At 39.5% G+C, this 72,089-nt stretch overlaps 1 protein-coding gene across 1 annotated transcript; it reads left to right on the forward strand.

The window, feature by feature from the left end:
• The first annotated feature begins 9,017 nt into the window (after positions 1 to 9,017).
• On the forward strand, positions 9,018 to 58,817 carry tubgcp2 (tubulin, gamma complex associated protein 2). Its single transcript, XM_043678879.1, has 18 exons — positions 9,018 to 9,323; positions 16,473 to 16,631; positions 17,144 to 17,272; positions 21,123 to 21,299; positions 24,663 to 24,822; positions 26,303 to 26,510; positions 26,717 to 26,916; positions 27,276 to 27,465; positions 27,947 to 28,092; positions 30,208 to 30,388; positions 32,399 to 32,579; positions 37,123 to 37,295; positions 43,058 to 43,186; positions 44,956 to 45,076; positions 51,398 to 51,541; positions 55,502 to 55,630; positions 56,221 to 56,384; positions 57,951 to 58,817. The coding sequence occupies exons 2-18, from the start codon at positions 16,482 to 16,484 to the stop codon at positions 58,060 to 58,062; spliced, it is 2,694 nt and encodes an 897-aa protein (XP_043534814.1). The 5' UTR covers positions 9,018 to 9,323; positions 16,473 to 16,481; the 3' UTR covers positions 58,063 to 58,817.
• Positions 58,818 to 72,089: the final 13,272 nt, after the last annotated feature.

Genomic DNA, 72,089 nt, shown 5'->3' on the forward strand with positions numbered 1-72,089 from the left:
TTTGGGATGTGGGCATTGCAGGTTATAGTAGTAGTTACTGCTCATCCCCAATTGCCCGGAGGACAGTTACAAGTCAAGCACATTGCTGTGGGTCTGGAGTGAAACCTAGGCCAGACCAGGGTAAGATGGCAGATTTTGTTCTCTAAAAAGAACATTAGTGAAGCAAATCAGTTTTTACAATAACCAACAATAGTCTCATAAGTTGCTATGAGGACAGCTTCTTTTATTCTGGAATTTTATTGAATTCAAATCACATCATCCGCCATAGTGGAGTTTGAATTCATGTCCATAGAACATTAGCCTAGTGTTCTGGATTAGTAGTCCAGTGACATTACCACTGTATCATTGCTTCCCCTAAAGGGCAACAAAATCACAATTAAAAATCACCAAAAAGACAATGCTAAAATACTGCAAAGTAAAGGAGAATTCATCAGGCAATAGGTGACAGCCACCATGGGAAACATTCGAATCAAGTTACAGGACAAAAAAATAAACAATAACAAGCTCATTAGTTAGAAAAAACAAGTGTCATGTGAGAAAAGGTTTTCTGTGCCATAGATTAGACAGTCCTTAAATCATGGTAATTAAGTAAAGTGCTCTCTCGTCAGTAAAGACTAGGGTTTGCTGGTGTTGTTGACTGACTAAAGTTGTTTTCACAATGTTTTTTCAAGTTAAAAAGTATGTTTGCTTGCATCGCACAAAGTATGGATCAAAGGCTGGTATTCCAAGTTTGAAAAATCAAGAGTTGTGACTTAATTGAGTTCTCTTTCACAAAATGGAAGGTAGATAGATAACTTGCTGCATGTCTTTGTAGACCGAGACTTACAGTCCACATTCAGCAGTTTTTTGTAAGTTGGTCATAATTTGTGTTGTTGGCCTGGATACCAAGGTTTTAATAAATTATATTGAATTAGTTAAAACTACCACCACCACCGTAAGACCACTACTCTGCATAGTAGAGGTATGAAAAGCATTGAGTACTGCCAAGCCTTATTCCTCCTCCTCTTGAAGAATTTCAGTTTTGCTAAGTATCAAGTGGGTTTGTGACTCCAGCTGACTGTTGAATATCCAGAGATTTCACAAATATAAATCTCCTCAAATCCTCTTCAGTGGATCAAGGTAGTAGTCAGGGCCATGGGTTCTTTGATAGAATATGAACCAATAAGGATGTGAATAACACCGTGGGAACATTAATGTCAACTTTCCTTTATTTAACCTCACATGAAACCTCACCTCTCATATTATTAATAACCTAGTTTCCTTATGGAATTCTAGTAGCAATTACAAACGCAATCTCTGATGTTAGGGAAGAATAGAAAGACTCCTAAATAGCCCTCACTTTGAATGCACGATTCTTACACAGTTCTTTTCCCATAATCTTATCTTGACTAATCTGTATAACGATATATCTTTTCAAAGTATTTGCTCTCGTTTTTTTCCCTCAACGGTCACAATATATCCTGAGCTGGCAGTATCTAAATTGTACATCATCAGAATAAAACACAAACAACAGAAAACAGAATACCAAATAACGTAACCTCTCCAACAACCCAACAGATCATCCCAACTTAATGATGCTGTTCCAAATACTTGTAACAATCCCCATAAACATCCCTTGGCATAAAAGGTAAAATCAGACATAGGGTCTTACATGACCGAAGTCAGGGAGAGAGAGTAAAAGCCTGGACCTGTTCCTTTGGGTCCAGCAGCAATTTTTCCTAGACTATTGCTAAAAACCAAACCAAACTAAACCAGAGGAAAGCTAGGCAGGGAGAATTGACCACCCCATCTTTCACTGTACAAGTGTTCCTTTTTAAAACCTGAAAGCCTTCTGCCCGAGGCTGTATGTGTTAGCTATTATCAAATTGGCCCTAAAACCCTTTAACCCCAGACTTTTTGGAGTCTGTGTCGTTTATGACCACTCTGGAAAAAAAAAGCCAAGGACAGCATAACCTTGTTAAAGAAGCAGCTTCATTACACCTCCCCTCTTAAAAAAATGAACCATCAATATCCAAAGGTGGCTTCATTTTAAAACCCCTTAAACCTAAATTGTTCGCACTCAAAAACACACATATACATCACATTGACTATAAACGTGCAAACATCCACAACTATGTTACTGTCACCGATTGCTTCTGTTTCTCATTCAAATCTCGGCAATGCATCAGCAATTATGTTTTCTCAGCCTGCCACATGCAAAATTTTCAAATTGAGTGGTTATAACAACAGATCTATCTAAACAGTCTGGTATTTTTGTCCTTAAATTTATCCATAAATTTCAACGGGTTATGATCAGTGCATATGATTGTTTCAGAAACCGGTAACATAAACACTGAAATGTAATAATGCCAAAACCAAAGTCTCTTTCTCAAACATTGAATATTTCTGCTGATGAATGTTCAACTTCTTGGAGAAATACCTTTTCGTTGTCATCTTGCAAGAGCACAGCACTGACACCCACATCATTTGCATCGATAGCCACCTTGAAGAATTATTCAAGGGAATTATAGACAGCATTTAAAAGTATCGCAGCATACAATGAAACAAGAAGCAGACAAGAAATCAAAAAATTCACAAATTTGCTTTTGGGGATAAGGTATTCATTGTTTCATTGTATGCTGCGATACTTTTAAATGCTGTCTATAATTCCCTTGAATAATTTTGATGTGAAGTTGACCCTTGATCTAATGGTATCTCTGTTGGTAGTCCATAACTAGTGAAAAATTTGAGTAATTCCTCTACAATCCTTTTAGCTGTGATATTGCATAATGGAACAGCTTCTGGAAATTTAGTCCTCACATCCATTTTTGTTAACAAATACTGATTCCCACTTTGTTTGAGGTAGGGGACCTACACATTCAGTTAAGACTCTTGTAAAAGGTTCCTCAGATGAAGGAATAGGGATTAAAGGTGCGGGTTTTATTACTGCCTGTGGTTTTCCAATTACCTGTGATGACATGTCTGGCAAAATTCAACTACATCCTTGTGCAGCCCAGGCCAGTAAAAAATGTTTTTGTATTTTAGCTTGAGTTTTTCTCACTCCTAAGTGACCCTTTTGAGGTAGCTTGTGCACCACTCACCTCCTTTCTATTACCACTGGCGATACAATTTGATGAAATTCTGCTATTTCTCATCAAGGATACATTCAGATTATTTTTCTGTGCATGCCTTTTGATACAATCACTTTAGTTTTCATCTTTCTACTATAATTCAATCAATTTATCTGAGCTAAAGATGCCTTCTTTGTCATCTATCTGCTCCTGGCTTGTCTCAATCATCTGATCAAACAGGGTCACTGGATGTAGGTTTGCTCACTGAGCTGGAAGGTTCATTTTCAGACATTTCATCACCATACTTGTTAACATCATCAATGAGCTTCCGGATGAAGACCTGGTGGTTTGGCCAGTTTTCTATTTATGTGTCTAGGTTTCTTTGGGTTGGTGATGCCATGTCCTGTGGTGACATAATTTCCTGTTCTTTTCCTCAGGAGGTGAAAAATGAGGTCCAACTCAATGTGTTTGTTGATAGAGTTCCGGTTGGAATGCCGTATTTCTAGAAATTTCCGTGCATGTCTGTTTGACTTGCCCTGGGATGGATGTGTTGTCCCAGTTGAAGTGGTGTCCTTCCTCATCTGTATGTAAGAATACTAGTGAGAGTGGATCATGTTGTTTTGTGGTCAGTTAAAGTTCCTGTATCCTGGTGGCTAGTTTTCTGCCTGTTTGTCCAGCTCTTGTAGTGTTTGTTACAGCTCTTGCAAGGTATTTTGTAAATAACATTAGTTTTGCTTGTTGTCTGTATAGGGTGCTTCAAGTTCATTAGCTGCTGTTTTGGTGTGTTGATGGATTTGTGGGCTACCATGATGCCAAGAGGTCTGAGTAGCCTGGCAGTCATTTCCAAGATGTCTTTGATGTAGGGAAGAATGGCTAGGGTTTCTGGACGTGTTTTGTCTACTTGTTGGGGCTTGTTGCTGAGAAATCGGCGGACTGTGTTCATTGGGTACACTTTTTTTTAAATACACTGTATAGGTGATTTTCCTCTGCTCTTCATGGCTAGGGTTTCTGGACGTGTTTTGTCTACTTGTTGGGGCTTGTTGCTGAGAAATCGGCGGACTGTGTTCATTGGGTACACTTTTTTTTAAAATACACTGTATAGGTGATTTTCCTCTGCTCTTCATAGTTCCTCTGTACTCCAGTGTGTGGTGGCTCATTGAAATAATGTTCTAACGCAGTTTTGATTATGGGTGTTGGGATGATTGCTTCTGTAGTTCAGTATTTGGTCAGTATGTGTTGTTTACCTGTAGATGCTGGTTTGAAGTTCCCCATTGGCTGTTTGCTCTACTGTGACATCTAGGAATGGCAGTTTGTTGTTGTTTTCCTCCTCTTTAGTGAATTTCATGCCAGTAAATGTATTAGTGATAGTCTTGAAGGTTTCCTTTAATTTGTTTCTTTTAGTGCTGACAAAGGTGTCATCTACGTAGCAGACCCAAAGTTTGGACTGAATGGTTGTCAGAGCTGTTTATTCGAGTCTCTGCATTACCGCTTCTGCTATAACCCTGATATCGGAGATCTCATGGGTGTTCCATTAGCTTGTCTGTAGGTTTTGTTGTTGAAGGTGAAGTGAGTGGTAAGGCATAGGTCCACTAGCTTGATGACATGGTCCTTGCTGATGAAGTTGGTGGCGTTTGGTGTATGTGTCTTTGGTACTTCTAATAGGGTAGACAGTGTTTCCTTGGTCAGGTTGATGTTGATGGAGGTTACATCAAAGGAGACCATTATTTTGTCCTCTTCTATCTTGGTGTCTTTGATGGTCTTCAGGAATTCTTGGGTGGAGTGGATGAAGTGGAGCGTGTCTTCCAATAAGTGTTTTGGTCTTTGGTGTAGCTCCTTGGCCAATCTGTAAGTTAGTGTTCCAGGTAGTGAGACTATGGGTCTGAGTGGGGTTCCTGGTTTGTGAATTTTGGGTAATCTGTAGAAGCGTGGTGTGTTGGATCAGTCTGCTTTCATATTTTGGAAGTCAGTCTTATCTATTTCTCCAGATCTCTGAAGTTTTTGAGTAGGGCTGTGATTCAGTTCTCTCGTTGTGGGGTCGGGTCTATTGCCACTTGTTGTTAAGTGTTGGTGTCTGCAAGTAGTGAGTTTGCTTTCTCAATGGAGTCTCTTTGATTGAAAATGACTGTCAAGCATCCTTTGTCTGTAGGTAGGATAATATTTTTATCTTTCTTTAGTCTTTCTAGCACTTCCCTTTCTTGTGTATAGAGTGTGTTGCCTTCCTTTTTCCTGTTTAATGTTGGCGCAACTGTCTGTCTGATAGTTTGCAGGGTTTCCTCTGAGAGTTGGTTGTCTTTCAGTGTTGTTTCTAAAGCTCAGCTATCTTTCTTGTCCGCATCCTGGAAGTTGTAACTTAATCCTCTTACTAAGGCAGCTTTCTCAGTGTTAAGGGTCGGTCAGTTAAGTTTTTAAAATCCAAGCTTCTGTACTGTCTGTATTGTTATTTTGTGTGAGCTTGTCTAGTTTTTTCATTTTCTGTGTTTGTCGCTGTCTAATGTCTATGGCTTGTTGTACTGTGTCTGGCCATTAGTAGTCCATTGCATTAACCTAAACACATAAATAGAAAGCGGGCCATACCACCAGGGCTTCATCCAGAGACTCACTGATGATGTTACCTAGTATGGTGACGAAGCGTCTGAAAATGAACTTTTGCTCAGCGAGCAAACCTACATCCAGAACCTCAACGTAAGCTACAAATCTTCTCAAAACTTGCAAACAGGGTCTCTGCTAATTCCCCTTCAACTTTCTTATCTGTATTCTTTAGTCTCTCATGTTTCAACTGGTGACTTTGATCTCGTTACCACACAGTCAAGAAAAATTCCAGGATATGTGCCCTGCAATAGTTCAGTTGCCTGAATTTCCACTGGCTTTTCAACCACAGTAGACACACTCCTACTGGTGAATCAGCTATATCATTAGCAAGGACAAACTGTATTCCTGGAGCTGAGAGTTTATCCTGTACTCCTACCACAAATTCCCCACTCTTCACTGGACACTCTAACCTCCATTTACATAGTTGAGCACTTCTTGTCTCACTGTGAATTCCCATTACTAGTATCTTTTCTGGCAATAGTCCTTTCAGCATCACAGATGAGAGGATCCTGTTTCTCTTAATATTGTAACCTCTTTACCTGCTGCTCCTGGACTATGCGAATAAACTTTACCTTTTCAGGTACATAGTTTAAGAAGATCTGGCCCTTCCTCCTTAACCAACCTCCAACCAGCTGATGTGTTTCCAGTAAATTTAAATATTGAGCTATTGCTGTAATTATCTCTCCTTTCTTCACGTAATGAAGCAGCTCCAGCTTGTCTGTTAATTCCAGCAGCTTGGCCTTAATCACCTTTTGCAAAACCCTCAAAGTCACTTTGTCCACCCTAGAAAACTCTTGGTGACAGAAAGAGCCATTGCTTTCCCAAGCACTGTTTAAACCAACCGAATTCAATACCCAGACAAAAAATACTAATGTCTACCATTATCTGCCTTCGAGTCCAACAACCTGAATCCCAATTTGGAACTACAGTACAAATTGCGCAAACAGCCCCAAATCTGTTATGGACCAGGCCAGACTCCTCAAAATATTTCAAGAAGGTAGCCCAGATCCTAGGTTTGCTAGTTTTAAGCAGGTGTAAAGTGGATATTCCAGAAAAAATGTCACTGGTTAAACCGCTTAGTTTTAAGCACAACAGAATTTATTTACAAGATTGCTAAATAAAACACAAACAACAGAAAACAGAATACGAATAACGTAGCCTCTCTGAAAACCCAACAAATCATCCCAACTTAATGATGCTGTTCCAAATATTTGCAACAATCCCAATAAACATCCCTTAGCACAAAAGGTAAAATCAAACACAGGTTCTTACAGGAGAGAAGTCAGAGAGAACCAGTCTGGATCTGCTTACTTGGGTTCCCCACATTACTGCTAAAAAACAAACCAAATGAGAGGAAAGCTGAGCTGGGAGATCTGGCCAGTCCCCTTTCATTGTACAAGTGTTTCTTTTTAAAACCTGAAAGCCTTCTGCCTGAGACAGTATCTGTTAGCTATTATCAAATTGACCCTAAAACCCTTCAACCCCAGACTTTTCGGAGTCTGTGTCATTTATGACCACTTTGGAAATAAAAAGGCAAGGACAGTACAACCTTGTTAAAGGAGCAGCTTCATCACAATGCTGACTTGGATGCACAAATGTATTAGAAGGAATTGGCTCAGTATAAACTGAACATTATAGATCTATAGTTTTTTTTTAAAACTACAAACCTCTTCATGTCCATAAATAGTTCTTATACTTAACAGAATGGTGGCTCAGTGGTTAGCACTGCTGCCTCTCAGTACCAGGGACCTGGGGTTGATTCCACCCTGGGGCAGATATTTGCAGATACATTCTATTTTGCTGAAGAAAATGCAGAACCTGCAGGCACCCAATGCAGGCAATCAATCCATGCAATATTTTGTAAATTTCATTTTGGAAATAGAACCAGTCTGACTCAAGACTGGGATGCAGACAGATCTAACCTCACATCTTTAATACAATGTCTGAGCTGAGATGTCACCTTTTGATATAAAACTTTAAGCAATCCTGAGAATGTGACTTAAAAGTAGTTCTGGGATTTACATATTAAAGAAGCAAAAGCAACAAACCCATTCTAAAAGATGAAAGACTTAATAATCTAGGATTGTTCAATATATCATTTCAGCTGCATGACACTTACTCTTTTTCTATAAATTCTGTGTCTTATAGTCCTGCTTCACAACCAACTGATGAAGCAGTGCTTCGAAAGCTGGTGCTTCCAAATAATCCTGTTGGACTATAACCTGGCATTGTATGATTTTTAACATTTGTCCACTCCAGTCTAACACTGGCTCCTCCAAATCATGGCCACCGTTGGGCGACTGTCTTTGTGCAGTTTGCACATTCTCCTTGTGTCTGTGTGGCTTTCCTCCAGGTGCTCTAGTATCCTCCCACAGTCCAAAGACGTGCAGGGTAGTACGATTGACCATGCTCATATGTTCAAAGTGATCAGGGGTGTTTGGGTTAGGTGGATTAGGCATGGGAAATACAGGGATAGGGCAAGGCTTTCAGAGGATCAGTGTTGGACCAAGTGACCTGTTCCCAGACTGTAGGAATTCTGTGATTCTTCTATTCTACGTAACTGGAGTGTTCGCCTGCATTCTAACTACTGAACCTCTCCACAACTGCAAACATTCAACTTTTTGGATCCTTCATCAAACCTGACCTCCAAGAGAAAGCTATCAGAAAGGAAATCCTCGAACGTTTTGGTTCTAATCATATTGCTGCTTGTGGGATCTTGCTTGCGTTATTCAGCCATTTCAGGGGCTGCATAGCACTTGGGGATGCCCTGAAATTGTGAAAAGCGCTAGAGAGATGCAACGTCTCACTTATAAAGGAAACACCACACCAAGTTCCGCACAGCAAGTTGACACAAACAGCAGTGAGGACCGGTTTCACTGCTGTTGGACGGACACCAACATTCCCCCCCACCCCCGGGACACAGGGTTTCGGTTTAATTCATGTGCCGCCACCTACTTCGAAGAATTCGTCCTCCTTCTGCAGGAAGATCCTCCTGGATCTGAAAGTAAAAGGTGACGGCCCCAGCTCTGACTCGCGAGCCGCCCCATCCCCTCCGCCCTCAGCGCACGCCACTGCTGGTTCCAGTACCACCGGGCCGGGGTCTGGCCTAGTCGGAGACAGCCCGGTTTCCGCCCACCAGCGACCGGCAGCCCAGTGCGCCTGCTCAGCCGGCCGGCAGGCTCATCGGTACGCATGCTCATCAACCGCCATTGAGACTGCAGCCTCAGGCGGGTGCACAGCGACCGGCAGCCCAGTACGCCTGCTCAGCCGGCCGGCAGCCTCATCGGTACGCATGCTCATCAACCACCATTGAGACTGCAGCCTCAAGCGGGTGCACAGCGACCGGCAGCCTCATCGGTACGTATGCTCATCAACCGCCATCGGGCCGGCAGCCTCATCACGGCGCATGCTCAGCAACTGCCAACAGGACTGCGGGTTCAGTGCGCGTGCCCACTCGCCGTCTCCGTCTGGGTCCAAGCGCCCGACGAAAGCAGCCGCCTCTCCAAGCATTCTTCCCACCCCCTCACTCTCTTCCCTCCTCTTTCTTTATGTGCAAAGGCCGGGTGGAACGGAGCGGCGGCGCCTCGGGTTTTCCAGGGGGAAGCGGCGGAGCGGTTGCACTTGTTTGGAGGAGGAGGTGGAGGGGTGGGGGTGTCTCATTGCTTCGAGTGGAGCGGCTGAAAGGTGAGGTCTCCCGGCCCGGGGCAGAGAGCGGGATGAACTGTTGTCGGGAGCGGCCTGGGCCTCTGTCCCCGTGGGCGGAGGAGGAGTATATTTGAAACAGAGCGCGATCCCTCCCAGGATCGTCTGTTTGTTTTGGTAAACAGGCCGGGCTGCTGTCAGGGGAGGCCAGCTCCCCGCTCTAAAATCAAGCTGACCTCACTGAGCGAGCTAAGGGGCATTGCCAGGCTCTGCCTTGGGGTACAGTTGGAGCAGACCGGTCACCCCTCCACACAGTCAGGGTATTTATATCTGAAGGGATAATCTTCAGGGCCTCGTTTTTATATCGTGCAGCAATTGCTTCCCAGTGCAGGTTATTGCATTATTACAGCAGGTGCGCACTCACCTCTTTCGGGTTTCCCCGTTTTTCTTAAAAAAAATTGAAACCTTGTTTTTAAATCGCTTTCCGCTCTTTCAAGCCTCCAGTAATAAGCACGAAATCTTTGTAAGTAAAAGCAAAACGGTAGCTGGAAATAAAATAAAGTCTTTGAGAGTTCACGTGCTGAGTTTCTCCATCATTTGTTGTCATTTAGATTTTTCAGCAACCGTAAAAATTTGCTTTTATTTACCTCAAGCTTTCAAGATCTCTGCACTCTGACAATTCGACCATCTTGCACTTTGTCTGATTTTGACTGCTTTACTGTTCTTGCAGCTACTTTGCCATAGTCTCTGGAATTCTATCCCTAAATTCTGCACCTTTTAAGACACAGCTTAAGATCTGCTGTTTGGATCAAGATTTTCTTTTCCCAATCTGTGAATCATTAAGTTCCTCAATCCTGCCCTGTTATTTGACAAGGTTATGTCCAAGCAAATTTGGCTTCAACTCCACTTTCACGCCAATCCCTGATATACTTTAATGCCCTTGTCAGTCAAGAATCTCTCTAATGTAGCCTTAAAAATATTCAATGGTCCTGGCTTCTCTACAGGCTGGGAAAGAGAATTCCACATAGTCACGACCCTTTGAGAGAAAACATTTCTCCTCATGTTCATCTTAAATTGGAGAGCCCTTATTTTTAAACTGTGCCCTGATCTAACCTGAATCACCCTCTTTTTTTTTGTCACCATGTCAAAGAAATTTGTAAAACGTTTTTGTAAAATGTTTAGCAATGTTTTACAGATTGCAGATGATACCAAAGTTGGAGGTGTAGTGGACAGCGAAGGAGGTTACCTTAGAGTACAACAGGATTTTGATCAGATGGGCTGAGGATTGGCAGATAATTTAGTTTAGTTAAAAATTAAGTGCTGCATTTTGGAAAGGCAAATCATGTCAGGATTTATGCACTTACTGGTAAGCTCCTGGGGAGTGTTGCTGAACAACGAGACCTTGGAGTGCAGGTTCATAGTTCCTTGAAAGTGGAGTCCCAGGTAGATAGGATAGTGAAGAAGGCATTAGGTACGCTTTCATTTATTGTTCTGAGCGTTTGAGTATAGGAATTGGGAGGTCATATGGTGCCTGTACAGGACATTGGTTAGGGCACTTTTGGAATATTGTGTGCAGTTCTGGTCTCTCTTACGGAAGGATGTTGTGAAACTTGAAAGGGTTCAGAAAAGATTTACAAGGATGTTGCCAGGGTTGGAGGATTTGAGCTATAGGATGAGGCTGAATAGGCTGGGGCTGTTTTCCCTGGAATATTGGAGGCTGAGGAGTGACCTTACAGAATCATAGGGAAAATAGACAAGGTATTTTCCCTGAGGTGAGGAGTACAGATTTAGAGGGTCCAGGTTTAAGGTGAGAGGGGCAAGATTTAAAAGGGTCCTAAGAGGCAACCTTTTCATACAGAGGGTGGTGCGTGTATGGAATCAGTTGCCAGAGGAAGTGGTGGAGGCTGGTACAGGTCATTCTACTATAACACATGTTTCCTTAATGCGGATTCACTACAACATGAATGACGAATTGGGGACACTTTCTAAAATGCAAGCTTTCAAACCGTTGTTTTGGTTATAATGCGATTCCAGCCCTATTAGTTTAAATTGTGCTGCCACTACACCATTTTCTAATAACATGGATTGCATGAGAGTGGAACTGCCATGTTGTTGTACTAGGATCGACTGTACAATTACAACATTTAAAAGGCATATGGATGGGTATATGAATAGGAATGGTTTAGAGGGAAGTGGGCCAAGTGTTGGCAAATGACACTAGATTAATTTAGGATATCTGGTCAGCATGGATAAGTTGGATCGAAAGGTTTGTTTCTGTGCTGTACATCTTTATGACTCTGACTTGAATAAAAGCTAAGTAAGTAAGATTGCTCGCTGAGCTGGTAGATTTGTTCTCAGACATTTTGTCACCACACTAAATAACATCATCAGTGATCGTTGGTGTTCTGTCCCGTTTGTTGTTAGTGTGTCTTGGTCTGTTATGGTGGGTCATATCACTTCCGGTTCTATTTTTGAGAAGTTGGTAAATGGGGACCATATCTGTATGCTTGTTAAAGGAGTTCTGGTTTGAATGCCAGGCCACTAGGAATTCCCGTGCCTGTCTTTGTTTAGACTGTCCCAGGATGGATGTGCTGTCCCAGTCGAACTGGTGTCCCTGTTCGTCTGTGTGTATGGATATCAGTGATGCCATTTAGTGGCTAGTTGGTCCTCACGTATCCTGGTGGCTAGTTTCCTGCCAGTTTGTCCTATGTATTTTTTTTTTGATTGAATGTCTCTATGGAGTACCAAAGATACATAAACAAGCCCCAACCACCCCCCCCCCCATTCCCATAGTCTCATTTCCCGGTACACTGATATATCGACCAGCAAAGGAACTGCAATGCAAACTGAAACACCTTGTACAAGACTCAATCCACTCCACCCAGGAATTCCTTAACATCATCAAAGAAACCAAGGGAGAGACTGGCAGGGTCATGGTTTCCATTGACATGACAGCCCTATTCACATCAAGGAACATCACCCTAGCCAAAGAAACACTGGCCTTACTGCTAGATGAACCAAGGACGCAAACATCTGATAGCACCAACTCCATCAGCAAGGACAGCGTCCTCAGACTAGTAGACTGTGCCTCACCACTCATTTTGCCTTCAACGATAAGATCTACAAACAAAGCTTGGTCCAGCCCAAGCTTTGGTCCACTGTGTGAATGACAACTTTGTCATCATGAAACGCAACAAATTAGAAGAAACCCACAAGCAACATCCTTCCCGATATAAAGTTCACCAAAGAGGAAGAGGACAGCAGGTTCTCCCTAGATGTCACAGTACAACGAAAAGCCAATGGAGAACTGCAAACCAGTGTCTACAGGAAAGCCACACACACTGACCAGACTAGATTAGATTCCCTACGGTGTGGAAACAGGCCCTTCGGGCCAACAAGTCCACACCAACCCTCGGAAGAGTACCCACCCAGTCCCATTTTCCTCTGACAAATGCACCTAGCACGACGGGCAATTTAGCATAGCCAATTCACCTGGCCTGCACATGTTTGGACTGTGGGAGGAAACCGGAACACCTGAAGGAAACCCATGCAGACCCAGGGAGAACATGCAAACTCTACACAGACAGTCGTCCGAGGCTGGAATCGAACCTGGGACCCTGGTGCAGTGAGGCAGCAGTGCTAACCACTGACCCACCATGCCTATACTCAACTACAGGAGCAATCATCCCAACACCGACAAACTGAGCTGCATCAGGACATTATTTAAATAAGCCACAACACACTGCAGTGCTCAGGAACGACAAGAAGCCAAGGAAAAACACCTATACAATGTATTCAGGAACAACGGGTACCCGATAAGTGCAGTCCGCTGATTCCTGCACAACAGATTCAGATGTTCTAGCCACTGTGCCATGCGTCAAAAACATCCCGGAGTTGGCGACCAGACTACTACGGCCCCTAGGCATCATGGTAACCCACAAACCTACCACCACACCAAAACAGCTCCTGATGAATTTAAAGGACTCCATTCCAGCAACCAGCAGAACGAATGTCAAATACAAAATACCCTGCAATGACTGTGACAAACCTGAATGAAACTAACCCACCAAAAGACAAGACCAACTATCAATGGTCGAAGAGGCACACCAGTTCAATCCTGGGAGAGGCTAAACATTCAAACGCCTGGCATTCAAATGTGCTCCATTAACAAACATTTGAACCCCATTTACCAAGTTCTCAAACAGAACCGGAAGTGATATCACCGACCACAACCGACAAAGGTATAAATAGCAAGCGGGAGAGAGTACCAACGATTCATTGGAGGCTCACCAATGTTACCTAGTCTGAGACCAGGTCTACCAGCTCAGTGAGCAAACTTACAACCTGTGCTACAAATCTTCTCAAATCGCAGCTGTACCGGTCTTGCCTTATTGTAGGCAGTGCAAGTTTAGAAGGTTTCTGCGACTCAAGTAAAATTGGTTCTTTTCAGCAAATTGGTATCTAGCCTTGAACTTGTGTAAATGTTGAAACTTTTATCAGAAAAAGATGCAGTAGAGTCATAGAGATGTACAGCATGGAAACAGACCCTTCGGTCCAACTCGTCCATGTCGACCAGATATCCCAACCAAATCTAGTCCTACCTGCCAGCACCTGGCCCATATCCCTCCAACCCTCTGAGTGAAAACGTTGCCCCTTCGGTCTCTTTTATATCTTTCCCATCTCCCCTCTAGTTGTGGACTCCCCCACACCAGGGAAAAGACTTGTCTATTTATCCTATTTGTGAATTCATAAATGGATTGTTGTTGCATTGGCTGTCACATGTACCATGTATAGTGAAAAACTTTCTTTACGAGCAATACAGGCAGATCATAGTAAGCGAGGACATATCAATCATGGAGTTAAAGAAAACCTAGACAGAGGCATACAAGTTACATAGTACAGAGTGTGCGCTAGGCAAGATCAACATTAACAAGATCAGCATTATTTGCACAGATTCAGAATTTAAGTTTAAAAGTGTAGAACAGTTATAAGAAATATTAGAGTTAAATTTGCTTAAGGGAGCTTGCAAGGTGTCACACAGTGTTGGTGCCATCTTAAGATCAAGGTACCAAAATTGAGACTTTATACCATGAAGGGCTCTGTTTATACAGCATAAATGATCATTGAAGTTGGGACATTACACAATCCCAGTAACAGAGATCAAGAAGGAAATATGAAACTCGATACAAGAATTGAGTGACAAAGAGCTTAAAGTGATGGAGAGAGAGAAATTAAGAATATAAAGAGAGGAATGGAAATAGAGGATATCAAGGCTGGAAGGTTTTAGACTAGATATTGAAAGGGAGGGAGATTCCAAATGATTTTCCCAGTGTTTGAGGAAACCACCCCACTCATTTTTCCCAGTTCTCACCAGTACAAGGTGAGATAAATTTATTACAGATTCTGAATTAGAATGATATATACACTGGCTCACTGAGCATAGCACTAAAGGATCCAGACAGTAGGAATTAATTCTACTCAACTTGTGCAGATTGTGTGTATTATATTTTCAAGCCTGTTTCATTTGTATATGCTGCGCTGCAGTTATTGGATTTTTAAATATGAATTTCTAGATTGGAAGATTTGAAAGTTTTCTTCAGTTGTGCCTCAGTTAATGCTGCAGCTTATTTTAGTTAACTGATTATAGCATTATAAAGAAGACATTTGTGGACAGAATGTACATTTTAAAATTTAACCGTTAGTGATAATTTATGCACAAGTTGATGCTCGTCTATCTACTAAAATATGGACTGTAGATGCTCGTATTCAAATAAATGATTTGTACTGAAGAACTTTGTGGTTCCAGAATGAACAGTATCTTGCTGAGAGTTGGGAAAAGCTCACTGCTTACAATTTGCTAATGACTTTAGGCTGTTATTTGCATGTGGAGAGTTGTCAGCTATAATTCCTAAGATTGTAATCAACTGTATACTTAATATTATAGTCAGAATTGTTGATTCTTAATTTCAACTCAGCCTATTTTTTAAAAATCACAGCAGCAAAGTGCTTCCTGTCATAACCTGCAAGTAGTTTATTTCATAATCTTGTGGAAAGTTAGCCATAGAATGCATAAACAATTTGTTGCTCTTTCTATTTCATGCTTGTGTACAGTTTTATCTTGGGTAAATGACTGGAGAGAATTTTAAACCTGTTCAGGCAAAGTCGATTTAGATGTAAGTGTCATAGATGTAAATCTATGGAATGGCTGTCCTAAGCTTTTACTTTATACTTGTGATTCCTATCCGAAATATTTTGTCTTTTTAGGATCTTTTGTTTCAATACTAATGTTGTTTAATGTATCTCAGCTGCCAGAAATCCAGAGCATTTTTGTTTTTGAGTTAATAAATAACTCTTAAATAAAGGTTAGAGTTAGAGTGAAATTAAAAATCGCACTACACCAGGTTATAGTCCAACAGTTTTATTTGAAATACAAGTTTTTGGAGCACTGGTCTTTTGTCAGGTAGCTAGTAGAGTAGCATTATAGCACATAGAATTTAAAGCAAAAGATCATAGTCAATCCATCATGATGTAAATGAACTGATCAGTTTGCTTTGAGTTTGTGGTGGTGATGCAATATATTGAACAAAGCTAGATTATTGTGAAGTCTTTCATCTTTTAGAATGGGTTGCAGGTTTTGATTCATTAATATGTAAATCCCAGAACTACTTTTAAGTCACATTCCTGAGATAACGTAAGGTTTTATAAAAGACGGTGACATCTCAGCTCAGACAATGCATAAAAGGTGTGAAGTTAGAGTCAGTACGTATTCCAATCTTGAGTCAGACTGGTTCTGTTCCCAAAGCAGGAATTTATATAATGTCACATGGATTATAAAAAATATTGACTGCCTACAGATTGTGTGCTTTTTGAACAAAATGTATCTGCAAGTACAATTCTGCAAATTTCAAATGTCATTTTTAAGTATGCTGCACCCATTCTGAGATTCTCAAAGTGCAGATTTGGAACATAGTCATTTGTTTCCATATTTTGTCAGATTTGCCACTTCCCTAGTTTTGGTTTCTTTGTTTTAAATATGTTCCTTGAAGGAATTAAAATTAACCTTCCAAATATTGGGCTGAAAAATATAGTACTGAAATAAATTGTTGTTAGGGTGCAATATTATATAATGAAATTATTTAACATTTTCAGTGGACTTTTTCAGCAGTTTCTTACAGTTTCTTGTTTTCATAGGAAAGAATCATGAGTGAATTTCGAATCCATCATGATGTAAATGAACTGATCAGTTTGCTTCGAGTTCGTGGTGGAGATGGAGCTGAAGTGTACATTGATCTTCTTCAAAAAAATAGAACTCCATACGTCACAACTACTGTGTCCTCCCATAGTGCAAAGGTAATATGTCCAATGTGGGTCCACAGAGTATTTGCTTCATTTTTCTCGGAACTTGAATTGCTGTATTTGGAATACTTTTATAGTTATGACCTGGAATGCTTTCCATGAACAGACAATTTTAGTGAAAGCAGTTTCAATGATCATTTTCAAATGAAAGTTGGATATGTACTTGAAAAAAAATTGCAGGTCTATGGGAATGGAGCAGAGTAGTGGGACTAATTGGATAACTTTATCAAAATGCTAGCACAGGGTTGATGGGCTGAATAGTTTCCATCTGTTTTGAATGAGGTGACAAAGTTGAATTTTGGGTTTGAATGTTTATGTGCTACTAGTACTGTGCTGCAGTAAAGGATTGCTAAACAAAGGATGTATTGGTGCATAGAAAGAGAAATTGAACATTGGACTTCTGTAGCCAAGGACAAGTCTACAGGGCCGATTGAATAAAAGGGAACAGAGTAAGGTTGTGTACACTGCTTAAAAAAAAATGCATTTTTAATATTTTTATTTGACAGGTAAAAATAGCTGAGTTTTCAAGAACCCCTGAGGAATTTCTTAGGAAGTATGATGAGCTAAAATCAATAAATATACGGAACGTGGATCCGTTGGTTTACCTGTTATCGAAGCTTACTGAAGATAAAGAGGTAATGAGGTTTTGAGTATACTTTTAGTGTTTCTGGGTCATTTTTATGTGATTTGCAATAAAATTCATGTATTTTATTACTTAAACCTACCTGCTTCCTAGTGTTATATTGATTGATGTTGTTACTGGAAACATTTGATAAGTATGTCTGATGTGACTCAGCTTTGGAATCCAGACGTAATATGTACCCTGTTGCATTCATAACTGCAATTGAGGACAGTGTGAATGGAGTGAGCTTTCCATCAGATACCTGCTACTTTCAAAACACATTGACACTGCACCAGGCCATTCAGTGTTCTCTGTGCTACGCAATCTGTTCATTCAAATAATGTTCCAAAAGATCCAAAATTAATTTAAGAATTAATTAGCTTTCTCATGATACAAGGCTGCTGAAATTTCCTTTTGTCTTAGGATGTGGGCATTACTGACAAGGTTTAGCATTTGTTGCTCTCGCTCTCCTTTCTGAGTAACATTCCTGATCGCTTGACAAAACATACACCAATCTATTTTGAGGGTGGACAGTACGATGAATTGTGGTAACAGGTGATTGGATGTTTCCTTTCCTTCAAACTAACTTTTGATCTGAAGTTGTGTTGAGATGAAGAAGCATAACGTTTGGAACAAATCTCCTCGCAACATAAATTGCATAGTGGTAATGTTACGAATCCATAGGCTCAACGTAATGCTCTGGTTCAAATCCTGCCATGTGGGCTAGTAGAATTTAAATTCAGTTAATCATTCTAGAATATAAAGCTAGCCTCGTAATGGTGGCCATGAAAACTTTGATCAACGTAATAAAACTCACTTTATCTACTAATGTCCTTTGAGGGAAGAAAATTTGGTGTCCTTACTTTAGTTTAGTCTACATGTAACTTCAGACAGACGGCAATGTGGTTGATTCTTAACCTGTCCCTGAATTGACCCAGCTCGGTTTGCGAGAATTAGGCCTGGGCAAAAAATGCTAGCCTTGTCAGTGGTGCCCACCTCCCAAGAAAAAGTAAGTTTTAGCACCCTGTCAGAGAAAATTCAGTTCTTCTTGAATTCATTTAATTGTATGTGTATTTGCTAAAAAATATCTATGGATTTGCATCTATTTTCTGCACTTGTGTATTTAGATGGCTCCCTTTGAGGCACCCCACTTGTATTTCTCAAAGAAAGATATGGTAATTTGCCTTGGTTTGTCTTAATTGCGCTTCTTATCTGCCAACAGTCATGGATGTTTTTATGCCACTTTACTATGTTTCCACTCTTTTCAGTCAAACAAACTTATAGCTATCCCAGAATTAAAGTAGATCAGGACATCATTACTTTGAATTTTGATGCAAAAAATCCAATATTTTAATTTTCAACTTTTTAATCACACTTATCTCAACTTCATGTTCAAATAACATTATTACTTTTATTATTCTTTGCAAACTCATTCATTGCCATCACATAATACTGGATTTTCTGCTCCTTGTTGTCTACGCTTCAAAATGTTTGTCTTGTCTGATTTCCCAAATATGAATCCTTTAGACATTGTGCGATATAGTGATGCAGACAAACATGATGAAATTTAATCTAACCCAATACTCTATTAGATTATTGTTACATTGTTAATTTGCTGAAGGTAAAATTTTATTTTGCGATGCCTAATTTTGGGTGTCTATCTATAGATATTATTTTGCACAGGAAGAGATTGTAATCAGAAATTTATAAAACCAAAATATTGGAAAAAGGCAAAATGTATTGAATCTACTTTTATTTCTGGTTTTCAGAAAAAACTGGAAAGAATCTGCAGGTCATTCAGCATTTCCCCAGAAGGGCTATCTGTGCCTTTGCAACTTTTAAAATTTTGATTCTGTAAAATATTGGTAATTTTTACACGTATATTATATTTTATTATTTCCATCATAATTTTCTATAACCCTTTCAAGTTTTACAACCTCTTTCCAATAGGAAGGAGACCAGAATTGCACTCGATATTCCAAAAGTGGTCTAACCAATGTCCTGTACAGCCGCAACATGACCTCCCAGCTCCTGTACTCAATATTCTGACCAATAAAGGAAAGCATACCAAATGCCTTCTTCACTACCCTATCTATCTGTGACTCCACTTTCAAGGAGCTATGAACCTGCACTTTCAAGGAGCTATGAACCTTCTTTGCTATCCACTACACCTCCGATTTTAATGTCATCTGCAACTTACTAACTATACCTCTTCTGCTCACATCCAAATCATTTATATAAATGATGAAAAGTAGTGGACCCAGCATCGATCCTTGTGGCACTCTACTGGTCACAGGCCTCCAGTCTGAAAAACCAGCCTCTATGGTGGCACGGTGGCTCAGTGGTTAGCACTGCTGCTTCACAGCAGCAGGGACCTGGGTTCAATTCCAGTCTCAGACGACTGTGTAGAGTTTGCACATTCTCCCCGTGTCTACGTGGGTTTCCTCCCTGTGCTCCGGTTTCTTCCCACAGTCCAAAGATGTGCAGGTTAGGTGAATTGGCCATGCTAAATTGCCCATAAAGTTAGGTGCTTTAGTCAAGGGTAAATATGAGGATTGGTCTGGGTGGCTCTTCGGAGGGTTGGTGTGGACTAGTTGGGCCGAAGGGTCTGTTTCCACACTGTAGGGAATATAATATCTAATATCTCTGTCTGCTACCTTTGAGTCAGTTCTGTATCCAAGTGCTCGTTCTCCTTGTATTCCATGAAATCTAACCTTGCTAACCAGTCTCCCATGGGGAATCTTGTTGAGCGCCTTACTGAAGTCCATATAGATCACATCTACCGCTCTTTGTTACTTCTTCAATTCTCTTTGTTACTTCTTAAAAAAAACTCAATCAAGTTTGTGAGACATGATTTCCCGTGCACAAAACCATGTCAACTCGCTAATCAGTCCTTGCATTTCCAAATACGTGTACGTCCTGTCCCTCAGGATTCCTTCCAACAACTTGTCCACCACCGAGGTCAGGCTCACCAGTCTCTAATTCCCTGGCTTGGCCTTACCACCTTTCTTAAATATGACACCATGTTAGCCAACCTCCAGTCTTCTGGAACCTCACCTGTGACTATATCGATAATACAAATATCTCCTGAGGATTTAGCAGTTTAATTTATCAGTCCTACCTTGTTCTTTGCTTTGTCCCTGCCTGTCCTGATTGTTTGACTCACTACTTTTCTCAACTGTACCAGTCTCAGATTGGTCTCTTTCCTCACTATTTCCTATGGCTTCATGCTGGGCCCTTTTCCCCCTTGAGAACACTTTGCACCCTCTCTAAGACATCCTTGATCCTGGCAGCAGGGAGGCAACACACTATTCTGATTTTTTTGCTGCTGGCCACAGAAATGTCTGTCTGTCCCTTGGACTAGAGAGTCCCCTGACACAATCGATCTCTTGGAACCCGATGTACCCTTCATTGCAATAGAGCCAGTTTCAATACCAGAAGCTTGGCTGTTCGTAGTACATTCCCCTAAGAATCCATCACTTGCTCCGTTTTCCGAAACAGCATACTTGTTTGAAATGGGGATAGCCACAGAAGACTCCTGTACTACCTACCTATCTCTCTTACCTTTCCTGGAGGTAACCCATCTATGTGACTATCTGCAACTTTTTACTTTTCCTATAGCTGCCTTCCATCACACCCCCTTGCTCTTGTAAATTCTTTATTGCCTCCAACTGTCGCTCCAACTAATCCATTCGATCTGACAGGATTCTCAACCAACGGCATTTAGTGAAGATATAATTCTCAGTAACATGTAAAATCTCCCTGAACTCCCACATTCAACAAGAAGAACATATCACTCTACGAAGAGCCATTTTTGCTTCTTCCAATCTGTAGACCCAGATTTATTTTCTGTTTTATTACAGACTCTGCAGTACTTGCAACAGAATGCTAAGGACAGAGCAGAACATTCAACCAATGTTTTAGCTAGCAATAATGCAACATTCAACATCCCAACGGCGACTGCCAAGCTCTCGATTCAGGAGCTTGAAGAACTTCGAAAACAGCTCGGTAGTGTCACTACCACTTCAAGTTCACAGCAGGTAACGAAATTGAACAGCAGTTTTTTAATTTAAGCAATCTTATATATTCTTGTATGTACTGGAGATATGAAGCCTTCTAAGTAAAAAAAAATTGAACATTCGGATGTGGTGAGTCTGTCTTTATCAAGTTTGTAAGTTTTTCCAGTCCCAATTTGTTTTCATTCAGTTTTATTTATTAAAAAGATGCAAACTCATTTTTACTGTGGATTAAAGCGTAATGTAGAACATTATCATGACGTAATATTCCAGATCATCTTTTTAAAATTTCATTTACGGGTTGTGGTTAAATGTACTGCAGTTACATCAAAATGCTATGAGGCAGGATATTGAGCCAGTGACCCTGTAGGAACAGCGATATATTTCCTAATCAGGATCACGAGTGCCTTGACTGAGAACTTGCAGATGATGGTGCTCCCATGTATCTGCATGCCTTGTCCTTCTAGAAGCTAGTGGTTGCGGGTTTGCGAGGTGCAGTCTGTGGATTTCTGTAACGTATCTTTGTAAATGATGCACACTGCTGCGTCAGTGGTGGATGGAGTGGATGTGGTACTAATCAAGCAGGTAAAAACAATGACTGCAGATGCTGGAAACCAGATTCTGCACTAGTGGTGCTGGAAAAGCACAGCAGTTCAGACAGCATCCGAGGAGCAGTAAAATCGACGTTTCGGGCAAAAGCCCTTCATCAGGAATACAGGCAGAGTGTCTGAAGGGTGGAGAGATAAATGAGAGGAGGGTGGGGTGGGGAGAAAGTAGCATAGAGTACAATAGGTCAGTGGGGGAGGGGATGAAAGTGATCCGGTCAGGGACGAGGGTGGAGTGGATAGGTGGAAAAGAAGATAGGCAGGTAGGACAAATCATGGGGACAGTGCTGAGCTGGAAGTTTGGAACTGGGGTAAGATGGGGGAAGGGAAATGAGAAAACTGTTGAAGTCCACATTGATGCCCTGGGGTTGAAGTGTTCCGAGGCAGAAGATGAGGCATTCTTCCTCCAGGCGTCGGGTGGTGAGGGAGCAGCGGTGAAGGAGGCCCAGGACCTCCATGTCCTCGGCAGAGTGGGAGGGGGAGTTGAAATGTTGGGTCACGGTGGTGTGGTTGATTGGTGTGCAGGTGTCCCAGAGATGTTCCCTAAAGCACTCTGCTAGAAGGCGTCCAGTCTCCCCAAAGTAGAGACCAAATTGGGAGCAACGGATGCAATAACTGGAGATGGAGAGGTCCAGGAAGGGGAGGGAGGTGTCAGAAATGGTCCAGGTAAATTTAAGGTCAGGGTGGAATGTGTTGGGTCCTAGGAAGGTGGGCAGGAGTCCTGATTGTGAAAGTAAGCTCGGAGGTGGCGGAAGAAGCGTTCGACGTCACGGCATGTATTAAATTCATTGATGCATGGGCGGACGGGGTTGAAGGTGAGTCCTTTGCTGAGGACTGATCGTTCGTCCTCAGTGAGGGGGAGGACAACTCCCCATCTCTTCCTCCACTACATTGATGACTGCATTGGCGCCACCTCGTGCTCCCGTGAGGAGTTTGCGCAATTCATCAACTTCACCAACACATTCCACCTTGACCTTAAATTTACCTGGACCATCTCTGACACCTCCTTCCCCTTCCTGGACCTCTCCATCTCCATTAATGACAACTGACTTGACACCGACATTTTCTACAAACTCACCGACTCCCACAACTACCTGAATTACACCTCTTCCTACCCTACCTCCTACAAAAATGCCATCGAGTATTCCCAATTCCTCCGCTTCCGTCCTATCTGCTCCCAGGAGGACCAGTTCCACCACAGAACACATCAGATGGCCGCCTCCTTTAGAGACCGCAATTTTCCTTCCTACGTGGTTAAAGATGCCCTCCAACACATCTCATCCACGTCCCGCATCTCCACCCTCAGACCCCATCCCTCCAACTGTAACAAGGACAGAACGCCCCTGGTGCTCACCTTCCAACCTACCAACCTTCGCATAAACCAAATCATCCGCCAACATTTCCTCCACCTCCAAACGGACCCCATCAGGGATATATTTCCCTCCCCACCCCTTTCCGTCTTCCGCAAAGACCGTTCTCTCTGTGAATACCTGGTCAGGTCCACACCCCCCTACAACCCACCCTCCCGTCCTGGCACCTTCCCCTGCCACCGCAGGAATTGCAAAACCTGCGCCCACACCACCTCCCTCACCTCCATCCAAGGTCCTAAAGGAGCCTTCCACATCCATCAAAGTTTTACCTGCACATCCACCAATATCATTTATTGTATCCGTTGCTCCCGATGCGGTCTCTACAGTGGAGAGACTGGACGCCTCCTAGCAGAGCGCTTTAGGGAACATCTCTGGGACACCCGCACCAATCAACCACACCACCGTGTGGCCCAACATTTTAACTCCCCCTCCCACTCTGCCGAGGACATGGAGGTCCTGGGCCTCCTCCACACCGCTCCCTCACTACCCGACACCTGGAGGGAGAATGGCTCATCTTCCACCTCGGAACACTTCAACCCCAGGGCATCAATGTGGACTTCAACAGTTTCCTCATTTCCCTTCCACCAAGAGTGGAGAGATAAATAGAGTGGAGAGATAACACCCTCCTCTCATTTATCTCTCAACCCTTCAGACACTCTGCCTGTATTCCTGATGAAGGGCATTTGCCCGAAACGTCGATTTTACTGCTCCTTGGATGCTGTCTGAACTGCTGTACTAATCAAGCAGGCTGCTTTATCCTGGATGTTTTTAAGTTTCTTAAATATTTTTAGGACTGCACTAATTCAGGCAAGTGGGAAATAATGCATCACAGCCCTGACCTACACCTTGTAGATGATGGACAGGCCTTGGAGATTCAGCAGAGGAGTTAGTCGCTGTTGGATTCCTAGCCTCTGACCTCCTCTTGTGCTCACAGTATTTATATTGCTTGTTTGGTTCAGTTTGTGATCCATGGTCATCCCCAAGATGATGATTGTGGAGTATTAGGCATTGGGGGAGGGGGTAGAAGACGTTTTATACGGAATACACACTACACCTAAGTACAAACCTGGATATTTGCTATACTTGGATGAAAACTATTTCAATATCAAAGAGATGGTGAATGGTGCTGATCATTGTGCAATCATCTGATGCCAGTCTTGTTATCAAAGGGAATCACCCTCACCTCACCTGGAATTCAGCTCTTTCACCCTTGTTTAAATCAAGACTGTGATGGGATCAGGAGCTGTGTAGCCCGGGCGAGCCCCAAACTGACTGTCAGGAGTTACAATATCAAATTTCAGACTCCCACAATTATCTTAAGTATCATTGATGACACTTACTTTATCTGATTAAACTATACTGTACTTTTGAACCGTGGAATCATTTTCATATTTTGAAATTTAAATTTTTAGCCACTTGAAGTAGTCCGAAAGCTACTTCGTGACAAGCATAACAAGAGGAATCCAGGGCTGATTATTCCACATTTTCCCCCATGGGTGTATGAAAGGCCAGCTCTTCTGGGAGACTTTATAAACAGCTCCAGTCCAATCACTGAGACAGTAGTCTCTATAGGTATGTACTGTATACATTGACTGCACTGAATCTCATTGGTTCTGTATTAAAACTTTGAAAGTAGAGGTGCTATTCTGTCACCAACTGTCTGTTTTGCTGTAAAAGACGCATTTTGTCAAAGCTGAACTGAAACTGCTTTGTATTCTTAATTAATTTCTGCAAGTTCCACCAATTGTTCACATTTTACTTTAACAACACTCTAAATGCTATCTTTAAACATGACTCAAATGTGGAAGGGCTTGTACCATTAGATTCAAGATGCGTTAGTGCAAAATTTCCACATCTCATAGAATCACTACAGTGTGTAAAGAGGCCATTTGGCCCCATTGAGTCTGCACCAAGTCTCTGAACAGCATCCCACCTTGCTGCAACCCTCTACCCTATCCCCATAAGCCCAGATTTAACATGGATAAAGCACCTATCTCACACTTGCACCTATCTCACACATCCCTTGACACTACGAGCAATCCACTTAACCTGCACACCTTTGGATTGTAGGAGGGATGTGAAGACTCCACACTGACAGTCACTAGAGGTTGGAATCGAACCTGGGTCCTTGGTGCAATGAGGGAACAATGCTAGCAACTGAGTCACCATGCCACCTGTGCAACATTGTGTTTCACTGAAGACCTGGATCATATCAGTTCATCAAAATACAAATCCTTTTGTTAGTTTACTGGAACAATATTAATGATGCAGCTGACTGTTCTTTGGATTAGGTGTTATTATCCATTAATAGTTCAGTGTTTTGGAAGTCACTGTTTCCCTATTGTATTTGCTTTGTGGAAATGTCAGAGCCACCTGAGTGACTTGAGGATAATAACCCCAGTTTCTGAATCATGTTATGAAGCATTGTATATTTTGCATTTTGATTTATATCATCTGAAATCTTGAGGCACTGCTTTATCAGTCTTATCTATGATTTGGGTGCTGGAGACATTTTGTTTTTGTACATAGGGACTTTCTTTCCTTGCGTTGTTTGTACAGATGTTAAACTATTTGTCATGGTATTAAAGTGACTGTGGGTTATGTTACATTTGTGCTTTGTTCATTGATACAGCACTGCCTAATTTCCCAGGAGTGCCAGCTTCAAATCAAAATATGCTGTACCCAAGCAAAGTTCTAATGTACTGGAACTAATTTCCTATTTATTCTTTCTCTTTGAAATCTCTGATAAAGCATGACATACTGCAAAAAGACAATTTAGGAATGTTATACTCCATGCATATTGTAAGTGCATTGCTAAGTTTCATGAAATGTTATTTTAGACGTACATTTCCCTTGTATACAAAATATATTTGGCTGTTTACTTTTGAGATCAAAAGATTTTCAGTGGTTTTAGAAGTATACAGATTAACAGTGATATAATTCAACTTGTAGAAAATTCTGATTCAGAAACTCTTAAGAATAAGCAATTTGTGACCAAGAAAAGTGAGCCGCAATGCATTTGATTAAATATAGAACCTCTCCCCTTTATTAGGAACGTTAGCTCTTCCTGCGCAAGAACAAATGATAGTTGAAGATTTGCTGTACGTTTTAATTGGAGTAGATGGAAAATACATCACAGCACAACCGTTGGTGGGAAGACAATGTCGATCCTTTGCTGTTGATCCCACGTTGGACATGTCTGTTAAAGAACTTGTAAATAGGATTCTTCCAATAGCAGCCAGCTACTCCTCTGTCACCAGGTAAGCAAATGTAACAGTTATTTAGTTTTCTGATGCTTACATTGCTTCTCTATCCACAAAACAAAATACACAATCTTTACTGTATGCTACAAACTGTGGTCCTCTCTAAATTGATCGAGAACTGTGACAGGCTCTACCTTAACAAAAATGAGTATGTGAGAATATTTGAGTTTTGTCATAACTCTCTGCTTTGTGTCTGTACTCAGGTTCATTGAAGATAAGTCCTCCTTTGAGCATGGACAAGTAAACCATGCTTTGGCTGCAGCAATGCGGACACTTGTGAAGGAGTACATGATCCTTGTGACGCAACTGGAACACTTACAGCGACAAGGGCTGCTCTCATTACAAAAACTTTGGTTTTATGTCCAGCCAACTATTAGAACAATGGAGATCTTGGCTTCAATAGGTATGCCACTTTTTAAGATTAATTTTGTTTTTTTTAAACATGAATTTCAAAAATCTTGGAAGAAAGATAAAGGCAAAGGTCAGTCATGCAAATCATTCTCAATTAAAAGAAATCACAAGCAAAATAGCAATTATAAATAGAAGATTAATTCTATGTACTAAAATAGTTATAATTGGAAGAAATTCGCAAGTACTGTGAACAACCTGGTTAGAAAGATGGAAGTCAAAGTAGCCAATATGATTTTTTATTTCCTACCAACAAGCAGCAATAAATAGTTGATACAATGAAAAGATATACAAATAAGTAATTAATAACAGGAATCAACAGGACATTATTTCTCTTGTCTGTTTTTGTATCAGCTACTTCTGTGGAGAAAGGAGAATGCATGGGAGGTTCAACACTAAGTGTCCTCCATGATCGAACATTTAACTACACAGGAGACAGTCAGGCACAAGAGCTATGTCTCTACCTGACTAAAGCAGCCAGTGTTCCATACTTCGAAATTTTAGAGAAGTGGATCTACAGGGGAATCATACAAGATCCTTACAGGTACAAGGTTAGCCACTGGAAATCATCATTCCCTTGAGTTTATTTTAAACTTTGGTCTTACTGAATAAATTAAACCCTTTCAATTTTCTTCGCTATCATTCTGCTCAGCCAAAATTCTCCTCCTCTTGCCCCCTCCTGGGCTCTGCATTTCATGGAGTAATTCTACCGCAACTTTGTTACTCCAGCCTGTTGATGTTGTTACTGCTTGATGTGACTGGAATTAATGGATCTTAATGGGAAATAATCTTATGGTCCAGAAGTATTAAGCCCTTAACTATTTTGCAGCGAGGTAATAAGTTATGTTGTTGTTATATTGCAGGGAATGTAGCTCATTAAAGAGGCCAATAATGCTATGTGTGGAAAATTATACCCATCTGTTCAGGTTAAAATATTTTAGTTACTTTGTAAATAGTAACTTGCATCTTAAGATTGGCAAAGTAATGTTCGTGTATAAATAAACAAGTGACTCTGTGTTGTACAGTGAATTCATGGTGGAAGAACATGAATTGCAAAAGGAGAAAATTCAGGAGGATTACAATGACAAGTACTGGGATCAGAGATACACCATCATCCAGCATAGAATCCCTTCGTTCCTGCAGAAGCTAGCTGACAAGATACTGAGTACAGGTCTTTACAATACTTCGTGCACTCTTTCCATGTTATATTTTTCCGGTTGTATTTTGTGGTCAACCTATCTGTTTAAATTAGAATTAATTTTTTGTTTTTCTCTAGTGTTGAAGCAAACTGATTTGTTTTCATTAAAATACATTACAGCTATGACTATTTAACTATTGTCAGCATTACTTTAATGCTGTATCCACATTTAGGCTTTAAATGTCTTGTTAAAGTACTGTGCAGTCAGGCTTTGTTTGTCTATTGCAAATTGTTTGAGTACTGTTTATACCTAACACTATTTCACACAACCTGCACAGATGAGTTCTATCAAAAGAGACTTCTATAAAAGGATTAATTGGGAAGTGAAAGTTCAAAAATTATGCAACAAGGGCGTCCATGTATCTAACAGCTGAGAAAGGTTTCCTCAAAGGCAGTTGTAGCTTTAGTATAATTACTCTTCAATAATGTTACTTCTTTCCTGCTAAGGATTATGGACAGGTCTAGCATGATGACTAGGAAGACAAAATAGCTGCATGTTTTGGCTCCACGGTCACAGAAAATGAAATCCTTTTGAAAAAAGAAACCTAAGAAGCTAACTATATCTTTGGGCTTAGTTCCACTTAATAAATTTCTATTCAAGAAAGAAGACACAATTTGCTTTATGCCCCTGTATTGTTAAAAAAAAACTGATAGAATCTCCAAGGAAATTAGATTTTCAAATGTTCTTCTGATGTACATATGCACTCTTTATGAATTTCTATTATAGTTGGGAAAAGAAAGTCTCCTCCTTCCCTTGCGATAAGAAGATCCACAGATTGTTTATTGTATCCGTTATTAATTCAACCCATGTAACTTGCAGGTAATTGTCAGAATTTTCCACAAAGCTTTCCAATTTTTTGGCACAGTTTCTCAAAATAGTCAAGCTAACCAAAGTGATTGCAGAATTTTGAGTGCATATTATGCTCCCCATAAATTGACTTATGCAGTATTTAGAACTAGATTAAGAAGCATCGGCTTAGAGTTACACAATATTAGCCATGCTTCAAGATGGAATCAATAACCATTGAGAAAGCTATTCAAATAAATTGGGCTGTTTCTGTTTAGAAGAACAAAAGTGCTCATGGACACTTTGTTTAAACGCTTTCAGAAATAATTTATTTCTAATTTGCTGTCTTTATAAAACAAACTGACTACTATACACCAATGTAACCAGTAAATTTCCTGCTTTTTTATTAAGTAATTTTCAGTTATTTAATGTCAGATTGCTCACAGCTGGTGGTCTTGATGTTCTTATTGAAATGCTTTTGTTGTGATAGACATTTTCAGGTTTGGCAATCAAACAACTCCAGAATTTACATATATTGAGGATTTTTTTAAAAAGTATTTTTCAATACTTTGGGTGGCTAAAAAGTCACCCATTTGCACTAATTCATGGCAGGTTTGAGCAGAAACCCAAGAAGAAGGGACACTTCTCAAAATGAGCACAGTCTGCACCAAACTACCAATTGCACTACGAGTGAAAACTTTATTTAAACAATTTTTCTTCAAAAGGTTCTGTTACTCAAGTTATTTTCTTTTAAATTATCTGCCACACTTAATGTTTGCCATATTTGTGAAATTTCAGGTTGGGTACAAGAAGAAACAGTTCACCATTTTTAAAAAAAACTTGCATTTAAATTTTAAGATATGCACAAAGAAAGTCTTTTCACAGAAAGAAAAGTCAGTGGGAATCTGATATTTTCCCTAAGGCACATTGAGAGACACCGTTTTACACCCTTGCCTGTAACTTGCATTAGAATTAGCAGACAGAAAATCACTGGGTAGGGCTGTGCAATTTCCTGGTACTCTGCAGAAGTTGGAAAATGGAAAATCTTCCTTTCTCTCGCCCCCCCCCCCCCCCCCCCCCTTTCCTATTTGAAAGAAAGTATAAACCAGAAATTTTCTTTTTTTTTCTTTTTTGTTTGATCATATTTTAATTAATTATATTTTTCTCAAATAGTCCATTCCAAAATTTGTTCTTTCTCCATCTTTGATTTGATGGCCTAAGGACAAAAGAATGTCCTATGCAGGAGTGAGGGTTTATCTTGGCCAGTCAGTCTTTGGTAAAAATTGTTTCTTCCTCCGTAGGAAAATATCTTAATGTCGTTCGAGAATGCGGCCGTGATGTGACCTGTCCTGATGCCAAGGAAGTGATCTATACTCTGAAGGAAAGAGCATATGTGGAACAAATTGAAAAATCTTATAACTATGCCAGCAAGGTTCTTTTAGACTTTTTAATGAAGGAAAAAGAACTCCTGGCACGCCTCAGGTACAAGGCCTCAAATCATTTATTGAAAAAGGAAATTTTTTTTAATGTTGGTTGCCTACAGTATTTGAGTCATTGTAAAATGGCTGTTAATCTCCCAGTTTAGTTTAACTGCACTACTTTGTACAAGGCATGTGCAATCTAGTGGATTATACAGCCTGTAGTCCCATGGGGAAGCTCTGAAATACTAAACTATTTAGTGTGTTATGTTATTCCCATGGATGGAATTAATTCTGCATTTCATAGTTCCCTGGTGAGGATCTACTTATATCATTAATATCTGTTAATTACATATGTAGAAGGGATGTTTATTTGGAAGTGATGTGTCGTCACTGTCTAATGGGAAATAAAATATTTTACTTGACCAGTTACTTCACATAACAAGTTGTGGTTCATTAGAATCAAAGATGCAGGGTTGAAGGTCAGAATGACTGTTATACAGGATTAAAGTTACTGTCACATTTTTTATTACTCATAATAGTTAACCAAATTTGGATTTTTAAATAAATGAATATTAGCTAAAATAAATAAAGTTGCAAATGAAACTCCACCCAAACAGTATAACTTGAGAATCTATTCTGTTTTTCGTCGAGGCAAATGGATGAATGTATTCTCCACTTATTTGATGGGATGACTTAGGTTTTCCTTTTCACTGAGAAAGATTTACCAAACCCTTGTGACTTTTATGCAATGTATAGTGGTGGCTCTTGGTAGCATGACATTTATTGAGGTTTCTTTATCAGCATAATGCAGATTTGTATTAAAAATACAGTAAATACCAATGAACTTTGAAACTCTGACTATTAATATGGGTTTTTACAGGAAAAACTCCACAAAATTACTGCTTTTAGGTTTGTGATGCAGGTAAATTTTGTAAACTAACTATATCAGTAGAATCCCTTCATGACTGACTAATTGATGCAACATTCCCAATATTCTTTTGTTCTCTATAGCTGGCAGTTTTATTTGTGTTTCACCAATTTGCAAATGCTCAACTGCATGTAGCAAATGCAAGTTGAAATATTACATTTCTTGATTCTAAAGTACATAAAGAATAACACCGGTGCATTATTTAAGTTTTAGCATTGGAAAGCTTCCTCCTTTCTGTAAAAATCTCATTGTTCTGCTCTGCAAAGATAGACTTATTGTCAAAGGGTGGTTTGAGTATTGAGTGGATGTTTTTTGTTCATGCGTCTGCCAATATGATGACTGATTAAAGGCACTGTTTATCAGCACTAACCATCCAGGACAGAATCAAGGTCTGAGTGGCCTATTCCTACTCCTAATTTTCATTGATACCCTCTAAGAAGATAAATGTGGTTTGAGAATTTTATACTTGTCCAAAGAAAAGTCTCCATAAGTGAAGCTGTTGCAAGCAGAACAGATTACTGCAGGATTCGTTTTGAGCCCTGTAAAGGGCTGTTATCCCTATGCTCAATATTATAGTTGATTTGCTTTAAAAGGAAAAACCCTTAGGAGGTCAGGCATAATTCGTTTACTGATGAGTAATGAAACAAGTAGATACTGTTAAACTGTGCTACATAGAAGTATTGCAAGTCATAGATTTGTTTCTTGTATTCATTTGAATTTGGGAGAAGAAAATTAATTGAGTCTTTATTTTTTCAGTTCCTCTGTGGCTCTTAGTTAACTGAATTTAGCAGTATGATGATTGATTGATATTGGTATCCATTCGGTCTCTGTCCTAATCATGTGTAATCTGTTTGGAAGCCCCTTTAATTGGGGTTTGTTGTTTAGTAGGGAATGAATGATATTGCTTAAGAAGTTTTGAGGCAAATTAATTCTAACACACGTAGTCATGAGCTGTATTTCATTACGTGTTCTGTGCTAACATAATAGGACTGAGTAAATTGCTTCCAAATGTATTTTGTCGTCCTTAGTCAGGTTTTATGCTTGTTAATTATCATTATGCTGTACTGCACTATAAAAACAGCATGCATTCATCAATATGTTTCTTCAATAAAATGCTTGCTGTGTTGTTTATTATTTCTCCAGGTCAATAAAACATTATTTCCTGATGGACCAAGGGGATTTCTTTGTCCACTTCATGGATCTTACAGAAGAAGAGCTAAAAAAGTCTGTAGACGACATTATTCCTACCAGACTAGAAGCCCTGCTGGAGCTAGCACTGAGAATGAGTACTGCCAACACTGACCCATTTAAAGATGATTTGAAGGTGTGTTGAAGCATAATTATGGAATCTTAAAAATAACTCCTGTTAATGTAATGGCTATGGAAAAATGTTCAATTGTAACAAATTCAGATTCAGCCTCTTAACAGTGTACTTGGGAATTAATAGGCTAATCTTATAACAATTTTAGCCTCACGAACAGTGCAGAATAATTTCTGTCGAAAACATTATTGTTATTCACTGTAGACGTTCAGGAATATTGAAACAATTTTGAGTATCCGAGTAAATTCTATATTAGGACAATAACAGAATTCTATTCAATATTAGAAAGCTGAGTGTACTTCGTAATATTAACCCACTTCAACACCATCTGCCCTCAAAAAAAAAGCCATGCTTGCCTCTCTCTCCTGAGACACCAAGAGAAACTAAAGTGATGAAACCTTCACAATTGTCTTAAGTTATTCTTTCACAGGTTGTGGCCATTGCTGGCTCAGCCAATGTTTATTTATTGCTTATTCCTAATTACTCTCAGAAGGTCATAATGAGCTGCAGGATGTTTTGGGCATAAGCCCTTCATCAGGAAAGGCATTATGCAGAAAGGCATTATGCAGAAAGGCATTATGCAGAAAGGCATTATGCAGAAAGGCATAGTCTAACATGATAGGCTGATATGTGACAGATGCAATTTTTTTTTAAAACTTACCACTTCAGAGAAAGGAAAGTTATCTGAGTTTGTTAAATTTTAAATGGCAATAGAATTCTTGCTTTTGCACTTAGATACAAAATAAAGAGGATATGATTTTGTGCAAGATACTACATCATAATAGTACTGTTATGTACAGCTTTGATACTTGATTTTAGGCAGGGCATTTAAAAAGAGCAGTGTAAATTATTTGTAATTTTGTGAAGGATGAGAACTTAGAGTTCTGAATTGAAACTTGAGAAGCTGGATATTTTGCACGAGAGCTGAGAAGATTTAAGGATGACCTAATAGAGCTTTTTGATATAATGAGGGGTTGTGATGCAGTAAGTAGCAAAATAGATTGTTGTCTTCAAACGGTAGAAACCATCTTTACAGACAAGTTGATTATGAAATTATTTACCACATATCATTGCAGAAACAGTCAATAAATTATTTTAAGAAAATGAGGTCATCCTGAAAATTCACCCTTATCCAAACTCTGTCTTCTTTTAGTTAGTCAAATCTTTATCCATGTTTATATACTATCCCTAGTACTATGGGCTATTAAGTAGCCTTATGCGTAATAGCTTTATTGAACACATTTCAGAAATCCAATTATACTATATCTACTACTTTCCCTTTATCCATCCTGCTTGTTACCTCTTCAAAATTAAGTCCAATAAATCTGTCAGGCATGAGGCCATGCTGATTCTGTTTGCATGTATAATGCATTTTAAAATGTTTTGCAATGACATGTTTAATTCATACTTTCCTTTCACAGGTATATGAATAGGAAGGGTTTAGAGGGATATGGGCCGGGTGCTGGCAGGTGGGACTAGATTGCGTTGGGATGTCTGGTTGGCGTGGACGAGTTGGACCAAAGGGTCTGTTTCCATGCTGTACATCTCTATGACCCTATCTCTATGGACTACACTAAGGCATTCAACAAAGTTCCTCATGGTAGACTGGTTAAGAAGGTTAGATCTCATGGAATACAGGAAGAATTAGCCATTTGGATACAGAACTGGCTCAAAGGTAGAAGTCAGAGGGTGGTGGTGGAGGGTTGCTTTTCAGACTGGAGGCCTTTGACCAGTGGTGTGCCACACGAATCGGTGCTGGGCTCACTGCTTTTTGTCATTTATATAAATAATTTGGATGTGAACATAGGAGGTATAGTTAGTAAGTTTGCAGATGACATCAAAATTGGAGGTGTAGTGGACAGGGAAGGAAGTTATCTAAAAGTACAATGGGATCTTGATCAGATGTGTCAATGGGCGAAGGACTGGCAGATAGAGTTTAATTTAGATAAATGTGAGATGCTGCATTTTGGATAAGCAAATCAGAGCAAGACTTATACACTTAAGGTCCTACGGAGTGTTGCTGAGCACAGACCTTGGAGTGCAGGTTCACAGTTCCTTGAAAGTGGAGTCGCAGGTAGATAGGATAGTGTAGAAGGCTTTTGGTATGCTTTCCTTTATTGGTCAGAGCATTGAGTATAGGAGTTGGGAGGTCATGTTGCGAATGTACAGGACGTTGGTTCGGCCACTTATGGAATATTGCGCGCAATTCTGGTCTCCTTCCTATCGGAAGGATGTTGTGAAACTTAAAAGTGGTCAGAAAAGATTTACAAGGATGTTGCCAGGGTTGGAGGATTTGAGCTCCAGGGAGGGGCTGAATAGGTCTGGAGGTGTTTTCCCTGCAACGTCAGAGGCTGAGGGGTGACCTTATAGAGGTTTACAAAATCATGTCCTAGGCGTTTGGAAAACTGCTCATATAACACCTCTTTTTTAAAAAGTGAAGGAGATGAAAAACGGGTAACAATAGCCCAGTTATCTTAACATGTGTTTTGGGGAAATGTTGGTCTGTTATCAAGAATGTAATAACTGTGTTTAAAAATACATAATATCATGAAGCAGAGTCGGCATGGCTTCATGAAGAGGAGATCGTGCCTCACAAATTTACTAGAATTCTTTGAGGAGATAACAAGCAGTCAGACAAAGAGGTGGCAGTGGATGTAATATACTTGGATTTGTAGAAAGCTTTTGATAAGCTTTTGTTAGACTACTCAGTAAAGTAAAAGCCAGTAGTGTTGGAGTGAATATATTAGCAAGGATAGAAATTTGGCTCATAGATGAGAGTTTTGAGTGGGGGACATTTCCAGGATGGCAACCTGTTACTAGTGGAATGCCACAGGGATCAGTACTGGGGCAAGTTTGTGGATGACACAAGATTAGGTGGAAGGTGTGTGCCATGGATAACACAAAGAGTCTGCATAGGGATAGAGACAGAATAATCAAGTAAGCAAAAATGTGTCAGTGAGATGTAATGTGAGAAAAGGTGAGGGTATGAACTTCGACAGGAAGAACAGAAGAGCTCAATATTATTTAAATGGAGAAAAACTGCAGAAAGCAACAGCTCAGAAGGATTTGGGAGTCCTTTTACATGAATCACAAATGTTAGCAGCCAAGTTCAGTATGTAGTAGGAAAGCCAAATAGAATGTTGGTATTTATTTCAAAGGAAATGGATTACAAAAGTAGGGAGGTTTTAATGAGTTTTAATAAGATTTATAACTCTGGTTGAAGTTCTAGATATAGGTTTGCTTGCTGAGCTGGAAGGTTCATTTTCAGACATTTCGTCACCATACTAGGCAATATCATCATTGAGTCTCCGGAAGAGGCACTGTGGCATGGCCTGCTTTCTATTTGTGTTTGGGTTTACCTTGGGTTGGTGACATTATTTTCTGTGGTGATGTCATTTTCTGTTCTTTTTCTCGGTGGGGGTGGATGGTAAATGGGATCTGAGTCAATGTTTTTGTTGATAGAGCTCCGATTGGAATGCCAAGCTTCTAGGAATTCTCATGCATGTCTCTGTTTGGCTTGGCCTAGGATGGATGTGTTGTCCCAGTCGAAGTGGTGTCCTTCCTCATCTGTATGTAAGGATACGCACAAGAATTCCTCAAAGCATGGCATTCCAACTAGAACTCTAACAACAAATACATTGACTTCGATCCCATTTACCACCCCCTGAGAAAAAGGACAGGAAATGATGTCACCATAGGAAATTACATTACCAATCGAAAGAAACTAGACACATAAATAGAAAGCAGGCCATGTCACCAGTGATTCATCCAGAGGCTCACTGATGATGTTACCTAGTATGGTGATAAACGTCTGAAAATGGACTTCCCAGCTCAGCAAGCAAACCTACATCCAGTAGGGAGGTTTTGCTAAAACTGTACAAGGCACTAGTCAAATTACAGCTGGAATACTGTGCCCAGTTTTGGGCACATCTAATAAGGAAAGAAATATTGGCATTGGAGGCAGTGTGAAGGTTCACTATGCTGATACTCTATGGAGGGACTGTCTTGTGGGGAGACGTTGAATATGATGGGCCTGTACTCATTACATTTTAGAAGATGAGAGGCAATCTTATTGAAATATACAAGGTACTTAACGAACTTGACAGTGTAGATGCTGAGAAGTTGTTTCCCCTTGTTTGAGAGTCTGGGACCAGAGACCATCATCTCAGAATGAGGGGTTATTCATTTAAGACAGACATGAGGAATTTCTTCTCTGAGGATAGTGAATCTGTGATTTTTTTATATTGCAGAGGGCTGTCAATGCTGTGTTGTTAAGTGAGAGAATCAGTGGCCAGGGGGAGAAAGCAGGAAAGTGGAATTGATGGTTATCAGACCTGTCATAATCTCATTGAATGGCAAAACAAACTCAATGGGCTGAATGGCCTACTTCTGCACCTAAACTTTTATGGTCTTAACTATCAAAACTATTACTTCAACTAAATTCCTGTACAGCTACATTAATGCACATTTTAAATTACTGTCACTGTCAGTTGTCTGAGTTTTTGATCCAGTAAATGAAACTGAGTAATATTTCATTCCTCTGCAGATTAATCTAATGCCACATGACCTCATCACTCAACTGCTGCGCGTTCTGGCTATTGAAACCAAACAGGAAAAAGCTATCATCAATGCAGATCCAACAGAGATTGCCCTTAGTGGCCTGGAAGCTTTCTCCTTTGATTATGTTGTGAAATGGCCACTTTCATTGATTATAAATAGGTAATTGATCTTGTTTAGCTGCACTGCACCATGCAAATCTACCAAGTGTTCCTCAGTTAATTTATTTGTTTGGTTGGGACTTGAACAATACCTGATCAAGGCAATGCAGCTTTCTGGTGATGTTGGAAACTTAAATGCTTCTTTAGACTGTAATTTAGTTTCTGGAAATTCACTGCAGCTTTACAAAGGACATGCTGCTCACCAGTTGAATAGATCGCGTTAATGTTAGTTTGACTTGACTTCAAGACTTGTTACAGATTTATGTACAAAATTTAGACTGACAACATAGCGAGAAGGTTTTTGGAGATACCATCTTTCAACAGATGCACTATATTTCTACTCCAATGGAAATAGAATATCCCTTTCATTTATATAACCATGGCTAATGGGATAGACGTCAAGCACATTGACAATCTGCAACTTTGTAGCCTGACATATGCCTCCTGTACCATCAGCAGCAAGCCAGGAAATTAACTAGTTCAAGAGGCCAAGCCAGGAATGGCATCAAGCATATCTAAAAATGAGGTATCAACCCTCAGTCAATTTGATTTATTTCCTGTGATATCAAGAAACACTTGGAGATACTGGATACTGCAAAGACCCTGACACCATTCAGCAGCAGTACTAGAGACTAGTGCTCCAGAACATGCTGTGTTTGTAGTCCAGCTATTCCAGTACAAATTCAATAGTGGGATCTATGAAGCCATGTAGTGAATTTGCCAGGTATGTCGTGTACAGAGAAAGCAGAACCAATCCAACCCGGGCACTTAGCACATCACCAGAATACTTTCAGTCATCAATAAAGTGATGAAAACTGTTCTGTCAATCAGCACTAGCTCAGCAACAACCTGCTCACTGACTCCTAGTTTATGTTCCGGCAGGGCCATTCAGCCACTGACCTCATTGCAGCTTTAGTCCAAAAATACAAAAGAGCTATTTTCCAGAGGTGAGGTGAGAATTACTGCCCAGGACACCAAGGCTTATTTGACTGAATGTGGCATTTCAAGGAATCCTGGCAAAACTATAATCAATGAGAATTGAGGAGAAACTCTGTATTGGTTGGAATAAACTGACACAAAGAAATCTGGTTGTGTTGGTTGGGGTTCCATAGTCTCAGCCCCAGAACATCTCTACAAGGTTCCTCAGTGTAGTGTCCTCGGCCCAACCTCCTTCAGCTGCTTTGTTAATGACATATCTTTTCATTGTAAGATTGTCAGAAATGGGAATGTTCAGCATCATTCCCGACTCTTCAGATACTGAGGTGGTCCATGCCAAAATGCAGCAAGACCTAGACATTATCTAGGAGTAATAGAAATGAACATCTCCACTAAGAGAGAGTGTAGCCATGGTTCCTTGACATTTAATGATATGCAGGCCCCATTATACACATTCTGTGGGTTACCATTCACCAGAAACTGAAGTGGATTGGTCATAGAAGTACTGTGGCTCCTAGAGCGGGTCGGAGGCAAGGAATCACACACTAAGTAACTCCCTACCTGACCCCCAAAAGCCTATCCACTATCGAAATGCACAAGTCAGAAGTGTGAAGGAATATCCCCATTTGCCTGGATGGCTGCAGTTCCCACAACTTTCAAGAAGGGTGAAAGCATCCAGGTCAAAGCAGCCCACTGGATTGGCACCACATCAACAAATATTCACTCCCTCCAATACCTACTGTCAGTAGCAGCAGTGTGTGCTATGTACAAGTTTCAGTCCAGAAATTCAGTAAGTCTTTTTAGCACTTACTGGCTAGAAGGACAGATGCAGTGAAATATGAAAGTAGCACCAGCTGCAATTTCCAGTCCACATCACTCACCATCCAGATTTCGAAATATACCACCTTTCTTCCAGTGTCGCTGGGTCAAACTCCAGGAACTCCTTCCCTGACGACATTGTGAGTGTACCTATACCAAACTTACTGCAGCAGTTCATCACCATCTTCTCAAGGGCATCCAAGAATGGGCTGTAAATACTGGCCCAGCCAATGACGCCCAGATCCATTATTGATTTTTTTTTTTAAATTCAAAAGCGATACTGTCTAATGTTCTCCCTTAGCTGACACTACACAAAAATTAAATTAATTGGTTAACTCTTCATTTATTGTTAGAAGGATGTAGCTGTGCATATAATGGCTGTGCATTTTCCTACATTACAACTGATTACAGGTCATAGGTTATCCCCTAGTTGTAAAGTGCTTTGACATCTCATGATGATCCATTGAACCACCTTGGCAGAAATATTTTTAGATTACTTCAGTGTTTTGAAAAAAAAGTATGAACGACAAAAATGCAAAAGGCAATCTGATTTTTCTGACTCTAAAAATATTAATCTGAAGTTGATCAAAATAGTTAAGGCAGTTATCCGAATATTACTGGAATTACTTTAAACTTAATATTTAATGCAATGTTACATGAATAGCTTAAAAAGTTAATCAACAGAGTTTTAAGTCAAAGATCCAAACCCTGGGGCTACTTGAAGTAGTATTGTTTGATTCAGTCCTGTCAATTCTTAAATAAACTATTAAATATTAAGATACAGTAGTGAAGAATTCTAATATTTAAGAATGGTATGGGGTTAAGGACTGTACTATCTGTCCTCCTCCAGGATGTTTTGTGTTGCCTGATTATGCAGAATTTTTACATTTGTGGAATTTGATTTTAGATTTCATAATCAGTCCACATATTTACATTCCAAAACATGTATTGTTTGCCCTCTTCCATGCAGAGACAATGTATTCCATCCAACAATTAGTCTTGATTACAGTAAATCTCACACTGGAAGTTTAAACTGGATTTCTAATATAATCGTAGTCAAATAATTGAGCAGGCCTGGGTCCCTGGCGCTGTGAGGTAGCAGTGCTAACCTCTGAGCCACCATGCCACCGATACTAAGCCACCATGCAGCCACTCATAGTACTACCAATCAATTGTGATAAAAGTTACGTTATTTTAATAATGAAATTGTAGATTCTTTCTCAAACATTAGATTATATAATATTATAAGTTTCAGCACTAATGGGAGGTAAACAAACTAGAAAATTAGCTAACAACACTGAAGTGTCTGCAACTAAAATATTGTGAAACCTGCACCCTCAAAACCATGGCCACTATAATAAATTGAGATGCCCAACCTGCTCCACATCTGGATACATCAATTATGTGATTGGAAAAGTAGGTGAAGCATATCTGAGCTGCCATTTTCCATTTTTAATATATTTTTAATCTATTTTGATGTAAGTCAACTCAGATCTAAAAAAGATACTTCAAAACTTGCTGAATTTTTCATATTGATCATGAAATCTCATTGAAGCTAGTCTGTAACCTCTCATTCCAGTGGTTTTTAGTTTCATTTTATCAGCATATTAATCCTTTTTAGTATAAAACCATGATATCAGTGGAAAAGATTTGCTAACTGTTAACAGGATTTTTTTTTTGTTTGACCGCAACCCATTATGCCGTGACATTTCAGCTTTCTAACTGATTTCCAGGCAGGATCTGTCACCCTGCTGACTGAGAATCATATGCCAGCAATCATCTGTCTGGCAGGAAATTCGGTTAGCAGATACTCATTGGAATTCAGGGTCATTATAGATACCTGGGAAGTTTGGCAGTAAATGCCTATCTGAAATTTGAATCCCTTATTAAATATGCTTCTGTTCAGTGCATTTCACAGATTTATTTTGTAGGATTTTTAATTTTATTTTAATTTTATTAAAAATGGCTTTAATTTAAAATTAAATAAGAGGAAGATCTGCGCTATGCACAAGGCTCACTAATCCTTTTTACTGGAACAACCAAGGGAGATTTTTTGTTTTCTTGGAGCAAAAACTTCAAATTTAATCGCAAAGCTGCAATAAGGAAATTAGTTTTTTTAAAAAAGTATGACTCTACGTCTAGGGGGCAGCATGGTGGCTCAGTGGTTAGCACTGCTGCCTTACAGCGCCAGGGACCCAGGTTCGATTCTAGCCTCTGGTAACTGTCTGTGTGGAGTTTGCACATTCTCCCCGTGTCTGCGTGGGTTTCCTCTGGGTGCCCTGGTATCCTCCACAGTCCAACGATATGCAGGTTAGGTGAATTGGCCATGCTAAATTGCCCAAAGTGTTAGGTGCGTTAGTCAGAGGGAAATGGGTCTGGGTGGGTTACTCTTCGGAGAGTCGGTGTGGACTTGTTGGGCCGAAGGGCCTGTTTCCACACTGGGGAATCTAACCTAATCTAATCTAATCTAATTATAAAGCACTCAATATTTGACTACCTTTGATCACAAAGTTTGACTTAAACTGGAGTCACTGGGAATTGTGGACTCTGAAATCCTACATAACACAAAGGGAGCTGTTATGATTGTAACTCCTCTCAGTCCAAAGATGATATCACAGGAGTTCTTTAAGGTGGTGATCTAGGCTCAACCATCTTGAGCTGCTTCAAAAATGACCTTTTATCCATTATTAGTTCCAAACTAGGGATGTTTGCTGATGTTTGCACAATATTCAAGACTTTACTATCTCCTCAGGAACTGTGTCCTGGTGCAGCAAGATATGGGCATCATTGCACACTTGGTCTGATAAGTGGCAAGTGCCAGACAATGATTATCACAGACAATAACAACTGCTGGTCAAATATAGAAAGCTTAATACTATGTACAAAATAAATACTTTGAATGAATCTGAAATCACTAAACACAATTGTCTTGATCTGATCACTCAAGCTACCAATTGCTGGGCTCAGTTTTGTTTCCCTGCCTTCATGGCTTTGTTTTACATGTTGCACATAATTGACTTTGTTGGGTAAAGAACACAGGAATTAAATGTGTTACATTGCATGCAATAAGTAAGTGACTGTCTCTCATTGTTTGATTCCAGTTCAGTCAGTGTCTAAGTACTGCACTTCTTACCTTCAGTTATTTTCTCAAACACATGCAGCTTGTAGTTACATTTTGTGTTTTCTACTTTTGATTTCTTGTCATTCTTGCCCCCCTCCTATCTCTGATCACAGTGTACTTCAGCACAAGGCCTCTATATACAATGGAGTTGAAGCTAAAATGCCCTGGAACGGCATGAATGAGTTTTCCTGATGTGTTTTAGAGCACTTATTTGATGTAGGAAGGTGAACTATATTTAAAGTATGAGAAGGCATACTTCATCTTGAAATATCAAGTACATACAACTGTAAACGTTAACTTTATGATAGTGAATAATAGCTTAATCTTATCTTCAACAGCAAGTCTGATGCTTTCACAACAAATGCTGGAGAGAGCTTTTGTCTTTATACCATGGATGATTTTTCCAATCTTGCATAACATTACTTTGCATATTCAAAGGTAAGGTTGCCATAGTTCCAGAGAACAATAGGGTTGCTATCTCATTAGAGAGAGACAGCTGGTGATGATTTTAACCTATGGGTCACCGTGTCTCAGGCAAGGGGAGTGGTTGAGAAGGTGACACCTTCATGGTAATCTCAGCCAGTACAGGAATTCAACCCATCACTCTGCATCACAAACCAGCTAATCAGCCAACTGAACTATCCAATTCCTAGTACGTGTTAAAAATTCTAGAGAGCATTAGAAATAATAACTTTCTTTTAGCAGAGTACCAAAGTTTAAAATTATATGCATATGCTTTGAAAACGCAATGCCATAGATGCATTCTAAACATCTGTATAAAGGAGGCTTTATGTAGTTGTTCCAATGACATTGCCAACAAAGATCTTATTTCTATTTTTAGAGTTGCATTTATGTAAGCTCACTATTCATTTCTTTATCGTCATTAGGAAAGCTTTGACGAGATATCAAATGCTCTTCAGACACATGTTTTACTGCAAACATGTGGAACGGCAGCTGTGCAATGTGTGGATCAGTAATAAAGTTGCAAAACAGTATTCATTACACTCTGCTAAATGGTAAGTATGATGTTTTGGAACAAGGTGTACCATGATTCTCAAGATTTACTGCATTGCTGGGTTACTACTGGTATAGTTTATTTCCAACAATTCTGAGCCTCCATCTCTGGATATGCTGGATCATAATCCAATTTTGAAATGTTCAGATTCTTCACATTTTGCTGCAGAGCAATTTTTTTGTTTCTAGTGGAACTTATCGTTGGACGGCATACATTGCTTGAAGGAAAACAGCATCATTTCATTGTAATTCACAGGCCAAATGGACTTGCAATTTGTGTAAAATGTACAAAATTACATGGGCTCACGTTATCAATGATCTAAGTATTAATGCTTGCATTGTGATAAAATTCCTTTAAAATATATCCTTGTTTTATATCGGAGATATAAAACGTGGTTTAGCCAGTCAAAAGAGCATGGGGTAAGAACGTGGAGAATAACATACGGATCCACTTATTAATATGCTACTTGTTCATTTTTGGCATTTTGTTTAAATATATGAATTAATAGTTATTTATATTGAATCAAGTAAATGTACTTTAGCTGATTGAAACCAAGCCTAAAAATTGCAGTTTTACATGAGAATTCCATTGAGCAGATTTTTTTCTTGTAAATTGAGAAACCTTATGTCATTTATCCACCCAAAATGTTTAATGAGCTCCATCATAGCCATCTGTGCAGAATACAAGGTGTGGCTCAAACTTTATATACATAAGACACACTAACTGGAAATTTCTGTGGGTTCACATAATCTGTTCCCATAATTTTAGCAGTGGATTGGGTGAAACCACAAGAAAATATCTGATAGAATTCTTTGGAGACATATAATTGGATGAATGTTCAATTTGATCTGTCATGGTGTCGTTTTTTTGTTTTGAGATGTTGCCTACTTGTTTTTAATACTAACCATATTTATTCAATTTTTCTTAAATTGAAGTTAGTCAGAATTTAGAAATGTGTATTCATTGTGAATTACTCCCAGCTAGTCAAACACTTGCAAATATTTCAAACCTAATATACAAAATATCAATTCCTCAAAAACATTTTAACCCTTTAAAGATTCTGGTATAACACATTGTTTTTGTGAAGGCATGGATTCTGAATTGGTATCAACAGAAACTCGTCTAGTCATACTCTTGTTCTCTCTCTTGTCAAATAGCATATGAGACGACCATTCCCATAACCAAGTTCCTTCATAAATGGGTAGGTCATTAGTCAGAGTCAACTCTCTTGACAGGAGAAGTGCCTAGTCACACATTGTGGGTAGTGGGGAGGTTATCACCTCATGTTCCATTAGACATGAGTCATCAATTTAGTATTTGGGTGCTGGAACTTTGGCCTCTTGTTGGTGTAATGCAGCTACTTCATCCTCCTCAGACGTGAGTTTCCTGCTAGATGTCAACCTGGTATACAGAGACCAGAGTTTCTCATCTTTTCTCACTGGTACTCTCTGCATAGCCTTCTGACCTGAGTGAAAATGGTACTACTGAGCCAAGGTTCATGTCTCTGATATGTTTTAAATTCGGGTATTTTTTCTTTTACAAGCAAGATTGAATCTGAACTTTTATGAGAAAGAGAACAGGGAAATGTAGCAATTTTAACTTGAGGGAAAACTTGCATGTAAATTGATTAAAGTCTTACATTGTGACAAAGTGATGGAAAAAATCAATTTTATTCTCACCTTTTTATTCTGAATATGGAGATTTTATTTATTGTGTTTCGATCGTTCAGGTTTTAGATGTTCACCATAAGTTTTTTGCTTTATCCATTAGGTTTGCTGCAGCTTTCACTTTGAGACAGCGAATGCTGAATTTTGTGCAGAATATTCAGTATTACATGATGTTTGAGGTTATGGAGCCGAATTGGCACATTATGGAAAGTAATCTAAAATCCGTAAGTAATTAAAATCTTCAAAATAGCTGGAGAGAAATTTACAGAAGTCTAGTGGTACCTCACTTTCACCTAGTACTTTGTTCATACCATTTTATTGTATAAAATATTGCCAAACTCCCAGACATTTGGTGCTGTACTTGTGTGCTGTATAGCCTTTAACTTGGTCAATGTGGAAAAGATTAGCTCAGCATTTCTTTTCAGTTATAATCATGAGGTAAATTACATTAAGCAAATGTAAATTACCTGCTGTTAAAAGCATTTAGTTTTAATGAATACTCTGAATATGTTTTGTTTTTCCCTACTTACTAACCTCACGTAAACCTTTTGGCAATAATGGAAAAATTACTGAGGAATCGTAACCTAAATGTGGAAGACATTACTGTAGAGACAGCTAATTAAATCAAAATGTACGCTAACCATACTCTTGTCATGCAGTCTCACGGTACTTATTAAAATGTTCAAGAACAATATTTCATAGTTATTTATGCCCCAGTTAATATTGGCTATAGTGTATATTCTATTAATATTTATAAGTGGAAGTATTTGAAATAGAAATGCATCTTGAATGTTTTCACTTTGAAATTATTGCTTTTGATTGTTGTTTGTTAGAACTCAGTCATTGGCTTATTATGGATACCAGTAAGAATGAAAAGGTTTGTTATAGATACTTCACATGTACAGTTGGGGGTCATTCAATCTCTGTCAATCTATGTTTCCAGTTTTAAAATATTAGTGTTGCTCACACTTAGGGTAAAATCACATCTGCCCAGATTGTGGCTTAGAACCATAGATGTCTAAATTTATATAACAGAATATTGTATTTGGTGACTTGAGTGCAATTTTTCCTTTGCTCACACAGAGTATGATTTTAATTGGCAGCTGTGTTTGTTTGTACTGTGCCTTGAGAGTGTAATTAATGCCTGAAATTGAAGTAAGGAAATTGGCCTTTGGTGCCCAGAAATATGGGACATTTCCTGTTCTGTTGTTAACAACACTGAAAAAGGATTTTAAAATTTAATTTGTCATAGTCATAGAGATGTACAGGATGGAAACAGACCTTTTGGTCCAACTCATCCATGCCGACCTGATATCCTAACCTAATGTAGTCCCATTTGCCAGCGCTTGACCCATATCCCCCTCAATTCTTCATATTCAAGTCCAGTGTTGGACTGGGGTGTACAAACTTAAAAATCATACAACACAAGGCTATAGTCCAACAGATTTATTTGGATGCACTAGCTTTCAGAGCACTGCCCCTTCATCAGGTGGTTGTGGAGAATAAGATCAGTGGATACAGATAAATTCTGTGTCTTAGGATCTTATTAACCACAACCACCTGATGAAGGAGCAGCACTTCGAATGCTAGTGCTTCCAAATAAACCTGTTGGACTATGACCTGGTGTTGTGATTTTTAACTTCCTATTCATATACCCATCCAGATGTCTTTTATATCCACCACTTCCTCTGGCAGCTCATTCCATACACACACCACACTCTGTGTGAAAAAATTGTCCCTTAGGTCCCTTTTATATTTTTCCCCTTATCCTAGAAGTATAGAACAAAATCATTGGTTAAAGCACAGCAGGAGGCCATGCAATCCTTTTGAGTTCATGCTATCTCTTTGCAAGAACAAATTGGCTACTCTTACTGTACCACCCTCTCCTCACAGCGCTGACATTTTTTTTCCTCCTAAGTAAAGAGGTGAATTGGCCATGCTAAATTGCCCATAGTGTTATGTCCATTAGTAAGAGGGAAATGTGTCTGTGTGGGTTACTCTTCGGAGGGTTAGTGTAGAATTGTTGGGCGAAGGGCCTATTTCCACACTGTAGGGTAACCCAATCTAATCTAAAAGCTATCATTGAATCTGACTCCCACCACAGTCATAGACAGTGCATTCTAGAACCTAACTGCATTAAAGTTCATAAGACATAGGAGCAGAATTAGGCCATTTGATCATGGCTGATATACTCTTATCCCCCATTTTCCTGCGTTCTCCCAATAACCCTTCAACCATTAATAATTAAAAATCTGTCTAAATCCTCCTTAAATTTCCTCGCTGTCCATCATCCACTGCACTTTGGGTAGTGAAAAGTTTCTCCTCAATGTTATTTTAAATTTGCAACCCCTTATCCTAAGACTATGACCTCTCGTCTGAGAATGCCCCACAAGAGGAAGCATCTGCTCCATGTCTGTTTTATCCATACCGGGAAGTTGATTTGCAGACATTTCATACATCTGCAAAACATCTGCAAACAAAACATCTGCAAATTGACTTCCCAGCTCAGCGAATATACCTACATCCATGACAGCTGGCACCCGAGCTACAAATCTTTTCACAAACCTTATCCATACCCTTTATCATCTCGATTTGATCTCCCTCGTTCTTCTAAATTCCAGACAGTATAGGCCTAAACTCTTCAATCTCTGTTCTGAGAGAGAAACCCCTCATGTCTGGGATCAATCTAGTGAAACTCCTCTGAAGTGCCTCCAATGCCACGACATCTTTCTCCTCAAAAGGGGATCAAAACTGCACACAATTTCCCAGGTGCAGTCTCACCAATGCCTTGTATAGTTATACCAATGCTTCCTTATCTTTAAATTCTAAAAATGGTTTTCCTCTTGTTTTCTTTGGTTCTTTTACCAATCACCTTAAATTGCTTTCCACTGGTCTCACCCTTCTGCCTGTGGGAAAAAGTTATCTCAATCTTATCAAGACCCCTCATTATTTTGAACACTACTATCGCATCTCGTCTGTAAGGAAGACAAACCCAATCTTTCCAATCTGTCCATGTAACCGCAGTTCCTCATCCCTGAAACCATTTTCATAAATCTTTTCTGCATAATCTCTAAAATCTTTACATTTTTCTGAAAGTGTGGTGCCTTTTCATTCTATTTATAAATCCCACCATCCTGTAAACCTTTTTAACTATTGTCTCAACCTCACCCTGCCATTTTCAACATTGTATGTACATAAGCCCCCAAAGTCTGTTGGTTCCACTGAACATAAAACAAGCTGTTAAGCATATGCATCGGAAGAGTCATGAGCAACTAAAAAGGTGTTCAAATTATAGTATAAATGCCTTTTTGTGTGCAAGTTCCTGGAACTCCAGTCAGCTTCCTGTTGTATCTCAGATGTCTGACTAGCTTAGATCGGTTCAGGATCCAGTGTACCCGTGGCATTATGCTTTTCTGAAAATGGATTTTGAAACTGTTTAGGTCACTAAAATGAGTGTAGTTGGTCTGAGAATGTTGCTTTCTGCTATTTAAATGTACTCTATATAGATGCAGCTGCTCATAGGTGTATCAGGAAAGAAGAAAACATTGCATTGTCTTTGGATTGAACATATGATTGCTAAGTAAGAAACTAGCTCCCATGCAGTAGTCCAGTAACAGAAATTGATTTAATTCTCTTTCAAGCATATTAGCTTTTATTTTTAATGTGAGATGAGTTCTGGTTGGGCAAATGGCCTGATGTTGGAAGTTTTGCTCAAAATCTTGATACATTTGTGGGTGAAATTGAAAAGTTGCCATCCTTGAAGCCCAGAGTGGAATTGCTACTCCCAGGCTTCCTCAATTATGTTTCAGTTCTTTGCATTCTGTGGTGCTATCAGTTCATTAGAATATGTGAATGCCTGAAATTTTTTTAATATTGTCTATTTCTGTCTCAAACTTAATTTCTAATACTAATCCTGATTTTTTTTTTAATTTGCTGCTCCCTATTTCCTGATTCCATCCAGAAGGTGAATGATGTAAAGATATGGGTACTCTAAAGCAAAATCATGCTTGTCATGATAACCTGAAAATGATATTCTGTCATCTGAATTATGACCCATGAATTTATATCTTTTTGATTAGGACCAGGATGTTTACTTAATTGCTAACTAATTGGTTCTAGATATGAAGATAATTTATCATTAAATTAATTTCAATAATGTCAAGAAACGGTTGAAGGCACTGAATATTGCAAAGGCTATGTGCCCTGAAAACATTCCAGTAAGAGTACTGAAGACTTGTGTTCCAGATCTAGCTGCACCACTGGCCAACTGTTCCAGTAAAGCCAACAACACTGACGTCTATTTATCAATATGGATAATTGCCCAGGGATGTCCTGTCTATGAAAACAGGAAAATCTAATCTAGCCAGTATTAGATTGCTCTTAATCATCAGCAAAGTGGACATTTTGTAGACAGCACTATCAAGTGGCATGTATTTGACAATAACCTGTTTAGTTTTTTTTCCACCAAACATGGACAAAAATCCTCAACTTGAGGGGAAGTGAGGGTAATCACCCTCGACAACAAGGCAGCATTTGACTCAAAATGATATCAAGGAACTTTATCAAAACAAGAGACAATGGAACTCAATGGGCAGCCTCGATAATGGTTGGAGTCATACCTAGCACAAAGGATGTGGTTGTGGTTTGTTGAAATCCAGTTGTCTCAGCCATATCTAAAGTGAACCTCTCCACAGAAGCATCTCGGAATGGTGTACTCTATCCAACTATTGTCAACTTGCTTCTTCGATTAACTTGTTCTCCCCAACACTGGTTGGTGTGTTCACTCAGAGGCTGAAGCAGTCCATATCCATGTAGGCATAACATGGACCACATCAAGTCTGACACGTGACAAGTCACATCCATGCTACATAAATTTCGAAGAGTCTGGTGCTGGAAAAGCACAGCCAGTCAGGCAGCATCCAAGGAGCAGGAGAGTGGACGTTTCGAGTATAAGATGTTCATCAGGAATGAGGGGGTGGCCCTTTGTAGAGGGAGGAGGAGAACTTCAAGGTAGGCATCCTTGAAAGAGGCTTCGCAGTAAGGTTATAATCCCTTGTAGAGGGATTATACATGGATACATAAATGCCAGGCAATGACCATCTCCAACAAGAGAGAATTTAACAATCAGTCCTTGAGACTCAATAGCATTGCCATCACTGAATTCCTCACTATCAACATAGTGAGGGCTACCAAGGATGAGAGTGTGACTGGGCCAGCCTTTTAAATACTGTGGCTACAAGACCACATCAAAGGCCAGGAATCCTGCAGCAACTCACCTACTGACTCTTCAAAGTCTGTGCCATCTAGAAGGCATAAGTCATGACAGTGATGGAATATTATCTACTTGTCTGGATGAGATCAGTTGCAACAACATTCAAGAAGCTTGACACCACCTAGGACAAAGCAGCCTGTTTAATTGACACCCTATATAACATCTTAAACATCATTTCCTCCACCACTGAAGTACAGTGACAGGAGTATGTACCATCTCTAAGATGCACTGCAACACTTTACCAAGACTCTTTAAACAGCACTTTCCAAATTTGCAGCATCACCCACCTGGAAGGACATGACTAGTAAATGCATGGGAACAACCCAACCTGCACACTCCCCTCCCAGCTCTAGACCATGATGATTTGGACATTCTTTCAATGTCTCTGGGTCAAAATCCTGGAACTTCCTTCCCAATAGCACTATGGCTGTCTCTGCACGTCATAGACTGCAATGGTTCAAAAAGGAAGCTCATTGTCGTCTTCTCAAAGGCAATAAAGAATGGGTAATTATTGGCCCAGCCAGTGATGCCCGAATCTCATGAATGAATTTTTAAATTGACCAGTTACTGGACAACATCAGTTTGGGATATTGATGTTGTGCATTATAGTTTTGCACGCTAAATAGTAATTTGCACTACTTTGAGACAGCTTTATATTAGGAGGTGGAAAGGGGTGCCATTCTGGCTGATCATGACAACCACTGCGTGGCAACACAGTGGCTCAGTGGTTAGCACTGTTGCCTCACAGTGCCAGGGACCCAGGTTCGATTCCAGCATCTGGCAACTGTCAGTGTGGAGTTTGCACATTCTCCCTGTGTCTGCGTGGGTTTTCTCTGGCTTCCTCCCATAGTCCAAAGATGAGCAGGTGAGGTCGAATGGTCATGCTATAAAATGTCCATAGTGTTCATGGATGTTAGGTTAGGTGCGTTAGTCAGGGTTAAACTTAGGGTAGGGGAATGGGTCTGGGTGGGTTACTCTTCAGAGACTCGTGGACTTGTGGGGCCGAAGGGCTTGTTTCCACACTGTCGGGATTCTATGACAATAACTAAAAGAAAGTTTAGGCATTTACCTATTACATACATTCTAGGAACTTATGAAGTTACCTATTCAGCATTTTAACTCTTAAGTGAAGCAACATTTTTTTGCAAATTTACATTATGGATAATATTCATCAGTCCCCTGCCATCTTAATCATAAAGCAGTATTTAACTAAGGTTAATGTGTGAATTATCCTGTGATGAATCAGTACTTTTCATAATTTGTGTTTCATCAGGCATCCAATATTGATGAGGTTTTGAGCTATCATACCAGTTTTCTGGACAATTGTATGAAGGATTGTATGTTAACTAATACAGTGCTGCTGAAGATTTTTTCAAAACTTATGTCCGTATGTGTCATGTTTACCAACTGTATGCAGGTAAGCCCATTCAATTCCATTGTACATATTAAGATTTTGGTGTTCTTCTGTTTTGTAGTCACATCTCATTCTTCCTAGTGAAATCAGCTAACTGCCTACCAGTGATGTTTTGCTCTAACTGAAACCAAGAATCATTTGGGGGGGGTTGATTTCCAATAAGAAACTTAGAAATTTGAGTTTCCCTGTTTGCTGTGGGGTTTTTACAGCACAGTGAGCATAGTTTGGCTTGATAGGTTCCCTATTAGAGTGATGCTGATAAATATTGCCATACCCTCGTAACTTAAAATTCTTAGGCAGCTGAATAGAGTCTAGTTTTATTTTATTTTCCATTTTGGAGAGAAAAAAATTTAAGCTACTGGCGTAATGCTGTACAATTGATATCTTTTGAATGAAGCATTAAACTGAGGACCTAGTCATTGCACTACTCCCAAAAAGGATTAGGGAGTTCTGGCCAGCTTCCTGCTGGAAGGTTTAACTAGCAAAACAGACTATCTGGTGGTCATCTCTGTGCTATTCGCTGTGCATCAATTGGTTGCCACATTCCTACATTGCAATAGTGCTTGCCATTCAAAATTACTTTACTTAGGATGCCTTGACACACACAGGCTACTTATATGCAGGATTTTCTATTTATTTTGTTGTCTTGTCAAGATTGATATTAGCACAGTCCTGATTGACTGAATTATAGTTTCTCTTCTGCGAGTTTCCTTGAAGTACATGACTTAATAAGTATTTCTTTAAAAATCAAGTCAAGTTATCCAATGAATGATTATCATGATGAATTTAAACAATTGTCTGCTAAATTTGGAAATAAGTATTGATAAAACAAAAAAAACTGTGGAAATTAAAACAAGAGTATCTATCACTTCCACTGAAATATAATGGATTGGGTAAATGGAAGGAGTCATTTCCTGAGTGTGGGAGATTTCAAGACTGGGGGCATATTATTAAGGTGAGAGGAGAAAGATTTAAAAAAGACAGGGGAGTTTTTTTAATACAGTGTGTCCCATGTTACATTAAAAAGACATTTGGATAAGTACACCAATAAATGTTTGGAGGGATGTGGGCCAAGCGCAGGCAGATGGGGCTAGTTTAGTTTGGGATTGTGGTCGGCATGAACTGGTTGGACCAAAGTGTCCGTTTCCATGCTGTATGACCCTATGACTCCATAACTGATCCTTTCCATATCCATGGATCCAGTTCAGGGCATCAAGTCAGTCAATTAAATGTTTGGTATCTCCCATTCTAACAACAATATATTAGATCAGATATAAAATATGCATGTCATATGTCTCAATCATTGGTTAAAAGTGCAGAATGAGAAATCAAAATCAAACTTCAGTTGTCTTTCATAAATGAGAACATGTTGCAGAGGTCCATTTTAGTTCAGTTCCTAGCTAAATTACAAATTATGGCAAGCCCAGGGCCTGTAACCCAGGATTTGTTAATTGTATTTAACTTCCATTCTAAACAAGGCCACACCGTATATGGTGTTGAGTGTGTAATTATATATTTGGCAGGCTGATTTGTTTTTGGTTTACTGCAGGCAGTTTTGTTATTTTAAGAGTTAATCACTAAGTCCCATTTAAGTAACTTGAGAAATTCGAGAATTGTCCATTGAAGCTTCAAAAGGTGTGAAGATTCAAAGGCTTCTGCAGTATTGAACAAGAGACCGGATGGAAACCACAGGGAATTACAGCAGAATTGACTTTGCTTTATGGAACAATTATACATCAGTATTAGCACTGCAGTCATTTTGTTTGTTTAATTGTGATTTTTAAACTGACTGAAAGAACCATTGTACTTGTAAAAATGTCAGGAAATGGTGTGAAAACAGCTCTATCATGAGCTAAACTCACTGTGAATGGCATGAGAGATTTGGTTTTTCTGTCTTGACGTTGGGAGCTACAAACAAAGGTTGCTCAGAAAGCTCCTCTGTTCTATTGAAAACTTTTGAAGGCAATTTTCAAATACCAGCAGAACCAGTAAAGAGAAAGGATCTTTACTTTCTCCCCAGAGCTGTCGACATACTGAGTTTATTCACCAAGCAGCCTCCAACTATTCAATAACCAAAGCCGTCACTGCAAGGAATGTCATTTAGGCTATTCAGCTCACCAAGCTTGCCGCACCATTCTGTATCATAGCTGATTATCTACCTCATTTCCATTTTCCTGCACCATTATCACCTCACTCTATGATGTCACTAATATCTAGAATTATACCAACCTCCATGTTAAACTGACTAAATGACAGAGCTTCCATGGCTGTCAGAAATAGAGAATTCTAATGATTCACTAACCTCTGAAAGAAATCTTTCTGAATCTGTGTTAAATGTCTTGGACTTTTATTCTAAGACTCTGTCTCCTGATTTGAGACACCGAGTTGGGTGAACACAATCTTTGTGTCTGCTCTGTCTAGCCCTTTAATTTGTAAAATTCAATAAGGTCGCCTCTCATTCTTCCTCAATTCTAAGGAAAGTGGGCCTACATTCTCTAATCATAGTAACAATTATTCCTTTAAAGTCCTATCAAGTCATCTAATTAATTATTCTCCATGGGAATTTGAACAAATGGTTGCTATATCTTTGGAAATAACTCTTGAATCAAACAAAAAAAAAATCAACAAAGCTATTAAAATTAAATTCTTAAAACATGCTTCAAACTGACCTTTTCTGAATCCATGCATCCAGTTTAGGGGTACCTCATAAATTGGTTTGATGAAGCTCCACTGCATTCTGTCGACGGAAGGATGTTCTTCCTTGGTAAGGAGACAAACACTATTCCATTGTGAGACTATCCACAATAGTCTCATTAATCTATATAATTGACACTGACACCTTAACTCGTGTACTCAAACCCCTTTCATAAATGCCACATACAGTTTGCCTTTCTAATTGCTTGTTGCACCTGCATGTTAGTTTTCAGTGATATATGAACAAGAACATTCCGATCCTTTTGGACATTAACTTTTCAGTCTCTCACTACTTAAGAAATACCCTCCACCTCTGTTCCTCCTACATGTCAACTTATCCAGATAATATGTTCTTGCAAACATCTCCAAAACCCCTTGAAACTTCCTTATATACTACTATCAACACATTCCAATCAGTTGCGACATCCACAAACTTGGAAATATTACTTATGATCCTGTTACCCAAGTCATTGATGTACACAGTGAGAAACTAGGGCCTAAGTACTGATCCTTGCAGTACCCACTAGGCTCTGGCCTGAGAGTGACTACATCCTGGCTTCAGATTTTCAATTGAACAAATATTCAAGCAAGTAACAAACGTGCAACAATCTTGCCTTTGTAAGTAACAATTGTCCTTACTTTCAATCTTTGCAACTCTATTTTGTTTGTTCAATATATCGTGTGAGTTACATGACACTATGCTTTAAATTCTGTCACTTATGATCTTATCCCACTAGCTACCTGATGAAGGAACAATGCTCCAAAAACTACTACTTCTAAATAAACTTGTTGGACTATAACCTGATATTATGAGTTTTAACTTTGTCCACCCCAGTTCAACTCCTCCTCATCTGTATTTTCTAGAATCATAGAATCCCTACAGTGTGGAAACAGGCCATTTGGCCCAACAAATCCACACCGACCCTCCGAAGAGCAATCCACCTAGACCCATTCCCCACCATTCTGCCCTATTTTAGCTTATAACTTTATCATTTTTTGTTTGCAGCAATTGTGGGGTAATAAGATAACCTTTTATCTTGTTTAAAGCATAAAGCTGTACTGCTGGTTATTTCTAAATTGGAACATTCAAACTGCAAAGGAATAGAAATGAGGTATAAAAACTCATAGTTCATGCACCACTTTACTGATCTGCATATCGTGATCGTGACAGTGGGAATAGAATTATTTTGTTCTCCTACTTCATTATCTATGTTTAATTTAGGATTGTCCGAACTACTGGAGTTTTACATTTCCTCACTTTATTCTCAGAGGTTTACTCAAAGCATAAGGATTGATAGTGAGATGTCACGCCTGACATTGGAACATGGAACAATGAAGGGTCCACCAACTCCATTGGAACGAACTGAGGAGATGGAAAAGAAGAGGCTCACCAAAAAGGCAAATATTTGGTCTAATACTGTTTTTTTACTCCTGACAGTCCACTGACCATAGCATGTTGACAACTTCTATTTTGAATTAAAAATACAGTAATCTTGTAAAATTCAGCTATTTGTAGATTATTGTAGTGGTTTGAAAACAACACAGCTCCTTTGTCCTTGGAAACTGCTATTTAAATCCATCCCATCTGGACTGAAATGGTTCTTCGTCAAATTAATTTGGCAACCACAACCCTGTTTGTTTGTAACAATGAACCACCAGCAATTTTGTAGGAATTGGCAAAATCAGGGGCTGAATGTTGGGGAAAATAGAAATATTCACATTGATGCAGTAGGTGTGTTGATGTAAGTCTGGGATTGGGGTACATGCTGAAAAGGCATGAGGGAGTGCTTGCTGCAATGGGAACAAAAATTAGATACGCTTTTATTAACTAGTATTGAATTTTAATACATGACATTATGTAATTTCTAATTTCTCTAACTTGTTTGTCGTCAGTTGCTTCATAACTCACTTATAAACCAAACAATGCTTTATTGTAAATTAAATGCTTGTTGTCCAGCCACATTATTGAAGTTTGGCTATTTTCACAGTTTGTAGCAGAGCATGTAGATGCACTGCATTCGACATCTGGATTTGAAGGTGCAATCAACACATTTGACAACAATTTCTCTTCCAATCTGCTTGACCTGCTGGACAGATTAAGCATTTCAAGTACAAATGACTGCGAGCATAGTATGATCAACATAATATACAGGTAGGTCCCTAGATTAGTTTAGTTTCCAAATACAGTATTTGAAAATTATATATTACTGTTGATGCTGAATTCATTTATTGTTTGATTATTTTGCATAAAAAAGCCAGTCTTAACAAGTGTTAAGAATCACGTTGTCTCTTAAGCTATCTTTAGTTTTTAATTTATAAATTTAATAGTTTCTTCCTAATAGCTTAAAATTGATACAATCCTGGAAAGTGATAGCACAGAAACTGGTCATTTTCCCTGATATTTTTTTCCATATCAAGTATACTGTGTAATCCCAATTCTCTGTTCAATCCATTATTTTCTTATGAGTTTAAAGAGAAAGTGTAATTCTATTTAAAACAAACAATGATTTTATCAGTGAATTTATATTCTAATACCTCTTTGGGAAGTAATATTTTCCGAATAGCTCCTTTAATTACTCAAATCTAGGTCTGAGACACACAAGCGAAAGACAAATGTCAGAACCTCATGAGCTGTGTAGGCTGCAAGAAACATTTCTAATATTCTTTGTCTGCAAATCTGTCTTTTCCTGTTGATCTTCAGTTCTAATGGTGCCCGCTGAATATACCCAAGATTAGTCTGCAAAAAGCTTCCTATTGGAGAGGACTAATGTTAATGTTCCAGGGAAGACCAGTTAGATATAACTCAACCTCTTCTATTGTCAGAATCATATTAGTCAATTGTAACTATAATTCATCTGCAACATGAGCAAGAAGAGAGATTTTGAAAATACAAGGCTTTTTAACATCTGAAGAGAGACACACCTGATATTTCCTTGGAGCATTCTTAATTGGCTTCAATTCAATGTGAGAAGATCAGCCATATCCCTGGTCACACCGGAGTTACTTCAGCCAATCTGGAAAGCCCTGAAGGAAATTCCAGTAACGTATTCTGCTCGTAGGTACTGGCTTAATAATTGCAAGTGAAACCAGTGATTGAGAAGCCAGGGTTAGTAAATTCGGAATATCATGTTGACTCTTCAAAGTAAATAGGAATGTATTCTGGAGACTTGAAGGATAAATTAGTAACACACATCTTCAATTTAATACCTTTGAGATATGCCATTAAAATTACCGGGCTTTGCTTCCTATTTACCTCAAGGGTGTGATTGCTTTTTAATCGGGTAGAAGGAAGGCATGAGAGGTACTGTAGGCATCTCCTTATTTATAATTTAGGCGATGCATCAAAGTGCTGACATAAAAGAGGCTGTTGTAACAAGGCCAGCAGTTTACTTTCCACACTTATAATGTCCTGCCATCTAGTGGCAGAATTAAAAACAAATAAGCTTAACATTTAGTGATGAGCAATTTGGGACTATGAACCTGTGAAATTCAGGCCACAGTTCAGGCACTAGCATGTCATTGTAGAGTTAGTGCCACTTTGATCTAATCCCTTCATAATAATGTTACGATGTCGATCATAACGACCTGAGTGGATTTTGTGCAGGATTGAGAAGAATTTCTCGTAATCATGCTTGCAATTCAGAGCTTTCTTTTTATTCCCTTTATTATCTAAATAGATAAAATTATCTGAAATCACTCTTGTGTTTGTCCATTGCAGGTTAGATTTTAATGGATTCTACACCGAACGTCTTGAACACATGGCTGCAGAAAGGAGCAAACCGCAGGGTCCACAAGGATTTGTTGCAAGAGCAGCTTTAGCTGCTCAGTAAATTACTGGAAATGGCTTATAGATTCACCTTCATAATGATCAATAGCTGCAAGACACAATCAATATTTTGGTGTGTAATAACTGAGGCTGCTAGAAATTCATACTTGGCCATGTAAGTTATCATATATGGAATTAGATTATTTTGAAGCTTTTGTGAATAAGATTCCATTTGTTAATACTACGTTAGTTTGCAACTAGCTGTCAGAAAGAAAAGTAAAATGGAGTTATTTCTATATTCAGTATTTCTGAGCTTGAAAGGACTGGTATGAATTCCAATTCCTGAGGAAATTTGTAACAAGTAAGTTAGCCTTCTCTCTCCTCAGCCCCTCCACATGACTATGTTGGTATTCTCAGTGAGTGCTGTGTAGTGGGGAAAAAGGAAGCAAAAGAGGGACAAAAATCAGCCAAGCAGAAGTCAAACTGTCCCTGCAGTGCAATAGAGACTGAGCCTGGCTGTGCTGTGATCCCATCTGTTGGCATTGGCCATACCGTTGGCTGGTATTTGCTGAAGAGATTAATGAGAGAGGATTGAAATGGAAAGAGGGGAATCAAAGAGTAATGTTTTGAAATTTTTAAGTGTTCCATTGAGTGCAGGAATGTGTAAATGGGGTGGTATGTTTTCTTTTCAAAAGCTGAGAATTTCAGATTTTTTTTAAAGTCATAGTGCCTTCAATCATTTCACTTTACACCCTGCACTTCAATTTGTTTATTTTTAGTATATCTAAGTCTGTAATAAATTTTTCAATATGAAACACACCTGAATTGTGCTTTATCTTAAATTCTTTGAGAGAAATGTGTAGACTCCAAGGAACTTAATTGAAATGTTTGGACAGTCAGATAAAGGAAGCTTTTTCTCATTTATATAAACTGGATTCAAGCCCAGGTATAAACTTTGATTGGAGGTTTGTGTTCCCCAGTTCAATTTATGCAAATCCTGTGAAATTCTACTTATTTTCATGCTGTTACAGTTATTAACTCATGCGTTTTGTTCATTTGTTCAAACTCTGCGTTTAACAAGAGGTCTACAGTGGAATCCAAAGGAAAAGCAGCAGCTGCTAGCCACCTCGTTGCTTGCCATTACATTGACTTTTTCTCTCCCATCTAATGAAAGGGAGCAATCATATTCCAAGAACTTGCCTCCTATGAAATCTTGTCCTGTTTTTGAGAATATTTGTTTGTTTTCTTTATTTATGGGATGGCAGCATCACTGGCTTGGCCAGTATTTATTGTCCATCCCTAATTGGCCAAAGGGTAGTTAGGAGTCGACCACATTGCTGTGGATCTGAAGTCACATGTAGACAAGACCAGGTAAGAATGGCTGATTTCCTTCCCTTAAGGGCATTAATGAACCAGACAGTTTTTTTTGGGCATTTGATAATGGTTTCAGGGTCATCATTAATGAGTTTTGAGAAGATTTGTAGCTCAGTTTGAGGTTCTGGATGTACGTTTGCTTGCTGAGGTGGAAGGTTCATTTCCAGACGTTTCATCATCACCCTACTAGGTAACATCTTCAGTGGGCCTCAGGCTAGTTGGTGTTCACGTATCCTGATGGCTAGTTTTCTGCCTGTTTGTCCAATGTAGTGTTTGTTACAGACAGCAAGCAAAACTAATGTCATTTACAAAATACCATGCACAGACTGTAACAAAAACTACATTGGACAAACAGGCAGAAAACTAGCCACCAGGATGCATGAACACCAACTAGCCACAAAACGACATGACCCTCTCTCACTAGTATCCTTACATACAGATAAGGAAGGACACCACTTCGACTTGGACAACACGTCCATCCTAGGACAAGCCAAAGACACGCACAAGAATTCGTGGAAGCATGGCATTTCCAACCAGAACTCTATCAACAAACACATTGAGTTAGACCCCATCTACCACCCCTTGAGAAAAAGCACAGGAAATGACTTCACCACCAACCCAAAGAAACCCAAACATATAAATAGAAAGCAGGAATTATCAGCAGTGCTTCGCCTGAGGCCCACTGAAGATGTTACCTAGTAGGGTGACGAAATATCTGGAAATGAACCTTCCAGCTCAGCGAGCAAACCTACATCCAGATTTTTTTATTGAATTAAAATTCTGCCATCTGTCATTTGATCCCAGGTCCCCAGAACATTTCCTGGGTTTCTGGATTAATAACCTTGTGATAATACCATTAGGCCATAGCCTCCCCATTGAATGTAACCTGTCCTGATTCCTCACTAAATTTTTTGTGATTTGCTTTCAATTTCTTTTTAAGACATTAGACTTATAACAACAATCATGAATGAAAAGTCATTTGAATGACAGCAGAAATGCCTTGTTTAAAAGTCATATCCATAAGCCTCCTCAGCATTGCCCTAAAAAGCAAACTGACATTTATTTCACTAGGATTAAAATTTGAATAGTGCTTTCTTCACTGAGTGAAATTTTATTCTATTGATTTATGTAGCCATACACTGGTCACCCTTCTGTAGCTCTTTGATTTTTAAGGTTTCTAATCCTTGTTTTCACATTCTTCCATGGTCTCATCCTCGTATCTCTAAGTTCCTGCAGCTATTCAAGATCTTTGTCTAGCTTGTCTACTCTAATGTACATCTAATTGACATCACTGCACCATTGACAGCTATGCCTTCACCTGCTAGATGCTATGAGTGAAGTTCCCTCCTTAAACCTCTCCACCTGCCTTCATTTTGTATATTCCTTAAAACCTGCCAAGCTTTTGATCATCTTTGATATCTCCTAATCTGACTAAGTGCCAAACTTGGTTTGAAAGTGTCGCCATGAAGTGGCGTGCAGTGATCGTGTGCCTACCCCTGACCTAGGAGGCCCAGTTTCAAGTTCCACCTGCTCCAGAGGTGTGTAATAACATCTCTTAGAAAATTAATCACATTAACTTGTTTTACTACATTATACAATCTAGTTAGGGTGATGAATTCTCATATGCTGACAAGCCTCCAGATTGTTATCGAAGTGCACAACCTCTTACTCTAGAAGAGAAAAGTGAAGCTGTTTTTGGGCATATTCCTTTCACTCATGAGCATTTATCAGCACAGAAAATTGAATAAAAATCAGGAAAGGTGCCTGATCTGTGATTCATTTCTCGTTTCACCCAGCAAACCCTTTCCAGTTTGGTCATTCTTGACTAATTGAAGACCCTACCTGGTTCCCAAGAACTAAAACTGGGGTGGTGCTTGGTCTGCCTGGCTTTATACCACCCCATACAACATATTGATGGACTCTACATAAAATACACATTTAGAGCTGCAACTCCAATTGTCTGTTGTGTCCACTTGATGGCACTATCTTCCCATTGAGTTGGTGCAAAAGATTTCCTTTTATGGTAATCAGTCAAACAAAGACAAACTCCAATTTAAAGCAGATTCACCCTCAAAAGAATGTAGCAATGACTGAACGTACAAATGTATACAATTACAATGTAAGTTATCGATTACTTATCTGAATGACAGTAACGCTTAAGCAAATAAAATTATAAATTACTAATGTAATTAATTTAATTGAATGTCCAGTTTGGATCAAGCATAAAATTGAATTAATGAGGAATGACCTAATTTTTCCAAAGTAAATCTTTTGGTTGTTTTCTGTCTCGAATCTCTGAACCCTCTTTGAACCCAAGTCAAAAATACTTATTGCTGCTTAGATTGAAGGTCCCGATTATGGATATCAACATCTTTTTACAATGCTGCTACTGCTGCTTATAGCTACTTCTGCCTGGAGATCTGTCATTTATTTATTGCGCTCATCTGTAACAGCATCCATCATTCAGTTAAGCTTGTCTTTCTACTGCCCTCCACTTTGTCCAAGAGACTAATATTTAATATTATCTTTGTCCCCTCCTGAGGGCATTGATACTGTGCTGGATCCAATTCTCTGAACACTGCCCACCATAACTCTCTCGTCGTGATTTTTCTATGCCATTATCTTTGATTGTCAGCAACTTGTTGACTATAGAAGTAAGAATGGAGAAGATGGAACATGCAGGAATTTCTGTATATGGTCAAAATCCATATTCACTCACCCTGGCTGACATCAACTAATTTCCGCAGACTGTGGAGCAGATTTTCACTACAGGGATTCCAGTTCTTGAACCTGCGCACATGCAGCATCATACTTCAAACATGGCCTGGAAGCAAATTCAACACCCAACTACATGTGCTACCTGCCTGTAACCACCATGTTGGAAGCTATTCTTGCCCTGCCAAATTGGGGAGACAGCTCCTGAGACGACCAGGAGGTCAGGAGAGACAGCAGCATTGTGCAACAAGGTAATGACCACTGCTCGCTCAGGTTGGTGCTGTTTGGCTATGCAGATTCTTAAAATAAATTTATTCAGGCCCCACAGTGACTCTGACAGCCATGCAGTGGCATGTGCTCAACAATTAAAGTTTGAAAGTTTCCTTCTGTTCCAAGCAGGCCCCTTTGAAAGCAGCTTAAGGCACTGTTAATTGGATAATTGGATGTGAATGCCTTCCCTCCTCCCTCTGCACAACTGGCCTGTTGAAAATTTGCAACTGTCCCACAGGCATCGGGACGTAAAAACTGCAATTTATTTTTCCAAAATCCAACTGTTACAGGCCCTTTGAAAATTCCAGCCTGTAAGCCAAATCCAGATCTTTCATGCTCAGTGTGATTCAGCTACTCACACTTAGCCTATTGACCTATGAGTAAAGTATGCCCTACTGTCTTTTTAAAAAGAGAACAAGAAAATCAAGCAGTTAAACTTATTGTGCTTTGAAATACATTTTCTGTTCTTCAAAGCCTGAACTATCAGCAAGGGGAAACTGAATCTCTCCTATACAAGTGTTCCTAACTTTTAAGTAATGTAAGGCTACACACAACAGTTTTCAAAGCCAGCTACCCCTTCAATGTCCCTTACTGGGAATTTTTAAAGATCACAAAAGACAGGAATTGCATCCATCTTCTGCACCAGTTGTTTGAACTGGACTTGGCCATTGCTGAACTGATGGTAGTTGCACATCTACATTAGAAATTATCAATATACCATGACTCAAAACTACTAGTTGTGAGAAGTGTGAAGTGGGCTTCGGTTTCCCAGAGCCATAAATGTATGTTTTGTGTGGTATTTATCACTTCAAGTAATATGGACCTGCTGACTCTATTTTTTGAGTGAAACTCTCAATTTATGTAACCCTATGCATTTTCAACTATGATTAATCTTTGAAATTATTAATGACTTCTCCCATGGATCTGAAACTGAGCATTGTTCAGACTCCTGTGTGTATCACTGCTTCCTTCCCGCTCTCATTATAGCTACGCTGCCTACTTTACTCATGATGCTGGCCTTCTGTTAAATGTATGTAAATAGGGGAAGATATCCGAGTAGGTCTTCTCTGTTTGTAAAGCTGACCTGTTTGCACCTTGAGTTATGAATTCAACGAAGTCTTCATGAAGAAGTTCATCCTGTTTGTTCACCCCCACCGATCCCACTTCTGCAGTGGACAGCATTGCAGTGTACTCAAAAAGTGGAGGGAGAAGAGCAGTTTGTGTCCCACCATTGGACTGCCTGCTGAATTCTACATATAGGATTCTCCCCTTGCAGCATATAGCACACCTTTTGATCTGGTGCTTTAATGTTCCAGATGAGACTGTGGCTAGTGGCCGTTACCTGATCATTATGGCTGCAAACCACATCGTTGTCCTCTTCCAAAAAATACAGTGAAATCTGCTGTCCAAAAGTTGTGCATCTATTTAAATAATGGCTTCAGCAAACCACTTGCCAGAAAGGTGTTTTTGGGGCTATCACCTGCAGAGGCTGCACATATGTGTGCTTTGTTTGAGCTATCAAAGCCAATGACCGAAAAACTGATTATTGAAATCAAACACAGCATGTCAAACTGACTGCAGATATCTGGAAATCTCTCTGGAGTGCCATGTTAACCCTAGTAGAAACAACCCAAATGTCTGTCAGTAAATTCTGTTTACAAGGTACAATTTGCATGTTATTTCTCAGTCTACAAATATCATCACATATGTTAAATTTGGCTTCCTGAAAAACCTGCTCGTTGCCCTTGCCAGATACATAGTGATGCATAATGGCCAGAGGGCTGGTGGACGAAGTGGATCAGTGGTGGACAGGATGCACTGGAGACAGTGGCTGAGTAAGCAATCAAGAGGCACGTGCTAATGACGCCAGCAGTGGAACCAAAACATACGTTCTATCTGTTGGTATATGAGTTTATGCATAGCTGTTCCTGATGCCTAGCCAACCAGCATCAGGGCTTAGTGTAAATGGAAACAGGAAAGAAACATGCAGAAATAAAGTTCTGTAAAGTGTTAATGTGGGCTTCCTTAAACTATATAGGGAACAAACCAGTCTCAGCACATGACTGGTTATTCTGTTATAAGAATGGAGAAGTAACAGTAAAGTGCTGCCATTCATGTCTTAATTCATGAATTCACATATCAGCACAAAACATTACTTACATCATTTTTCCCATTGTTTGTCCTGAGTTTGGTCATCCATGGTTTTCAGAGGAAAACATATTTCTCAAAAATGTCAGAAAATGAAAAAGTTCCTCAATGGATGTAAAACAATTAAGATATAGAAGGTGTACATGGTGTGCCTTGTCTGCCATGTTGTTTGCTTTAGGGGTTTGAATGTGAGTATTCATTGTTGTTACAATCATCACATTCTGCTGGTGAGCCTTCTAATGAGGATGTGTGATCATTTTTAATTTAATTAAACAATTTTTTTCAGGATATTTATGAATTTTTAAAAATCACATTTATTATCATTCATATTCTACTGTCTATTGTTAGTATCACATTTTTGGATGGTTGAAACCTATCCAAATGGCTCCTCTTACAAAATATATTCACCATTTGCAAATTCCTTTGTGAGGTTTCCAAGAAAGTGACCCCACAAATGGCAGGACTTTCCATACATATCTATACATCACTGGGGCCTGACTTTAAACTGAACAATGGGTGCTTTCATTGCTCGTGCAAAACCCAACACCACAATTATGGTAACATTAACTGACCTAATCCGATTTAATAGATTGCTTGCAATTTCACTAATCAGGTTATGCCAACTTTCAGTCTTATCAAGCATGACCAATTGGACAACATATTCTAGTTTATTCTAGAGAGAGAGGGAGTAAGAAAACCTTTGTATTTTGTTTGCATTGTGTTATAATCAGATCCTTCTGTAAAACAATTTAAGCAGCTTCCATTTATGACACAGATACTGAGAATGAGACTGAACATGGTAGACTCTGACATTACTTTGTGTCACAGTTTCTCCAAGATATTTGGTTATTCCTACCAAAAATATCATTTCACCTTTGCACACTGCATTTTTTGTTCATTACGTGGTTTAATCTTTTCCAGGACAAGAATTGCCTTTTGCTTAAAGGCATCTTGATATTACGTATCACCCTCCTTGCTTTCGAGAAGCAAATGTTTACCCATTTTTTGATACTGGCTTTTTATCCTGGACTATGCTAGCGATAACCTAAAGAATTGACACTTTCATTCCAGACCCATATCACCATTCCACTATCAGCTCTAAGACTAAATTAAAATCTCTTACCTTGTCATTTTGACTGCTAACATGTTGGAAACCAAGAGGATGAGCTGCCCTGGCCTGTCTCAACTTGATCAACAGAATATCTTTTATCAAGATCATTGAAGCTGTTTGAATTTACTGTCTCCCTGGACAGTTGTTTTAATATAGTCTGGCTGCTTCACATGAGTAGAATGTGTCCAGTAATGTGGAGTACATAATCACTAGTGCCTTAGCATAACTTAAATCTACATTTAGAGGAGAAAACATATCTCCACATAACCATTACAACGATAGTCAAAACAGTGGCTTTTAATATGGATCGATATTAGTTGGCATGGTCAAGGGAAATGTACATGTATCAACTTCTTTATCTCTTTAATTACTCTCATTTAAAAAATACTTTACACACGATCCCTTGAACCTAAAGTAATTTTTTTTTTGTTTTTTGCAAGTGTCCAATTATTTTTGGTGATTGGGTTCTACAAGGCAGGGTACTATTAGACATTAGATTATTTACGTTCCCTACAGCGTGGAATCAGGCCCTTCGGTCCAACCAGTCCACACCGACCCTCCGAAGAGTAACCCACCCAGACCCATTTCCCTCAACTAATGCACCTAACGCTATGGGCAATTTAGCATGACCAATTCACCTAACCTGCAAATCTTTGGACTGTGGGAGGAAACCGGAGCACCCGGAGGAGACCCACGCAGACACTGGGAGAATGTCACCTGAGGCTGGAATTGAACCTGGGACCCTGGTGCTGTGAGGCAACAGTGCTAACCAATGAGCCACCACGCTACCCACATGATAATGACTTGACAGTTGTCTCGGTTTGATCTATTTGGAACTGTAATAGACCAGACCAAATCCCTTCAAAATGTATTAAGAAGATAATCTCGACTCCAACTTTTCTTATTTTAGTGGTGTAAGGTGTTGCATTCCAGATGCAATTGGTCAAACTATTCAACTTGAAGCAAACATTTTTACTCTACAGATAAAATAAAATAATTGGTTTAAGTAACTCTATTGAAATAGCTTTGTGGGAGTTTGACCCCAACCATTCTGGCTGTATCTATTGTCCCAACCTTTTTAAAAAAAACCCAAGACCTCACAAGCTGTTTACTGGCTTTGAGTAGACTTCTGTACCTCTGTCTCAACCTTTCTTCATAAGATAAATCCCAAACAAAATACACCTCTTCAAACCATAGTATTGTCACACCCCTCCCCTTTTTAAAAAAAAATCAATATACAAATATGGCTTCTTTTTAAAAAGCCTTTATCCTTGTGCTATAATTACACTACAGCTTACACTTACATTCCCTGTAAGCATACAAACATTCACTACAGTGCATTTTAGTCCTTTCTTTCCTCCAACCCGTAAAAAATATACTTCTTAAAGCCATAATATTGTCACATAACACAGTAAAGTTTGTGTCCAATCATACTGAGACCGGATCATCGCTGATTACCCAAAACTCAAGCACTCTCTAATATAAAGCACATACAAAGTGCTCTGCTTAAGTGCAGGTCCTTGACCCATTTCTCTACATTTCTGTTCTATTTTCGAATGAATCCTGCAAATTTGATGTTTTACATTCCTTCACTTTAAAGTGATTTTTTGTTAGAAAATAGTCTATTCATTTTTTTTTTCTTAAAAGGCACGGGGCTACAGTTCCATCAACTGTCTCAAAACCCTTGCTCCTCCCATCATTTGTGAATAAAAGCCTAGTTGCCAATCTCAATCCTCCCTCTATTCTGATGCATGTATTAACACTTTCCAGCAGGAATCAGTGAATTGCAAATAGTATGATCCCATGACTGATTTTCTTCCCTTTTCCAAGACAATTGAGTCCTGTTATAAGGTATCTATTGTTAATCAAACTAATATCAAATAACTTGATATAATCTATGAATCAAACATAAGGACCATGTGATCTGAAAGTTTCAGTTCTGGACTTAACACTTGGGCTTTTGGGAAACCTTAAACATTTCTCCCAATTGTGGTATGAATTAAATTGTGAAAGACTACAGAAGCTGTGGCAGAGAGGAACTTGGGAGTCCTACAGCATGTATCACAAAAAACTATCATCAAGTTCAATGGGTCATAGAGAAGGCAAATTGAATGTCAGCCTTTATTTCAAAGGGAATGGAGTATAAAATTTGAGAAATCCTTTTGTAACTGCACAACACAATTAAATCACATCTAGAATACTGTGAACAGTTTTGGTCCCTTCAATAAGGAAAGATATTGAGGCAGATACAGAGAAGGTTCACTAGTTTGATCCTGGGCAAGGAGTGATTTTCTCATTAGAAGAGGTTGAATAGTACTTATTGAAGCTTAGAAGAATATGGGGAGACTAGTGATTGTAATGAGGTCAGCCAGATGGACCTCATAGAATGAGTTCCCTGATTGGAGCTATTAATCTGTCCAATCAGGGATCCCTGGCTGACAGATTATAGACACAAATGTTTGTCTCACACCTGCACTCCCACTGTGTGGGTGTTGGGAAAATATAAGCACTACTGCTGTTAGACGGTAGTGTAGGGGTAAAAGGGGGAGAAAAGAAAGAGTTTAAAAATTAAACAAGTGTTAGAGGTTCTGATCACTCTGACCGCTGACTCTGAGGGAACTGGATCAGTATCATGGAGGCTGTCTTGGTGATCGGATACCAGCCTCTGTGGAGTTATTTCAGTGGTGATGAGAGTGAGATTAATGATGCAAAAGTGTCACTAGTTGAAGCTCAACCAGACTTCAAATAGGCACTACAACTATATTATTGGAAAATTTGGCAAATGGAGCATATGAGTTACAAGGTATTCCAATGGAACTGGACATTCTCACTAGTCCGACTGTATTTAAGGAACATCACTTGAGTAAAGGCAATTGCAAAGCCTCAGTCAGGGCTTATCCTGAACAGAGAGACTCTAGATCATTCCCCAGCAAAACCTAAAAACAAAGCCAAACAATTAAAACTTTCTTCAGCATCCAGGACAGCAAGCTGTTATAGTTGCTGCAGATATGCAGATTCAAGCAAACGAATCCCTCTAGATCTAAATTGAGTAACTGAGCTCATAGGCTGGTTTCGAGGAGCGTGCATACCAGGGGCAGTCCATCTACGTCTGGTTTGGAACAGTCAAATTGCTTTGCAACATCCAAATCAGAACCAATCAAAATAAGCATCTGGTTAAATGGTCACCCGGTTCTAAGTGGAGGTTGATACCGGCATGACTATTTCAATGATCGCAGAACCAGTCTTTAACAAAAATCGCTTTGGACTCCAAATCTTACATTGGCACAAGATCTCAGCTAGACTGAGAACCTATAGCAGGAAATCTTTACAGATTAAGGGTACAACTTCGGTTCTGATTTCTTAAAGACAAGCAGTTGGTTCAGTTACCACTGATTGTAGTAAAAGGCTCAGGCTGAAGCTTGCTGGAGCAAAATTGTTTAAGAAAGATTCACCTCGATTGGCTCAACATTTTCTGATTAGAAAATGGCTGCCTGAGTGAAGTCTTAATTAAATACCCAAAAGTTTCTCAGGAACGTCTAGGGACTATCAAAGGAGAGACAAGGCCACCTTGCATGTTGACCAGGAATTAAAGCCTGCCCTTGTGGCAGAAATCAGGAGGTTGGAAAGCAAAAGAATCATCAAACCATTCTAGTTTGCAGAATGGACAACACCGATCGTGATAATTGTGAAGCCCGATGGGTCGGTTCACCTTTGTGGGGATTTTAAACAAATAGTAAACCACTTCTCACAGCTGAATAAATACCCACTCCCTTGCATAGAGGATTTATATGCAGAGCTGATAGGAGAGCTGTCTTACACAAAACTGAACATGAGCAATGCATATTCGCAATTGCGGTTGGATGAGAATTCCAAGAGGTATAGTACAATTAATACACATAAGTGTTTGTACCAACTTACGCTACTTATTTTTATCATTGGCCTGTGCGAATTTTCAGCAGATGATGCATAACATTTTACAAGGTCTAATCCAAGTTGTCATTTGTCTAGCTGATGTGTTCACAACAGGGAAGAAGTTAGATGTTTCTCCTAGGTGGGCATACACCTTAGAAGGGAAAAACGTGTGTTCCAGGCACCCCAAGTGATGTACTTGGGCGAGAGAGTCAACAAGATTGGGTTACAGCTGGAAATGTGCTGCTGGAAAAGCGCAGCAGGTCAGGCAGCGTCCAGGGAACAGGAGAATCGACGTTTCGGGCATAAGCCCTTCTTCAGGAATGAGGAAAGTTTGTCCAGCAGGCTAAGATAAAAGGTAGGGAGGAGGGACTTGGGGGAGGGGCGTCGGAAATGTGATAGGTGGAAAGAGGTCAAGGTGAGGGTGATAGGCGAGACTGGGGTGCGGGGGGAGAGGTGGGGAAGAAGATTGCAGGTTAGGAAGGCGGTGCTGAGTTCGATGGATTTGACTGAGACAAGGTGGGAGGAGGGGAAATGAAATTTTCAGCTCTGATCTCCAGCATCTGCAGACCTCACTTTCTCCTACCTGACCAACATGCCACCCAACACCTTCAGGAATGGATGCTCAAGGACCATTGACATGTTAACGTCTGGTTGGGTCCAATCAATCAGAGTGATTGAGCCTTGATCGATCTATTGGACGACATTGAAGACCCTCCCAAAACGGCACGAAGACTACTAAGTAGAAGAATTGCCCCAACACCATTCTCAGAGCAGTAACTTGAGACCAACCACCGAGAAGAGAAGAGACCCTGGGACCACCGAGAGAAGACCAGACAATCATCGCCACGTGGATCAAGGCCAACATCTAGAGTGGTGGTATATAATCATCCAGAGCTAAGTTAAAGCGCAAAATATTTGATTAGATTTATAGTGTAAATTGTTAGTTTGTAGAGTGTTTTATCATCATATTAATTTTGTTAAATAAACATTTATTTATAAATAAATCTAGCTGTTTCTTTGCTAGATATGAGTTAGATACAACAAGAGGGAGGTTCAGGATTTTGACATGGCATCAACTGAAGATATGGCAATATATTTCAAACTCAGGATGGTGAGTGGTTCATTCAGGCGATGGGGAATATTTCACCCCACTTGCACAGGATTTGGGGAATCACAAGTAGTTGCTTGCTGCAGGATTTCTAGCCCCTGATCTACACTTGCAGTCACAATATTTATATGGCTAGTTCAATACCATATCTGGTCAATAGTAAGCCCAGCTTGTGGATAGTAGCACTAGTAATGTCATTGAATATTATTTGTTTGATGCTCTTTTGTCTGAGATGGTCATTATCTGCATTTCTGATATGAATGTTACTTGTCACTTGTCAGGCTAGACCTGAATATTGTCCAGGTCTTGCTATATTTGGGCCTGGGCTGCTTCAGTATCTGAGGGATCATGAATGATGCTGAACATTGTTTTCTGATGATTGCACATCTTGTTATGAAGATGTCAATGTACTTTAAGAGAGTTAAAGCCAATGTGTTGGGGTATAAGACCGGGAAAAAATTGAGCAGTTGGAGGAGAACTGCCAAGCCCTAGCATGTAAACAGGCTGCCTGAAACATAGCTCTCTTAAAAAGGTACCTTTATCAATCAGTAACCTGTGAAGCAGAAATCCCTATAAAGAAGAAATGAAGACACAGCAGCTCTGATCTCCAGCATCTGCAGACCTCACTTTCTCCTCAAAGATTGGGTTACACCCATTGGAAGATAAAGTGAAGGCAATCAAAAGTGCCCTGGCTCCCACGTTAGTACCAGAGCTTAGATCTTTCCTTGGGCTGGTCAAGTATTACAGAAAGTTCATACATAACCTAGCCTCTCTCTCTCAGCATTTTTGCATCAACTCTTAGAAAAGGATCAGCCTTGGAAATGATGATGTAGCCAAGCCATAGCTTTCAGGGAAGTGGAGCAATCAAAGTGAGATCTGGTATTGACATACAATGCCTCCCCGTATAACATTGGGGTAATATTAGCTCAATGGAGAGGAACGCCTAATAGCATATGCATCCAGGACTTTGACTAATGCAGAGCGTGAATACACCCAGATAGAGAAGGAAGGTTTGGCAGTCATATTTAGAGTCAGGAAGTTCCACCATATCTCTATGAACGTACGTTTGTAATAATAATGGACCACAAATCCCTGCTAGATCTATTTAAACAGGACAAGGCAATGCCACCCATAACTTCAGGCCAAATTCAGCAGTGGGCTCTAATACTAAGTATGGATTATGACAAGGAGACAGTGAGGACTGCAGATGTTGGAGAGTCAGAGTTGAAAAGTGTTGCCCTGGAAAAGCAAAGCAGGACAGACAGCATCCGCGGAGCAGAAGAGTCAACATTTTGGGCATAAGCCCTTCATCAGGAATATATGATTACAAGTTGGAACACCATCTGGGAGGCCAAGTAGCAAATTGAGCAGTTTCCCCAGCAGATACACCACCGGTGGTGCCACCACAGGAAGAGTCCATAATGGTTTTAAACTTTCTGGACATATTTCCAGT

The sequence above is a fragment of the Chiloscyllium plagiosum genome, chromosome 38, assembly GCF_004010195.1.
Source record: "Chiloscyllium plagiosum isolate BGI_BamShark_2017 chromosome 38, ASM401019v2, whole genome shotgun sequence".
Classification (NCBI taxonomy): Eukaryota; Metazoa; Chordata; class Chondrichthyes; order Orectolobiformes; family Hemiscylliidae; genus Chiloscyllium; species Chiloscyllium plagiosum.

What these genes read in the sequence shown, in the direction of transcription:
- tubgcp2 (XM_043678879.1), top strand. Translation starts at nt 16,482, where the DNA reads ATGAGTGAATTTCGAATCCATCATGATGTAAATGAACTGATCAGTTTG. An exon ending in AGCTTACTGAAGATAAAGAG is followed by an intron (nt 17,273 to 21,122) that starts GTAATGAGGTTT and finishes GTTTTATTACAG; the next exon opens with ACTCTGCAGTACTTGCAACA. An exon ending in CCACTTCAAGTTCACAGCAG is followed by an intron (nt 21,300 to 24,662) that starts GTAACGAAATTG and finishes TTAAATTTTTAG; the next exon opens with CCACTTGAAGTAGTCCGAAA.